This window comes from Lepisosteus platostomus, chromosome 10, assembly GCF_059453375.1.
Source record: "Lepisosteus platostomus isolate fLepPlt1 chromosome 10, fLepPlt1.hap1, whole genome shotgun sequence".
NCBI classification, from domain to species: domain Eukaryota; kingdom Metazoa; phylum Chordata; class Actinopteri; order Semionotiformes; family Lepisosteidae; genus Lepisosteus; species Lepisosteus platostomus.
The window spans coordinates 22,744,559-22,811,217 of record NC_142620.1 but is presented as its reverse complement, the minus strand read 5'-3'; the positions used below and the strand labels follow the sequence as shown (position 1 = coordinate 22,811,217).

Below are 66,659 nucleotides of genomic sequence, written 5' to 3'. Positions count from 1 at the left end.
CACAGGTGTCCAGCACACAGGATCACTGCTGCATGGTGAACAAAGGACATCCTGCCTGAAACACCACCAGCTGACCCCAATGACACATTGCTGCTTGGGGAAATCCTTCTCACAGACTGTAATGAGCCATGTGCCCAGCCTTTGAAAAGAAGCCTCTCAGAAACCTCACAAAGGTCTAAACCTGTTATGCTGAAACATACACACTGGTGTACCACCCAGTCATGTTAAGCACTGCACATATCAGGATAATTTTTTCTTTCTATAAATTACATCCTGTAACGTGACCAGGGGAAGGGTCATTCATAACAGGTATTTTCGGAATGACCTACTTAAAATACTATATATGGACCTTAGCAAAATGGCTGCCAAAAAGAATCAGCTGACCGGTAAATGGAAAGGGTCTACCCTGAGAAACAATGAGACACAGCTGAGCCGCATCAGGAATTGAAATATAAGTGCCCCGGAGGCAGTGAACAGGGCGGAAGCCGATAAGGTGAATGTGGTTTGGAGGAAAAGAGAGGAAAGGTGTATGTTTAAGATCTGGCTAAAGAATAATGGACTACTGAAAGGATAACAAGTTTATGGTTTTTGGATTACGGACACTGGATAAGGATACATCGCGGATTGGCTTTATTACGGATTTTTGGAATTCGGATCGGATCAGGATTAAGGGAATGGATTACGGGCTGTGGAAGATAGTTGGAGGAAGAAACGCCACGAAACTCAGGAAAGAAAAGTGTGGTGTGAGTACTACTTTCATTTACATAAACTTTCCCCCGGAGACACCACAATCCATATCGCATGTGAAAAAACCACAGGCACTAGAGCAATTGCACATACTGTATCAATATTCAGTACCTAGGATTCCGCGTAAAATTTCAAGCTTTTCCTGTTTTTACATCCACAGCAGATGTGAGGTCATGTTTCACCAGTACTTCTAGTCAAAACGAATGTGACGGTACTAGTGCTACTTGGTATGACCCAATAACTGGGAAGTTTTCAATGAAGGTGTGACTAGACTGCGGTGTCATAATGATTCATAAAAAAATTACTGTCCTCCACAGTATGTGGAAGGTGTGATCTCAGTTGTGCCTTTTGGCCTTGTCTGAAAATCTAAGACTTCCGCAATTTAATCACAGGCGAGAGAATGTGGACAGGTAATGCGGTGCGTGGTATGTGAAGCCAGGCCAAAATAGAGGTGCAGAGGAAGGAAAAGCACTCGTTTCTACTGAATGCTCCAAACCATGACTTTCATCCCTGCTGTTCAAAATAACTCGAGTCTTATGATTACAGGTCTCTCATTGGTGCAGAGATTGCTTTGCAAAATACAAATTAATTTTTCTACTTGATTTGAGCATATACAGTATGGAAAGACTTAACCATTGTAAAGGAACAAAGTGGACGCAAGTTTTTCTTTGGTCAATTGTCAATATGTTCAAAAATCAACATCTGATGATATGTTATGCTGCAATGCATTAACATTTGCTATGTTTTGAAATCTTGGTTGCAAACAGTTTCTAAGTAAAAAAAAAAAAAATAGCTGATCTTCAGATCAATTAGCTACTAGCAACCAAATAGATGGACTGAATGGCCTCAGTGTTTGTAACCATTAAAATGTTCTTATCTTTTTAAATGAGTAAGTGTAACAAATGAATCTCTTAAAGAGTCCTATTTTGTCATACTATTTTTTTTATTTTCTATTAATCTCTATTTTATGGTGATTTAAATTCACATTTGTGAAGTGATCAGTCATTAATAAGTGATTCATAATTGTTTGGTCCTGTGCACACACCACTGTCAGGCAATTTAGAACCTTTTCATTTAAAGAGTCTATAGATTTTTAGTGCCTTCATGGATAACAGAAGTAGTGTGTATGATCCTCCTAAAAAGTATGTAACAACAGATTACAATCATATTCCATACATGGCTTAGTTATTCTTCATTATTTCATTGCTTGATCATCCTTGGCAGCAGTGACCAACACTATGGTTCTCCAGTAAAATCTCTGGATGTCTCTATCTCTAGGCTCAAACTCCAGACGCCTGATGACTTCACCGCCTACAAGCAGTATCTCAAAAGTGCTGAGGAATGGACATCAGAGCAGGATTCTTCACCGCACTCCAGATGGTCGTCTGAAGTATGCGACAGGGCATGGAGCTTATCACCTTGGTCTTTGAAAAGGGAATTAGCTACACATCTGGATTTACATGGTCAGGATTATTAATAAACCAATAAAAATAAAACACACAGAAGCCTCATTGCCATGATAGACATGTTTAGAAAACTGGGGTAACCCTAAACCTAATCCTCCGCAGTCTTTGAAGATACACCAACATCAGGTTTTCGGATTGTTAAATTACTACCACGCATGCAACAAAGCTGGGCTGAATGGTTTCCTATCAGAGACAGACAAAATTATTGCATCAATGTGCACGATTATATTGAAACACCACCTTTTTAATATGTCAGACACATAGGGTAAATTTAAAGAAAACCACCATTTAGTGGAGCTCCAGGATGACTCAATGGAAATCCAGACTGTTTGATCCTGGGAACGCATCTGTACTTGTCCGCCATTTGGGGGCTGCTAACAGATCAAATCTTAAACCAAGACCACCTGGTCTAGAAATCTCAATCTTAACTGTAAAATGGCAAATAGGGTTCTGTTTATTTAGCTGACTAAAACTCTGATCTGTGGTGCTGTATGACAATGTTTATTCCTTTTATTGAGGTGCCAGCACACCAAAAAAAACTGTACATCTTGTCTAGTTTTGTTTTGGCTTTATCTGTGTCACTGGGAAACGTCTTCAACCAAGCGTTTTACTGCCTAACATTGTACTGTACAAAGATAACTCTCTGACTCTCTTGTTTAAATCCAAAATATAGAACACAGTTTAGTGCTCTATCCCTCTAGACCTGAGGCACTACAATAGTTCTATGATGACTTTGCATTAACTGGCTTTTTGGGGTCTGGGTATATATGAAGTGACCTTTTGCAGGAGGAGACAACCAGCTGGGTTATCTGAAGCAAAGACAAATGTGTTCATTTGTAACGATTGCTCACCACTATACACCTCTACTTTACCCCCACAGATATTTGATTGGTGTACAGACAGACAGAACAGAAAAATAATTACTCAAACTGAAAGGATGTTTAGTTAATTCACATCTTTAGAACTGGCAAAACTTCCTAGAAGCTTGTTAACTGAACAGCTATATAAAAGCTGACATCACATTGATTAAAAAGCCTCAATAAATTCTTTACAGGAGCGAGTAAACTTCTCTGAAGGCAGTATTAATGGGGAGGGCAATGGCTGGAGAATGACTCAGTAAACAGTCTACTCTGGAGTGCAGTTAATGACAAGTGGTTTTTCACCATTTTTGTCACAGGAAGTCTGAGCGTCTTGCTACTGTCACTCCAACAGCTATCTTCAGAGCTGAAAATTATACGTGCAACAATGTTTTCACATAAATGATTTACTTTTTTTATTTACAAGAGCCAAGCTCCACTCTTCATGAGCTGAAGGACCTTCACCATCTCAAATGACTTAAATCAAAGCAGACAGTGAAGACAAATTCTATTACACCACTGTAAAAACAAATATCGGCTTACTCTTCTCAAAATTAAATTATCCAGGAGTCCTTTTGCAGGTGACATCCTTCCTCAGCTTCATATGTTGAAGTCTGTCTTAGCCTGCTGAACTGTATGACAGATCTGATCTGCCTCACAAAATACAAGATGTGTTTTTATTGTCATTTCTCAGATGAAACATGCGGCACACTTGATTTTTAAAATATTCCAGCCATTCCATCTCTGTTAAGGATGTCTTCAAAATGCTAATGTTTTACAAAAAATCTAGAATTTTTAAAATTGTGTTCCAAAAGCAGAAAAAACAAAAAGAACACCTAAAAAATGTGGGAGCACCACCACCACCAACAAAAAAAAAAAACAAGAAAAAAAATTATGTCTAAGCTAACAATCATCTGATTGTGCTGTCATGGGGTTTGTACAACCCCAGTGTAACTTAGCTACACTTTGGTACTGCAAACAGCTTTAAACAAATTTCAAATTGAATACATTTCATCCTAATAGTTTTACTGGAGTTTTCCTTTTTGGAACTTCATTTGAAGTAACTAGTGCTCGTTACTTTATATTTCCTTTAATATAAAAACATGTGAAAGCTTGGCAAATGGAAAAAGGATAATAGGCTACAATCAAACAAATGACGAGTGACAAGACCACAGTGAGAAACATTAAAGGTACTATTGTATTGGCCCAATGAGGGGTTGTGTACGTGAATTCAACTGCTGAAGAAAAACAGCTGTCAACTCCTATGGCATGAATGAGACCCGTCTCTCACTGAGCTGATGGAGAGGCAAGAATGCTGACTTCAGCTACAGGACTGTTCTGATCATGGTAACACCCATTCTGAATCAGTGCGATACCTTTTCCAGTGCTAAATGGTTGATTATGTGAAGGTACCAGGAAGTGATGCTGTGCAATTTTTTAAAATTGGTTTCTTTTATCATCCCCATCTTGATCCAGATGTGCTCAAAGACCCACTCCCATTCAACACTGAGGCAACTCACATAGGAGGAACACGAGAAGATGTTGTTAATGCCCCTGAAACTGCTCTTCGCAATACAGTATATGAAAACTATCAGGAAGCAGGTAAACATTAGGTTTCCCCTGTACTTGCTCAGATTATTCCAATTCAGAAGTGAACTCCTGCTTGAATGAAGAAGATCGGTGGGTATACTGTACAAACACATTAAACAGGAAATGATGGGTACGGCTGAAGAGGTCCTCTTCTCTCTCTCAAAGAGAAGAGATTCCTTTCATTTCTCAGGTTGCAAAGAGCTGATCAGTCAATGTTAAATTCTTGTAGTTGCTCTTCAGTTCCACCTTGCTCCATGCCATCATCACCCCTCCCAGCAGACACAGCCTGACTAATTGAAACATTACCTGAGCTTCATCCACGGCACATTCCTCTTAGCATGACTCAGGGATGGATATTACAATGATCAACACACCTGGAAAATTGCGATTCTCATTTTACTGCACACATGGGAGAAACTGGGATGTGAAGAAGAGAGGATATTACTAACTGACTTGATACAAGCATTGAAAATCTTAAACAGTTCAAAATGGCAGATGGAGAATTTCAGGAGATCATATAGGACTGAAGTCGTTATACAGAGAATACTGGTATGTGACACAAACACACACTCATGCCAGGGCTATTTTCACAAAAGCCAATTAACCCACCAGTCTTTTTTGGGGACTGTGGAAAAAACCCAGTGAAAACCCAAGCAAAAATGATTAGAACATGCAAACTCCACACAGATAGTACCCCCAGTGCAAAATTGAACCCAGGGTCCCAGTGCTGTGAGGCAGCAATGCTAACCACTGCTCTTCTGTTCAGCTCCCCATATATGTTATTAAATGGATTGCCTTTATGAAGCAGCTGAATCTTGAATAAATAATTTATTGGTATTTGTACAGTATTAATAAGCAAGATGCGTAAAATGGTCCCTTTCACTTTTGCAACTTTTCTCATGTTTGTAAATGTGGTGTTATGCCTGGCAATGTTCTATCACTAGAAATCAGTTCCCTTAGTCACGTTTTTGGTACTTTTCTACCTTTAAATGTCCTTCAGCTGTGCTACGATTTGCAGTCTGAGAAGGAACTGCCTCTCACGCTATAATAGAATTGAACCCTGTACTGGACATGTAGCTCAATAAGTATGTCCATACAGACTTTGCTTTTTTACTCCAAAAGATTTAGGCCCTTTCTTTGCAAATAAAACAACTCAAATGTTTCGCTCATCTGACCACAGGATGTGGCTTTAAGGTTTTACCAAGAGCTCTCACAGTGAGCATTGTTGATTGAAAGGTGTTTTTTTTTATTTTGGGAGAGAAGTATGTACTTTGGTTTCTTTCACACATGGTATATCTGACATTTGCATTTTTGTTAAGTTTTATAACTACATGTTTTTTTCCAGCTTTTTAGAATTTGTTTTGCATTACCTAATACTTGAATAATCTGAAAAAAAGACATTCATTTTTTGGATTTATTTGAATGAAGTTAGAAGTAATTACATGCTATCCATTCTGTAAATTAAAAGGCAATGTCATTGGAATACCAGTGTTTGTTTTTTGTACGGGGATTTTTTTTACAGGATTGTTGTAGAATCTAGTGGAATGTATTATACAGTTCACTATTATCTAATGTCAACCGTTGCTTATGTTTATTTCTTTTTATAACAGTTGAGAACATATACTTCCTTGACTAAACGCATCTGTATGAAGCTGTTGTGCAACAGTTTTTCCACAGTAAAAGATGTGAAGCACAAGTGTTGTCCTTCATGTATGAAGGTGCTCTTCTCAATTAAGATAATAATCATAAAATACTAATTCCTTACACTAATAGAGCGCTTTTCTGGACACTACACTCAAAGCACCTTACAGGTAATGACCAATACATTTCTGAATAAAACGGTTATCATTAAATATACACCCATTCCAAACTGTAAATCTTAAGTACGAAATTAATTTTATTCAGGGGCTACCACTGTGCGCTCATCTCTACCCAATATCTTTATAAACATGACTTTTTTTTTACAAAACCGAAACAATAGGTAGTCTATATAATTATCTTGTTTTCCTCACCGACTATTTATGAAAATATACATGAAAAAACCGGCACATTATTGTAACTGTTATTATCTCTGCGTTTATTCCTTTATAATGAATATAGGAGATTTAAGACTTTGAGTGTAATTGAAGCACTTATGTTGTATTTGTTCTGCAAACAGAAAGGGGGGAATCTGCACTTGAGAAAGTAAGTGGAGACAAGTGAGGAAAATGTCAACGCATTGTAGTAAAGTGTATTTTGAACGCAAGAATCAATAAAACGAAAAGAAAACTGACCGGAAGACACCATTCATTGCCGTTTTCATGATTACACGGGCAGGTAATTATGAAAAACAATGCTAACGAGAAAGCATCACTTCTTACCATATCATAAACGTTAAGGATGACTGGTTCATTAGCCATGGTCTTAGTCCTCACAGCAGGGAAGTCAGTATTCCAGTCCCTTCCAGCTACTGCGTTATTGCTTTCCGCGTAGTAGCACCTCGACCCCCTGCGCTCCAGCCAGGGTCGGAGAGGGGGACTGTTTTTGAAGCCCGTGACGAACAAACATAGAAAACTGATTTCGGTTCGGCTTTGCTTCTTCTTCGCAGGTTTCATGCAGCACGGAAGAGGAGAGAGACGGTGGAATTATTCCGTTAGTGAGGAGACCATTTGGGGTCGTTTACAACTTGATACCATCCCTCAATGTGCGCCTTGTTCGCGAAGAAAAAAAAGCACACGCGCAAAACAAGGGGAAAAAAAACTTCCCATCCGCTTTCATTCCAGCTTCGCGAGCATCAGAACGCGTAGACATGTATAAAACAAACAAGAATTCGCGAAAAAAAATATCCAGAGGTAGATCTGTTTCAAAAAGATAGCTGGACGTCAAAAACCTTTAGGTGCAGATAAATCTTGAGAGTTGGAAAGCAGCAACTACTGACCGATATAAACCCGTCCTCCAGAATGGTGAAATGATATGTTATAAAATCAATATTTAAAATATATACTTTCTATTTAATACATATTAACTGAAATTTATATTCTGAAGAGAGGCACGTATGTCTTTTCTCCATTGCACTTGCCTCATTTTCTAGTCTACCACAGTCTTGCGGGTGGTGGTAGGGGGTGTATCTACAATAATAATTTTAAAAAACCTTTCGGTTGTGGCTGGTGTTGTTGGTTCCGCTAGGCGCTGCGTCCAGTATACTGTATCGCAGATTAGCTGTGATGAGATTTGTTGCTTCAGGAAAACGCTAAAACACCAATCGCGGAAATACTTAAGGAGAAAACAAGCAGGCTATGCTATGATGTTGACTTTTAGGAAAAGGTCGATAAATAACGCATAGCTAAGCCGGAACCTGTCCAAGGTGCTGAATTTCGGAATTTTACGAGCCGAAGAAAACATGAACAATGCGATGCATAAGTGCTCCTTGTAACGGTACAATTAATGATTAACGAAGCTTCTTGTAGTACATATAATCTTATTACACTTTTCTTGTTATAATAATACCCCGATATTCTCGCCGGTAATGTTTAACGGCTCGTTGTCCTCTGTTATTGCGAAAATAACACAGAGGCCAGCTAGCTCATGGTGCAATTAAATGTCTTCGGCTAAGCATCCAGAGGTATGAGTGTATGGTTCAGCTGAACAACCGTCCTCTTATGCCCCTCGTTCCTTCCCGTTTTGCCTCCTCACCCCACAACAACCCCCCGCGGAAGCGGAGTCCAGCTTCCCCTGTCTCGGATAGTCTCTGAAACTCTTCCCAGGGAAAGGCGGATGACATCACCCGAACCAGAGTCCTATGTCGCGCTCCCTGCCAGCTTCTCCGCAGACGAGAGCTGAATGAGAATGTGCCGAGAGATCTGATTACATCATCACGGGCTAGCGTTCCCCGCTGCCCACGACTGAGAGAGAGAGGGAGGGGAAGAGAGAGACAGTGATGGGGGTGGGGAACGAGTGTGAGCTGCACAGTCTCCTCAAAGAGAAATCGTCAGGTCTTCAAAGACATTTGCGTCATGTCAGCTGTCATTATCCGTCTTACAAGTTTTCCTTTGCATATGCAGCGTGCTTTGATGTGCGTGCGACTGCGATGGTACGCGTCGACACGTGTTGCCGTATTCTAGATATTTTAAAAAGGCGCTTCAATTCTATACCATTCACTGAGCAGTTGTGTTGTGTTCAATGTGCCTGCTGTAGTTCAACCTGTGGGACATGATGTCGAAGCAAAGGTTTTGTGACAATTCACCACCTTTTGTGTTTGCAATAAAACTCAATGACACTTTAATAGTCTCTAAATCCTACTGATCAGAGACAGCACACCTTTTGAGAGCTATGCCTGATCTTGTATAAATTATCTGATGTTCCTACAGAATCAAGGGCTGCAGTGGACTGTCAAGGTACCCTTTAGCATGTCCCAGGCAAGCTGGAGAAATGTCAAGAGAGCCTGTTTTGTTACCTGGTACAGCGATTCAGAACAAATTCTCCTTTGCCATGCTAACCTAGAGACCCATTTACACAGCAGGGCTTTATCTTTCAATTACTGTATGTCAAAGAGAAACAGGCAAGGCAGCTGACATTATTATCAACCCCGATGAAGACTGGGCCAAATGGGTCAGAAACTGATAACACGTACTGTATTATCAAGTGGAGGATCTAATGTCAGCACACCTACAGCAGAAAGTACAACTGGGCAAAATTGACCAAGTTAATGCAGCTTCCCTAAATTGTGTATAGGCTTTGATTTTAACCTCTGTTATTAAAGAGAATGACTTCCATCTGACTCCAATCTGTGAATTGTCACAAACCTCTGTCTTAAGTGACATCTGAAGTCTATGGAATTCAGCTTCACAGCATTCTTGGTGCACAGTGAGAATGGATCCTTCTTATATGTCCTTGCCTTAACATGTTTCATACACGTCTGTTTGAAACTGGATCTGTGAACAATGCACAGGATTTTATTCCACAGGGTAAGTCGCACAGCTCCTAAAAAATATTTATAAATAAGAGGGCAGTGCAGAGTACATATGCCAACTAATGGTTCAGTTACCTGATACCCTGAATATAATAATAATAATAATAATAATAATAATAATAATAATAATAATAATAATAATGTAGCATTTTTCTCCACTATTACAGCAGAACAGTTAGAATACTAAGAAATTACAGTATTTCACCAGATTACTTAAGAGGGAACTTTCATGAGGCAGGATCTCACATTTAGCTCAAAGACAATGCCGCCTACTCACCAGACTGGAGTATTGGTTTGGAAACTCTGGTCTGAAGGGAAGAGCTCCACTTACTGGTCTACCCACACTTCGCCACAAAAAAACTAAATAGGTGATCAAAATTAACAAATGTTTAAGTATTCTATGCAGATGGAGCAAAGTGGTCCCATTATTTGAACAAGGTATTCGGCCAAAATGGATTGGTATCATAAACTATTATACAATTGAACCCATTCCACTGCAATAAACACATGAACTACACAGGCCACATTTTTTATTTATTACCTTGTGTTTTTAACCTTCTTTTGCTCCTTATCTGGGATGACACGCAAAACTGAAGTCTCGTTTTAAATGACTTTGAAAGTCTTCCTAAAACGTTTTGGATAGAAATGCATGCTTTGTGACTGGTTAGAAGTGTGATATTGTCTGTGTAGCTTCAGTATAATAAAAAATAGGTTCCCTTTCATTATTAAGTTTTAAGATTGCCCTTCGACAGAATTAAATTAAATCAAGTATTATACCTTTTCTAATTTGAGTGCTGTTGCTTAATTCCCTAGCTGAGAAATAATAATTACAGAAAATGCATAATGTATATAACTTTAAGTATGTATTTAAATATTTATAAACAGTGTTTATTTCACTACTGATTCTATTCTCTTGTTAATACAATTATAAAGGTAATATTTTTTGTTATAAAAACACATTGTATATAAAATCCAATTAGCAATAACTCTTTAGAACAAATTAGTATAACTGATCAGCACACACAATGCTGGTGGCTATGCACAGATGATAAATCATATATACTGTAAAAGGAAAACATACAACACCACGAAGACCTGACACTTGTCAGCAGCACCCCGTGGGATACCTACCCCACACCCTGCATCTAAACAGTAGAGAGCACTGTATAAAAATGAAGGCCACGATCTGATTTTAGGGAAGGGACTGCAGAAGTATCCAGCGTTTCAGCTGTGGTGAGATCAGCCAATCAGTCCCTTTTCTCCAGCCTGTGAAAGACCAAGACTGGAGTCATTGATTGATGAGAGCACCAGAGGTGAGAGAGGAATATCTACTCATCCATTTTCCTACTGCTTAAACAAATACAGGGTCATGGGGGAGTAGTAGCCAATCCCAGAAGGCAACAGGGACAAGATGGGATACACCCTGGACTGGACACACACACACAAAAACACACACGTTCACAGGGACAACTTTCCGAGAAGCCAATTAATCTACCTGTGTGTCTTTGGACTGTGGGAAAAAACCCACTTGAAAACACTGGAGAGCTAGGAATATGGGGTCTTCTTAAATAATGACCCTGGAAGAAGAACCACTCTCCAAAAGCAAGACACTTCCTAAATGTTAAAGTGTATAAAGGGGGCCTATAGTGTCCCCTGGGAAAAGTGTACACAAGGGGTTCCAGGAATACATTTCATATGGTAATGTTCACATGGGGTCTTGCATATGTTCTTTAAAAAATAAGAACAGCGTTCAATGCTTAGGATTGATCCGAGGCATATTTTAGAGGTAACATCTAGTCTAGCAGAAAAGACTGATTAGAAACAAACAGGAAACACAGCTCTCTGTCTGTCTAAATGGGCAGCCGCTGTCACTTCTTGTTGACATACTAGAGACACAAACAAGCCTTGATGGTGGAGCTTTGCAGTGTCACTTCACAGCGCTGAGACCCTTTGAAATGCTAAAGCTCTGCCCACTGTTCTAAGAATAGACCTGCAGGGCTGTGTCGGTGGAGTGCAGATGCCAGGTTCAACCCCCATTCACCACTGAGCAGACTCTAATGGGAAATGACTCCCCCTGACTTGATGGCGAGGCGCTGGTTTGGAGAACACCACCAGCTAAACACCAGGAAAAAGGATTCACTTAGTCTGTGCTCACTCTCCGGTTAGTTGAACCAGAAAGCAGCTCGCATGTTTGTCTATTTCTGTGTGACATCCTGGGAATCGTTAGTTCCCTGTAAGTAGCAAAAGGATACAGTTACTTATTCACTTTTCATAGGCTTTCCTCTGGATGTCATTGAGGTACATGAATGTCTCAGTACTTTATTTCTAACTTATATAGTAAATAAATGAGCCAATGAATTATAATAGTGCAGTAAAGGAGAGCCGTAGTGCCTGTATTCAAATGTGGTGCTGGTACATGTTCTAAAAATGTCCTCCCACAGATGTGCCTTCACAAATTAATTCAGAACTGAAGACCACCTGCTGTTCAGCTCTACATACTCCCCTTTTCTCTTGAACTGAGACAGTTTTATCTCATAGCTTTGATTTAAAGTTGTTTTAAGATCGTGCTGGGTTAAGTACTTTGGCCAAAATATGTTATGTTTCTGTCAAGCTGCACAATACAGAAAACCAACCGAGTGAAGAAAGAATGTTTCAGATCGCCACAGGGGCTCTTTTCTGTGAAAATAATTCCATAATCAGACGCCATTGTAGGTAGAAGAGATAACCTGCAAAAACAGATTTCTTCTCTTAAACTGTAACCTACTGCTATCGACCAGTTTATCTCCATTGCAAAGATCACTTGATGGCGTGATGTGAAAATGTTTATAATCTTGTTTATTCTTGTTTAAATTTTGTGGGTGAAAATAAACAAATGTATGAGAGAATGCTGCCTAATATCCCCATCATCATTTTCCCTTTTTCATCTTTCTTGAACTTGACTGCTGCTATTTGTCAAAATAATACAATAAAAGATGGGAACAATATGACATAAAATGTACTGTATAATGCAGATTATACCTTAGTGTGCTTCCAATAAGTAAATACATCACTGTTCATGGTCCTTGATTAATGTTGGAAGAAATTCAGATTGAACTGGTCCAGTTCAGAAGTCCTGGCATTTCACAAAATGATTGAGATGCTACAGCCATGGGCCTCCTACTGAAATGGTTTTCAGGTTGTTTTAGATACTCAGGAATTCCAAAAACCTCTATGCTTAATGAGTTACAGTACACCATTTTAATGGTGGACACATTCTGAGATCCATCACTGAAGATCTTAAGAGGTGACATTGTCTACCTCTATGTCTGAGGGGTGATATTGCAGCAGGCAGAATGAATGTACTGCCAAGGCTAAATGATATAATAATAATTGCTTACATTTATATAGTGCTTTTCTGGACAGTCCACTCAAAGCGCTTTACAGGTAATGAGGTTGGTAAAGGTACAAGACAAATGTTCTCTCCCAGGAAGTGTATTTTTCAGTACCTACAAATAGGGAGGGTCTTAAACACATTTATCATAACTCAGTCTTTAGTTTTTTCATATCTCCTCTGGATGGGGAAAATCTCAGGAGACAGGAACGCCATACTCAATTTTATAAGTTACTTTCCTCCCTACATGAAGAGATTTATGTCCCAAAAGGTAAATAGGCAGGGGATTTAATTTCTAACCAAATTCAATTGTTAGGAAATTTGTTAGTTTATATATGACTATTCTACTCACAATACTAAACCCCAACCTAATCATATATTTATTACACAGAGTTCATTACCCTTAGATCTCAGAACTCTGAACACAGAGTTCATTACTCTTATTACAAAGTATCACAGATAAAAGACAGTTCTCTTTGGGTCTAAGAGAATCCAATACTTGTCAATACTGTGCTAATAATTTACTCAATGATGACATTCATGCCTCCTGTTATTGCTTACCAATATCTCAGCTAGACATATCTAGACAAGCAATCTGTCGTCCTGGGCTGTGATAACCCAGTACCTTCAGTTGTTTACTTAATTGATGACCCCCCATCCATTGATCCCTCATTGTTGAGCTGTTCCCAAGTCCTCCTTTTCATCTTTCTCACAATAGTAAAAAAAGACAACCTCACTCAATTAGACATATACAGTAGCTCCATTAAACATTGTCTGATCTTATTGACATAACATCCATCGTTTGAAATAGTCACCTTCATAGTATCTCGAATTCTTTGTTAACATTTCTGTAACTTAATCTTTTTAACTGCCTATATATGCTGAATATATACACATTTGCATACTTAATTAGAATAAAATATTACCTCTCTGCCTCAAAGGTCTGTAACTGCAGGTGACTGTTGTCCCATCAGTACTGCCTTGTGTGTTTCCTATTTTAAGATGTAAAGTATGAACGTGCATGGTCATATAAAAAGGTAGAACAAGCCTTCAGAGGACAATTCAATTGTATTTTACTTCTACTGCTGTTTGGAATTTATTTTCTTCGTTAGAAGAGAGAAATGAAGCCCCCCTCCGCCTTCCCCCATGTGGCAGTGCTGTCAGGTGTGTTTCAGAGTCTCGCTGTATCTGGGCGCTTTCCTGCCTGCCTCAGCCTCTGTCCTTGTGGCTCAGGGCCAAGGACGATCATCATTAAGGCATCGATTTCCTGCTTTAAAAGGGAGAAATTCCTCCATGGGGGAACCTTATTAATGTCACAGAGCTATTCTGAAGATAACTTGTCTCTGCTCATATTCAGAAGCTACTGGGAGAGGTGGTTTGGTGACTCCTAACCCTTTTAATAAGGTTTATTGTTCCAGATAAACTGGGAAAGTAAACATCCAGCTCTACTCATTTGAAAGCTACAAGAAAAACACAGAAACACAGCTCTGAGTACTCTGGGTTTGAAAGAAATTTAAAAAGAAGAATAACCTGATTACAGTCACACCATGAGAATATGAAGATATATTCCTACATGAGGTGTCCCTATGGAAACAAGTGATTTTTTTTCTACTGGACCAAATGCAGTCATGTTTAAACTTATCCCATAGGGAAGCTGTCCCAAAGGTTTTACTGGTATATCATGGAGTTAAATGAAAAATAAGAAATAAGTGAAAAATTGCAACCTATAAGGGCTGAATGGAGCATGTAAATGGCAAAAAAACACCCCCTGCACTAATGCCTCCAGCTTGTGTGCACAGGGCTGACCAAACTGTCTACTTTACCTCTGCTCTCAACGTGTATTTCAGTTCTGTCCATGCCATGTATGAACATGACTCATGTTGACAACTAAAAACAACTCAAGAATTCTTTTTGTTTCTTCTATATCACTGATAAAAAGAGAAGGGACTCAGTGGGCAAATTTCTCATTTTCCTGGAAATATTATCCTCAGGAGACAAAAGGACCAAGAGGTTGATAAGTTGCCTGTTAAATAATTGCTTGGGATACAAGAGCCCCCATAGTAATGAGGGATTGCTTGGGTCATTTTACTACTGGTGTGGATATGTGGGTCCAGGTCACTGTGCTATTAATATAGCCACATCCTTCAATATGAAGTAGCTATTATCTTCTGAATCTGTAATATAACAGTTTGGCATCTTATACCGCAGACTGCACTTATCAGGCACTCGTTGTTATTTCAGCCTTGATACAGAAGAAAGAAAACAAGGACAAAGACCTTTAATCCCAAAAACAAAATGGAAAGGAAAGAAGTGAATGAACCAGAGCTGGCAAAGAAAAAAAATCCATGGCAAAACAGTTTTTACCCTGCTGATGAAACATGAGTGTTAATTAAGTCACACTCAGTTTCGAATGTATTCTAATTCTAATTCTATTTATCTCTGCCATTTTGTGTGAGGTTACAAACTCTGGCTCTGCCTGAGTCAGAAATGGAGTTTTGCACCTGTCCATCAGGAGGAACTAGAGGCAGAGGGTTTAGGTCCGTGCTCGGGCAGTCGGTCTATATGGGTCAGAGTTACCAAGAATTTCAGTCTTTGGCTGCTAGGCAGAGTGTGGTGTGGAGAATTTTCATTTAGTGAACAATCTCAATACCCTTTGGAACATCTTTCCAAATAAGCCTTAGTGATGTTCCCTGGGTCTACCACAGGTGAATTCTTCACAGTAAAAACACCTCATTGAGTGGATTTGATGATGTTCCAGTCACTACCTGTGCACAAACGCCACAAACAGAAGCACATTTAATTATAAAGTATAAATACTACAAATAGAGGTTTGAGTGTCAGTGGGCAGAGAAACAAGTAGAGGTCAGTAGAAAGAAAAAATGTAATGGTTCAGCTGAGGAGACTTCTTCTGGTGTGGCAAATAAATGATGATGTTGTGGAAAAGAAGTGATCTACTCCCATTTCTCCAGTATCTAACTTTCTGTCCCATGTATCTGTGCTCAATGGAAGTTGAAGAAACTTGATCTCAAGGAAGAGGGCCTTACTTCTATACAAAGTCATGGGAGACGCTCTTGTGCTGCACTGAGAAGGAATTTAATTTTTGTTTCAGGCTGCTCACTGAGTCCACTCCCACCTCTTTTCTTCTCCTGTACTCTATCAAACTGGACCAACAACCCTGATTGACTTGAGTTGTTAATTAATTAGGCCTGTTTGTCTTTTAACACAGCTACATCCACTGTGCCTTACAGGAGACATAGCAGCAGCTGTAGGTGCTGCGCGTCTCATATGGATGTTATTAGAAGCCCGCAGGTGACAAGGAAATCACAGGAGTCACTGTTTCTCCTTGAAGATCCTGGCAGACTAATCCCAACACTTTTCCCAGGAGTTCTTAGTCACTTTTGCACCACCACTTGGGGAATCCAAGTCCCCACAAGCTAATATACAGTCCAGGCTTAGACTGGCAACATGTGGGCTGTTGAGTTCAACCCGCACTTACAGCAGGCACTTTGTGTGCTTGAAACACACAGGAGCCCATGCCTTTAGCACGATATGTCAGCTTGCTTTCATGCTGTATGCATGTGCCCCCAGTGCTATTCTGACATCTTCCTCCTCCAGATGTTGAGAAAGAAGTGCTTGTGTTGGCAGGTAGTCTGTAAATTCTAGTATGCAAATAGTTTAAAGAGCAAGAAAAAATAATATGTTACCTAATCAGATGTAGCAACATATGGAAATGGGTAACACTAGATTTTGCAGAAGCCTGTGTCTTCAGGACCTCATATTGGTTATGACCATTCTTTCATGTTTCATGTTGCCTGGGCTGCTGTATTTTGGTTGTTGGACAGGACTTGCACACCTAGTCCGTATGATAGGAGCTTATTGACCCCAAGAATCTCATCCAGCTGTTTCATAAAAGAAGCTAGAATATTGGCTTCAATGGCATGGCTGGGTGACTTGTTGCAAACTCCCACAACTGTGTTAAGAAGATCTCCTGTCCTTACTGGAAGATCGCATTCAACTGTTTTTTTAAAAGAAACCAGGGTATCGGCTTCAACAGCATAGCTGGGGAGCTTGTTTCTCACTCCCACAACCCTCTGTGCAAAGAGGTGCATCCGGTTCTTGATTTTTAAATGCAGTCATTTCTAATTGTGTCCTCTGGTTTGTGTTTCACTGGTGATTCTTGCAAAGGTTTGTTAAAGAAAGCTTACCATGGCCTTTCCTGTTTATCCATGGCTGTACAACTTGTGTACTATGCTGTGCACATGTATACTCTGATGAGCAGATCAGAGTATAATGTGTGGCCTTCCTCACTTTCCCTGTGTGGGTTACACTTAGAGTGTAACTTGATATTTAAAACTTTAAACTTGAAAACATGAGTTGCAATGACAAGGCACAGTTTACTGTTTCTGAAATTGCTGCTATTTGAATTGCTTACACAGATGCAGCAGTGAGAAGTTACTGGCATCTTCCCTATGGAGTCTTGTGTAATCTATACTTTCTGCCTTCTCAACTGGAGGGTGCTGAGGAGGATTAAAACAGTACAGTATGTGTCCTGTAAGTCATTGCAGCTACTGGGTGTGATGTATTGAGAAATGCATTGGACCAGACACAAAAAGCCACCTGTGAGCTCATTCCAACAGCTCTAGGCCCTTTGTAGATTAATCACAGATATTGGAAAGTAATTCTAGTCACCTAGTCATCTCAAGCTGGAGTAATCAAGCCTTGGGGTGTAAATTGCTCCTAGTTTCTTTAAAAGAGCAATCCTGCTTCCAAGTACTCCTGCAAAAAACATTAAAACTGGTCATTGATCCCTGACAGATTAATTACACAGTCACAGGTAATAATGGCTGACACACATCATCACAAAGCTCTTGTGCAGTTACACTAAATTTCCCTTCTTTCTCTTTATTTCATCATGAGAGGATCTTTCTTGTGCAAAATATCTAATTGAAAGCTCTGCTCTCTGAAGGGAGAATGCTTCTGTCGAGGACTCTGATTAGATACTCAAGGTGCTCAGCTACTTCAGATTCAATCCTGTGGCTCTGTCTCAGTGTGACACAGTCTAATTCCATTGGAATTCTCAAGGAACCACATCACAGGGGAACCAGCTCTCATGAGTGATGCACTCTGAGGTACTGACAGAACCCTGCAGCCAGCTGTACCTGTCACTGAGACAGAGGAAGCTTTCACAGATCCTTGGGTTTTCATTTAAAGCCACCTTTAGATTTAAAATAAGGTCTTAACTGGGAGCTGGAGAATCACACTACAACCATTTTTTAGAACAAACCGTTTAGGTAAAATAGATTAAAACAATAAAGTGAACATACTCGTTATTAGTGCTCATTATTGTCCACTATGATCTGTTGTAACTAAACTAATAAAGATCCGGCAAAGAGTGAACTATTTCATCATTAGAAAATGGTACATTTTTGTCACTTTTTAGACAATGTCCCAGTCAAAACAACATTAACTTCTAAAATCTTTACAGAAGCTATTACATTTTATTAAAAACAAAGCTGGGATTTTACTTGAACTTTCAAAACTTCAAATATAGTTAATACTGTATGCATGCAAAAGAAAATTTAAGATGTAAATTCTACAGACTGGTAGTAATAAATTGTAAAATAGTAGTTAATTGCAGTAAAAACCTCACGAGTCAAACTACACTTGCTTTCTCAAAACACTATGACAGAATATTAAAGTAATGGATAGACCAAAACCCAGAGTTGATTCCTGGAGGGTACTGTAGCTCAAGGTTACAATTCTACCCTTCTTTCAGTGCTCTGTGCTCAGGTGACAACAAGTTAAAAACAATTTCTCTCATCCCTCTTACAATTTTGCTGGCAAAACGACAAACCTTTGATTTCTCATAAAGCGAGTTTCATAACATATAATCTAGGGAGAAATCTAAATGATCCAGAATACATTAAATATAATGCCCAACCACACCTTTCCTAAACCACAGTCCAAAGACATGCTGGTAGGTTAACTGGATTCTGGAGGAAATTGGACCTGGTGTGATTGTTTGCGTGTCTGTATCTGTCCCGTCCAGGGTATATCCTGCCTTGCACCCATTGCAAGCCAGCAGCCATATCACTCTGCAACTCACAACTGGCAACCCACTGAAGCTAAGCAGGTGTGAGCCTGGTCAGTACCTGGATGAGAGACCACCTGGGAAAAGCTAAGGTTGCTGTTGGAAGAGGTGTTAGTGGGGTCAGCAGGGGGCGCTCACCCTGCGGTCCATGTGGGTCCTAATGCCCCACTATAGTGATGGGGACACTATACTGTAAACAGGTGCCGTCCTTTGGATGAGACCTAAAACTGAGGTCCTGGCTCTCTGTGGTCATTAAAAATCTCAGAGTGTTTCTCGAAAAGAGTAGGGGTGTAACCCTGGCATCCTGGCCAAATTTCCCATAGGCCCTTACCAATCATGGCCTCCTAATAATCCCCATCTATGAATTGGCTTCATTACTCTGCTCTCCTCCCCACTGATAGCTGGTGTGTGGTGAGTGTTCTGGCGCACTATGGCTGCCGTCGCATCATCCAGGTGGATGCTGCACATTGGTGGTGGTGGAGGGGAGTCCCCATTACCTGTAAAGCACTTTGAGTGGAGTGTCTAGAAAAGCGCTATATAAGTGTAAGCAATTATTATTATTATTATTGCTTGCTGGGATAGGCTCTGGCTCACCACAACCCTGAATTGACTAAAACGGATTGACAAATTATTTATGTATCAACTACTGTACGTATGCATGTCAAATTCTTTGCTAAAGCTTGGCAGTGTAAAACCAGCATGTAGCATAATTATTACATTTCAGAGTAAACCTGGGCATACTGGCTTTTCACAGTTTGGGATATTTTGTGGTGGCTCTTCTAGTTCTTTGGACCGCTGGAAATATCAAAGAGCTAAAAAGACTGCTTTGAAAGAACAGTGGTGGTGAGAGCCTTAAGAGTCCTAGGGACGTCACTTTCAAGGCTAGACCCTAGGAAGGCTTCTTTTCTGTTGCTAGGTAACGTCACCGGGAGAGGCACGCGCAAGTCACATCTCCTTTATAGAGTAGCAGCTCTTAGGGAATGATTTCCTTTTCAATTTCACAGGAAGGAGCACCCCTCCCCCTGCCCCCAACATGCAGAGAATGAGAGGGAACGAGGGAGAACAGTTCACTTGAAGAAAAGAAACCTGCACAAACCAAGTGCGGGTATATGGACAGGTGACAGGGTTGGTGCTTTTTTCAGACTGAATTTAGTGTTGTGAAAGAAGATGGTCAAACCACAGTTGCAAAAAGTTATTAGTATTGCCAACAGATAAAAATGAACAACATATTTTATGCGGGAATGGCTTTACAGGGGTTTTACTTGTTTTGGGACTTGGTAATTATTCCTGGAACACAAATGTTTTTCAAAAGCAGGAATAAAGATGCAACGCAACCTAAAGACAGATTCACACAAATATCCTATGCTAGTTTCATACATTGAAGGAGAACAGTAATATTGATTATTATGAATGTCAAGCATCCAAAAACAGTTGTGAAGACAATTAAATTACTTTCTCCATCAATTACAGCACACCCCAAAATGATTATTTCTTTTCTCTAGCTTCCCCAGAAAAGGTTACTACAGTATCTTCCACAATGCTATTTTTATCATAGAAACTCAAAGATGCCAACATTCATGGTGCAAAACACACAAAAATGGACACATCAAGGTAGTGATATAGACAAGTTTCAGGTAAGAGATTAAGCAATTAAACTGTAGGCAGAGTAAAGCTTTACAGCCATTGGTTGACAATAATGGAAATTCATTATGTTCACCTGAAATTATTCTGTCATTCCATAGTTCATTAGTTCAGCAACTTGGAACATCAGACAAAAAATAATTGTTCATGCCTCCCTTCAAAGATTGCACACCATTTCTATTGCTTTTTATTAATAAAAACACACAGGACCTTTTACCTAATAGGGCAGAGTAAAATCCAAATTGAAACAGTTCTTTTATGTGTCCGTGTTTGTACAAGACTTTACAACAGGCCCTAAAATAATCTGTGAGATCTGAAAGCCCACAGGGAATGTTATTTACATTCACAAGGCTTTCGTGCAGAAATACAATCTCCTCTAATTTTACAAAGAAACTCAAATTTAATTTGATCTAGCATCTGCTTAAGTGATTTCCATCCTCATACATTTTTCAAGCTGGTTGTTGTAGTCTCTGGAAACATAGCAGAAGACTGAAGTCCCAGTAAAAGGACTGTACATACTGACGCATCTTGCTCAAGTTGTTTGCTGGACAGATCTATTATGTAGGTATAACTTTGTGTTCTTGAGCCAATGAGTTTTGATTCCGTTTTCCCTTTGGCAACCAGCTCTCCAGACAGGTAGACACGTCGCAAGGAATAGTGATAAATTAATCCATGCAAAATTTACTGGTACTGCAGCTTTTCATCTCAGGATACAGGTAGTCATCAACACCTACACCTACAGTATGCCTACTGTTACTTTCCAAGCCTTTGAGGTACAGATTACAGTATAAACACTGAAACGTACAATCTGGAATGTGACTGGGGTCTTAGTCAATCCACACCAAATATATTTAGCAAAAATTAAGTTATGCATAGTCGTAAAATAAGGGTTTAGTAGGGTTCAGTCTACCCTAAAACATACTCTAGCTGAAAAGTTTTCTAGACAGTGCCTGATACTTAAATTGTTTGCATACAGTATGTCAGACACTTTGACTATGCCCAATAGCTCAAGTAAAGAGGCTGTTCCAAGATATAATTAATCACAATAAGGAGTGACTGTCCCTCATGAGACCAATGAAGTACTACAGCCCCAGAGATACTATGTTGAGAGCTTGAGTTTTAAAAAAAAACAAATAATGAAAAAAGAAGATGCAACAAACTACATTTTATTACATTATTTTTAAAATGTAGATAAATGCAGATAGCTCAATACAGTACTAAATGTCATATGACAAGATCCACGATAATACTCATCATGTTGAGACTGAATTTTAAAATGCAGGTTAGCAGTTAATCAGACTGTAAGACACAAGGCAGAGAAGCACTGCACTCGTTGGCAATCAGCTTACATTATGAGCATATAGTCATTATCATTCATTGGCAAAAAAACATTTCAGTACCAGTTTTGGAAGAATAGCTTCTCAATGCCAGCCAACACCTAGGAACACACAAAGAAATGACTGCAGTCTTGCGGGGTTTAAAATCATAATAGATGATGAAGAGGATGCAGTGGGGAAATTGCATTTCTGTTCCCACACACAGAGCAGCTAAAAGGTTGATGTCACTATTTTAAACATAATTTGGCAAGTAAGAATGGTGCTCTAGAAACCACAGTTTGGCCCTGGTGTCAAGCAATTAGGAGGAGGCTTCCAGAGGTCAGATCACACTGAACTGAAGATGTATCCATCTCAAAAACCTGGCATGCAGGTTAGGTTTTTCAGCTGCAGTTTGAATGAACAGTACACCTTGTAAGAGCATTCACCCATTCTTCTGGGTTTTGCACAGGAGGAATGGACAGGTACAATACAATCACAGCATGGAATTTGAAGATGAATGTGAACACTGAAAAGGTCTGAGATGAGAAAGTTGATTCAACAGTCTTTGCAGGAGGAGAAGAAAACTGTCTCATGAATTAGTGAAGAGACAAGTGTAAAGTGTTTGTTTAACATGCACCTGGTCTACTGAAGCAACACAATGCTGAATATACAAAACAAATGATACTGTTTTCTCAGCAGGATGGCCATGCACATACAGTAGAAGTAATTCATAAGATTGGTATGTCTGTTAGTTGATTTTTAAAGACCCTGCTAGTATCTTGCACAAAAAAATAAATAAAAAAATAAAAATTTTCAAGGGAAGCAGGACTTTTTCTTCATGCTTCCCTTGATGAATTTTACATTGTTTATATTGCTTTTGTTAAAAATAAAACCCAAATTGAAACAGTGCTTTTATCCTCAAATGGGTAAAACAGATCCCAATTCTGAACCTGTCTAGTTTTTATACTGCATATAAACATTTCGTAATGATAAAGCATGTACTCAGACTTGTATAGCAAGCACATCTGTACATAATAGGAAAGACAGAAAAGAAAAGATAGGAAAGCCTGAATAGATAATTGATCAAATTTCTGACATGCAAAAACATTATGGCCCTTCTAAGAACATCAATGTAGATCAATCAGTTTCTTTTTGGCAAACTGATCATGGCATGAGGTCATGCTGCATTCTGCTGAGCAGTCATTTTAACAGACGTGCGTTACTCTCCAGTTCTGACTGACTCTGGAAAAGCCGCAGCATTATTAGAACAATAATTTGCCATGCCATTACCTACCACCTAATTGAGAAATTTAAGAAACCCACCTAACAACAGTTCGATTCACTTTAAAGAGTTTAGAGCTCCATTGATTCCACAGATGTAAAGGAATCAACGATGCCTGGAGAGCAGTAGACGACATTAGACAGGTCTGCTATTGCTTTCAGGAATGGACCAGAGGCATGTTTACGATGTGTTGTGCATCTCACAAACTCAAATGTATTTTCCACTTAGGAAAAGGCTTGGTCTGATACTGATCTCAAGTCATTGGGAACCATGGTACATACCACATGTTATGTCTTTTCCACTGTTTTAGGCAGGATAGGTCTCTTCTACTGAACACATCATTCTCTAATGTTTTGCTAGGCATTTGCTAGTGTGTTTTTGGTTTTGAAGAGGTCTGTCAAAATCAAACTTAAACAATCCTTAAAAAACGAGGAAGCAGATTCTGAACAGTGCATTAAAGGCTCTTCACAAATTGTAGAATTCAAGTCAAGGGATGTTATGTTAAAGAATAAATGTAGAATGCATTGCTAATATCAAAGTACTGTCTCAGACTGCAATGTAAAATGCTTTGTTACCAGATCTCAAAAGGGACACTGCTGCTCTGGAATCTCTCAAAACAAGTGCAACAACAATAGTTTTAGTCTGAAAGCAGCAGTAGTCAACTTTGGAACCTGGACTCAGCACATTGTGAGCCTTTCTTCCTTAACTGTCACAGTGATCTACAGTACCTCAATTAATTAAGCACTTAAGGATCACAGGATCAATTCAGTGCTTAACGTACTGGAAAGTGCAAAGTCCTGTAATTCAGGTACCAAGACCGACTAGCCATGCATTAAAGGAATGTCTTAGATAGTTCAAAGGAAGTGAAACTCTCTGGCCCTGAACAAAGGGGACATGATTCAGGTATTCAAAATCCTCAAAGACACTAACAAAGGAAGCTCAATGAACTTGAACAAGAACAATGTTCTTCAAGACCAACAGTGAAACATAAGGACACACATGGTTACTAAAGTAAATTGCACTGAAAAGAGGTGGTGCTTTTTAAACCAAGGGTAGTGTGAGTCTAAATGGACTGAATGGCCTCCTCTTGTTTGTAACCCTTCTTGAGTTCAATGTGGTGACAGAGAAGCAATTACCAAGCTTTACTGTGAATGCTGATTCATCACTGCCTTTCAAGGAAAGGCTTTGCAAGCCTCTTGGATCAATAACTGCCAAGCTGCACAGGCTGGTGTTTTCCTCTCAGTGCATTTTTCTTACATTCCTCTGGGCGGCAGTACTATTGCCAAGTTTGAAATGACCACAATTGACTGCCCAGCAAAGCTACCCTGCGTAGAACAAAAAGTCATTAATGATTCTTGATTGTTTTATTGGCCTGATACAATCTCATTAAGGCAAGTGTTTACAGGCAATCTTGATTTGATATACAAGGAAACAGTCATACAGTAAAGGTACAAATATGGAATCAAATATTGCATATTGTGATACCGTTCAGGCTTTTCCAAAATTTCTTGATACTGTACAATCTTGCATCTCTAGATGCATCACTTCCACTCTCTGCTTAAGGCACACACTGTGCTACAGTCCAGAACATTTACTACTGACTTAGATTCCCCTTCTCTCCTGTGCTGCAAGCTTTAATCTCTCCCTCTGATATAAATCAACCCCTTCACAATGACTGACATACATTCACTCTCCCTGAATCAATACAGAATATAGAAAACACATCCTTTTTTCCAGGCTAAGGTCAGGCTGACAGTTTAGTTCACAATTTCCCTTCATCAACTCCACTGTAGGGCAAATATATCATCCACAAGTAACAAAGAACAACAAAATATATTTAACCTATTTCTTTTTGCACAACCTATTTCTTGAATATGCACAATCCTTATATTTCCTACTGTTTATGTACTAGTCTCGATTTAAGGCTTTCAACCAATTTTGAAACACAGTACACATTGTGCATGGCAAATAAATACTTTAATTATTTCCCTTAGAAAGCTACTGTTCTGCTGCACAGAAACATTAGATGTAAAACCACTAATCAAACAATCAGACCCAGGACCCAAGAGATGTGAGACATCGGTCAGGCTTAAGGGGAAGTTGTTAACTGGCACTTGCAAAAAAAGCAATTTTCAGTGCATTAGTATTTACAGAGAAGAATAGATGGTGATTCAATAAATGACTCCAGAAGAAAATAAAAGTACAGGAAACAAAATTAGGGAAGATATACAAATGATTAACTTTAACAGTCTGGGAAAAAGCTAATGCTTTAAAGTTTAAATAATTTACAAAAAGCCCTGTTGTGGGATCCTAACAGTACTATAGTCCATAAACATTATCAAGATGCAAAAGAAAACAGCATGATCTGCTGCTTTTAGCCTATAAACTTATCTGTTTGGCAGTCAAACTTCAGAAACTTTCACTTCTTAACCTAGAGTACTCTGGAATTCTTGATACTATAGCAACTTAAAATCTCCAATCTATTATGATCCGAGAAAACTTAGCAAAGAAAAATAACAATAGTCAGATTAAGACTTCAGATGTAATAAAACACTAAAGACTGAGGCTGCACTTATCAGTTGGCAGCATCACAGAGGTCATAAATCGAACAAGACAGCAAGTCTTGAGCTTAGACATGAATCCAGTCACACAAAGCGTGTGGGGTGAGGATTTCTCTCCTAAAGTTATCAAAGCTGAAATCAAGAAAATACTGACCCACTCACGCCTCTTGTGACTGTGCCTTATACCCAGATTGAAGTTTCAAGCATAGCCAGTTGTATCTTTAACCTTTCTCCTGAGCAGGAGCCTTCCAACCCCTACTTGTGCTATTGAACAGTTCGGTGATATAGTACTGCATATCAAATATAGTGGACTGAAGGTCACCAGCAGGAAGTAAAACTCAGTTTAGCAAAGCAAATTCAAACTACTCTCCTACTAAGCTTCCTGGTACTATGTAAAAGCACGTTGATATTTTTCATTTACTGTACCTTGTCATTTAAAATGCCCATTCTTTGACAGATAACATTTTTATATCATTCTAATTGTTGTTATACCCAATTGATGTGAAATAACCAGTTGTGTTTTGCATGTCTATGTACTGTAGCTATGAGCCCTGTGACCGTACACAGAGCAACAAGAAAGTGTAGACGGAACACCTTCAAGACATTTGTTAACAGTGCACAGGCCACAGGGCTCCAAACCGGAGGTCAGCACGAACTGGCAGGCCTCACCAACACCACCACATGCCTGCAAGTGCCCAATAAGCTCCAGTTGGAAGTGTGTTGCTGAGAGTTTAGAGAGCCCTAGTCAACTATGTCACCTTACCCTGCTGCATACAGCCATTTGTATTGGGGAATCATGGTCGTAGTCAGCCAGTGACATGGCTCTGGCTCAAACCCCTGAGCATAAAGGTCAACCTGCACTTGGGCGAGAGCCCGGTTGAGCCAGTTGGGAGGGCTCTGTAGGTATATTCCATCCATTCATTCTCCTTACTGCTTAACAGGTTTCCAGGGAGTCTTTGGGCTGTGGGAAGAAACTCACACAAATATGGGGAGAATATACAAACTCCACATCGATAGCACTTCGGGTCCAGTACCGCGAGACAGCAATGTTAACCACTGCACTGCCCCTGTACGTAACTGTTAAGTGTAAAAAGGAGATCCCATCACACAAATGCCTGTGATTACATTTAGCACTGATGTTTGACATTGTACAAATTATGTTTCTTAAATCTAAGAGTATTAACACAGGAAATTGTGGACAACATTTTTCTATAGCTATAAAACAAGCACTCAAATGTTGAAGCAAATTAAGAAATGCAATATTACTGTCAAAAATACTAGAAAAAAAAGTATTTAAGTGAATACAACATTAATGTTCCTTCAAGTTGATTTCTAATTACAATGAGATTTAATCTCAAATGCAAGCATATTTGTGAATTTAACTGTGAAACTGAGGAGAGCATTTACAGTATGTACAAAGTGCTCCATGTGTCTAGGATTTATCTGTATGTTCCCTCAAAACATGTGTCCCTCAAAACATGTGGAAGAATATGGAGCCCAGACTTCTCCTTAATATCTCTGTACTTTCTGAAGCTAAAAACAGACATTCAATCACGAAAGTCCAGGTAAAACATTAGGAACTGTACTACTATGAGCCTTCCAGAAGATGGCAGTAGACAATGAAGAAAAAGCTTACTTTTTATGAACATTTTTTTAGGATGGCTAGCTTTTTTGAGGGCAGGATAGCTGGACTTTACCTACATATTAAACATTCTGTTGCCCATGTCATTTCTTTAATTTCATGTAATGTCTTTCATTAATTTCTTTTTATAAAATAGAAATGTATAGGCCTCAACATACTCATAAGACCAATGCATTGTTTTAGTCCACTAGTAGCATGTTTTAAGACTAATGTCAAATCTGTCAAATTAAATAGGAAAAGTATAGAATTAGTCAGATGCAGAAATGTGTCTCTGACCTGTGAAAGAGTTACCTAATTAAAGAATTGTGTGATAAGTATCTTTATTTCCTGATGCATTCCAAAATCTTTGTGGTGTATAAAAAAAGAGATTGTAATATTAACCAAAATGCTGCTTGTGCCATTAGCCTTACTCCCTGTTCTGTGCAATATGCAAGCATGGTGAAGTGTGCATGGAAAGACAGCTATTTCTACAGCCAAAATGCTTCTTAGGAGAAATGCAGTTTGATCTTATATTTACAATAAAATGCATATTACCCCACATTCTAGCCAAGTTGGTTGTTTTGTAATAACACAACAGCAGTAAATTGTGTTGTATTGGAAAAGTGACAAAAAGACACTCATTAGAAATGGAAATTTAAGAGGTCCAAGAAGAAAAGTAAAATACAACAAAATTATAAGAGCGCATATTGTGATAATGGCCACTTTTTTAAACTGAACAATGTCCTATTAAGATCACTCTGGGCCAACAAAATTCACTTCACTGGCAGATCTGTTTGATCTCTGTGGCTAAGTGTCTGCTTTCCCAAACACCTCCGTAGTGAGAGGAAAATGTGTGGGAACACTGAGGCCAGTTAAGCACTTCACAAGCCTCTCATCCGTTTTCCCCCACATTCTGATGCCCCCCAGTCAATGTGACTGCTCCCTTGAGATTTGGCACGATTCTGTAAATCTTCTCTCTTCTAGGGCTGAATTGTACATTTTAAGCAGCTGCAACGATCACAAAATAAAAAATAATACCTAACAATAAAATAAGGAAAAGTGGCTTCTCTCTTTTTTTTTGGCCTAAGTGAATAAATCAGTCCCAGTTTTTCTTTCACATTAAAAAAAAAAACAACTTAAAAGTGCCTCCTCGTATTGGATCGGAAATAGAGGAAGGCAGCCACTGCGACTCCTGCTGCCGAGATGGTCAGGACGATCCACATGGGAATGGGGGGCTCGTCAGGTCTGGGTACCACAGGGCCATTCGCTGGCGCTGGAGGCTGTGGAGGTGAAACAGCCAGCTGTTAGGTAGTCAACCCTTGCAGAAACATTTTGGAAACCTTAGATTTTCAAGCTAACAAAAACGTTTTTGCAGAAATCTCTTAATCAAGACACTAAACGGTGATTTCCACTACACCCACTAAAAATCCCATGGTCACTATTTGAAATCACAGGGGCGCTCACCCAGGTGTCCTAGCTCATGTCAGATTTATGAAATGCCCGAATTATCCCGTTGGGGTAACTGTTGAAATTCTTCATTTTGCTGGCTTGCCTTGCTATGCCCTTGATGTGCTGATGTGGAACAGCAGTCATTTGTCTCACCACTACACAGGGACGTTTACATCATGGACAATGACATAGTACCTTCTTATCTTTAAAACACTTTTATAACCTTTGGATTGACAATATAAATACATAACATTATTATTAGAGTTATTGACATAATGCTGAATTTTTTATTCTCTTGCTAATCATCTCTATAAGAAGTGGGGTAGGGATCTCCCGAGAAGTGTAACCACAAAAGGCATCTGATTAGAGTGGTGGTGGAGCAGGAATCCCTGAGGAGCAACACACAACCAGAGCCCCTGTTGGTGCGGGTGGGAAGAATTAATAATGGATTTCTCAGCTATCCAGGAAAATGCATCTCCTGTGACTTTCTGACTTTTCTTCAGGTTTGAAGAGAGATCAGTGTGGACCTCTAACTTATGTGCACATCTCATTTTTTCCCCGCTTACAGGAGTTGTAGCTTTAAAATCTACAAGTCCATATTTCCAACTGGGTGAAAATAAAATTAACAGGCATTTACCGCTTTCTTTGGAATAAAAAAAAACATTTTCCACGACATGTTTCAACAAGCACCTTGCCTCTAAATAGTCTGCTATTAAGTGTATAAGTGTACAGAGCAGAGGCTGAAGCTGGGCAGAACAGCACAGACACGCTCTCCGGTGTTGCTGTAACTTGTTAAATTAGCTAGGGCCTTTTATGCCTACGGCTGAAGACTGCAGTGAGAGGCCTCCACCACTGGAAAAAATGCATGTATAAGGGGAGCAATTCCTAAAGCTGATGCGAACAGGACGTGACGTATTATGTAAAAATACAGGAGCAGGTCACATAACCAGGAACTGAGTGTCACCAGTACCCCCAGATGGCAAGTCTCAGCATCCGTTATGGACTGCAAAAGGAAAGAGAACGGAGCTTGCAAGCATCAAACACAATAGCAAAGCTGACCCTATGTCACAGGGATAAGATACCGTTTAAAAGGGGCCTCCAGTTACATGGACAACTTAACTAAGGCTTTGTTGCTGCTGTTCCTATCCTTGCAGAGCAGGAGCTAACTCTTATCAATACAAAGAAATCCTGAACAGGCGACATGACTAGCAAACCTCTCAAGAGGATCTAAATATTTCCTCAGAGAATGAGATCTCCACACCCATAGCCTTCAGCACTGGAAAACTACATTAAGACTTTCAAAATGCTACTCTTGATAAAAATTTCTGCACTTGAAGAAACTTTCCTTTGGCAGCACTAGATCATGATGCCCCTTTTCCACAGGCGCAGATAAGCCGCGAATGACTATGGGTGGCAGCATCAGCTCCAGAGCACCAGGGGCTAAGCGCAATGGCGTCTCCTCCCTCTGGTCAGCCCTCTGCCCCACACCGGTACTCACCCTCTGTTGCACCCGGAGCAGCACGTCCTCCCCCGCCGTTCGGAAGAGCTCCACAGCCTCGGAGTGAGACAGGTTCTCCAGCCGGCGCCCATTAATCTGCACCACAGGAGGCAACGGGTGAGCAGCTGGGCCACGACAGATGCCCCATTTGGTTAGCAGACGCAGTGTGGGATGAGCTCACAAGGGTGAAGCACAAGAGCAGAACCCACAGGAGGGGCACAGGTGACACACATGGCACCTGAAAAGGAGTCTCCTCTTACGTGCACTGTATCTAAGACGGCAACAGGAGAACCTTATGACAATCCCAGCCTCTCCCTTCATTTTTCTATTTGTACCTGACTATTTGAAATGGATGAAACCAACATGTGAATACATCTTACTACATGACAAGAAGGTTCAGTTCACCGACGGTACAATGAATACTAAGAGAATGCAGTTCCAGTTCCTCTTGACAGTTTTCCCAACAGAAACAACTGAAAACAACAAACAGATTGGAAAATGAAATCAAAAACAGAGCATTATCATTTTTCAGCTTCCACCTTTTAAGAGGCGTCTGCCTTGGTGAAATGTGTTGAAGAGGGGGGAAATATTCGGAAATTCCTTTAAACTGGCTGGTTCCTCACTTACCAAACTGAAACTGAGGCATGGTCAGATTTCTAAAAAAACGTTTTCAAATGATTTTCCATCTGTGCTGGAATTCCAAGAAATAAAGGCCAAAATAATACACAGCAAATTTACACCACTGTCAGAAAAACAGAAACAGACATGGCAAAATTTCTAAAACATACAATTATTAACAGCCAGTCACAATTCTGGATTTAAAATGCTTAATCCTCTTACGGGTGTACAGGACTGTCAATACAAAAAGACTGAGGTGTAGCTGCTACAGCATACGCCCTGCCACGCCACACAGCTGGTCTACATGGGTGTGTCTTGATGCTCAGACAGGAACTTCAATACAGAACGCCTAAAATCCTCAGCTAAGATACTGAATTTCTCACTGAAATGGTAACAGTTTTTTGTTTATAAATGTATTCAAGTATTACAGTATTTATCCATTTTTTTTGGAAGTAAGAGATACTGATAATAAGCCTGCATTTGCTTTTACTGCACTGTTGATACAGATTTTGAAATCCTTGGCAACTAATTCCTGCAGTGCAATGTTTCAAGAAAAGGCTGGATGAATTCCTCAGACCAATGAGCTACCACCTGCCAAACAGGCTAGATGGGCTAAATGACCTCCTCTCATTTGTAACTGTTCTTAACCACTTGCCTGATTCACCTACATTTGACAAACTACAGTTTCACTGTAGGCAGACATGTAATTTCTATATTTCAAATATACAGTAGGTATCAAAAGTCTACACACCCTTATTGAAATGTCAGTTTTAGTAGATGTAAAGGCTGAAAAAAAAGACAAATCACGTCAGACCTTACTAGTATTTACTGAAATTTACTGGTCGCCTTTAAGAAAGGGAGAAAAAACAGTGTTATAGATTCAACTTCGACTGCTGTATCAGGGCTGCTTTTGAAACTTAAAACAGTGAAAAACTGTGCTAACACATTTCCTTCCATGAGCATGTTTTGCTTTGAATGGTGTTTATCTTTAGCAAATAAAATCAAAATGTTCACATCTTGTCAGAATATTCCAACTTGGAAAACTCATGATTAACCACACAGTCTGCACGTGTAAAAAAAAGCATTTCAAACCCTTGTACAATCCTCACCCTCCACCTCCATCACCACCACAATTCAAAGTCCCCAATCTCCAGCTCCACAATTGCTTATGCTTACCGCCAGGATTTTGTCCCCCTCCTGTAGCCGCCCGTCCTGCGCCGCAGCCCCGTTCTCCTTGATCTTCGCCACGTAGATGCCGCTATCGTTAAAGACGTACTGCTGATCTGTGCCACCAACGATGTTGAACCCCAGCCCTGGGAACACGGTCACAGACAGAGGGGTTTCAGTGTGAGAACAGATGCACCTGGACACAAGAACAAGAACCGCCATTCCAACCTCTGTGTTGGCCCACCCGGTAGATACATCTGTTCTGACCAAACTATCCTCCTCCCCACATGTCCGGATGGTGCCCAGGCTGGGCACCATATGAGTTGGATGCTGCATCACTGCCATGGATGCAAGAGGGACATCGTGGATATAGCTGTTTCGGAGGATTTTGCTGATCTACGGATGTCTGCATGAAGTACTGTCATACAGTAGACGTGATGGATGGATTAATACCTGTATTCATTTATTACTTTTTTTAATTGCATAATGTTAGCATGTCCAAAGGGGTTGGGCAGCCAGTTGACCTTGGACCCCTAGAGGTTTTTTTTTCTCCTTACTAAGGAGTTTTTGGTTCCTCTCCTCCATTGTCTTCTGGTCTTTTCTATTCTGTATTCACAACATGTATGGTCACTTGCTTTGTTAAGCGCCTTGGGACAACCTTGTTATGAAAGGCACTATATAAAAATAAATTGAATTGAACCTGCCCCCATTTCCAAACGAGGGTTACTCACAGGAAGCTCCTGAACGGTACACCCAGTGAAGACACTTGCTCCGAGTACATGTGGAGCTCTGAGTCCAGAGGTATGAGCCCACAACCATGTCATTTCATTAGCAGACCAGGACCACGATTCTTTCGGATCTTGGTGAAACAGTGATTTCATGAGAGCCTGCGAGCTCTCAGTAATGAGAAACAATACTCTGTCAATTGGAGCACACAGTGTTCACAATCTACAGAACTTCTATATCCTTTTTTAACCCCAACTCAGGCCACAAGGGGAGGCAAAAGTCTGGCTCAGGGCTGATTGCTGTAATTTCTAAACATGTCCTGATCTTTAGAAACATTCAAATTTGTTCTGTTATTAACTGAGAAAAAAATGCAAGTGTTTATTACAACAGCCAACAAAGTCCTCACTAACCTTACTAAAGTGGAACATGATGAGGACATCACTTCAGGCCAAGACAGCAATTCACATTTCTCAGGGCAGTTTCGATGTTAATGGCAATTCAGTCTGCTCATCAATTTTAGATGAGAAAATATATAGTTGTGTTATTAGCGTGTATGTCTGAGCATTTCTAGTAACTAGGCCCAGAGAAGACCTAAATCTAAAACTTTCTTTGTAGGAAACACAGTTTTGTCCTTGTAGAATTTAGAAAAATGTACTGCTGATGATTATGTATACAAATGACTCGCGTACCTTCATATTGTGCAGTGAAAGACTCATTATAATGCAATTCATCTTTTTCCATGGTCAGTTTATTGTACAGTACATCTTTTTTTTTCATTATTAACATTCAAATATTTAATGAGCATTGAAAACAGAAAGGTAGAAAACGCCTTCTGTGTTTCTAACTATTGTTCCCAGCTTTCATTTATGTCACAAGGTACAGAGACCAAGCACCTATCTGTACTCTGACCTTCACACACCTCAAGTCCTCTCCTGAGAGCTGTGCTATCCAGATTAAAAAAAAAAAAACATCAGTAAAACAGAAAGTGAAACAGCTCGTGATGACAAGGTCATTGGAAGAAAACCAGTCTCAAGTTTTCTCGTTTTTAAACAGCTGGAGCAGAAAGGAACTGAAAAGGTTTAGATGTTAATCTCTCCAGCTGACATCTGCTGCCAAAACACATTTCCATCACAGACAGCTCTAGAGCCACATACATACTGAGGGACACACAAGGAGCAGCCTTCTTACATCCAATGTATTTGTCAAATTATTAGGGCACTGTTCAAGTTCCTTTTTTCTCTCGCAACAGAAATTGAAAAATATAAAAACAACATCAGCTGATGAAATGTAAATGCAAGCTGTTAACTGACAGAGCACTGATTCAGCCCCCAGATTTAAGGCTGTTCTTGACTTTGTATCTCATAAACTAAGTAAGGGGAAGCCTGTGAGGACCTTCATGACTTCTTTGATCTGCATAATCATTCCTTACAAATTTCCACTCACAGTATCGGGGAGTTTTTCCAAATCTATCCCAAACATAGATACCCAGCTTTCACTCCTGAGCAGATACAGTCTGTTGAAAAACAACGGGACAAACATTTTGGAAAAACTACCTTATACTTGAGACGACAAGGAATTCTTATGCTCCATGTATCAAATCAAATCAAGCACAACTATGAAGGTTTATTCATGAAACTCAACTACATCTGCGGGAAACCAAAACAATGAGAACAGTTGTGTTAGTAGGGTTAGCAGCTCATATTCCTGTAAACTTAATAGACGTTCATCCATAATCATCCAGAATCCATAACCTTGCCCTACACATCCTATAACTGTGAGCTATTATTTTTCCAGTGCAATGATGTGCTTAAATATTACCAAGGACTATCTCAGAGAGGTCAGGGAATCAGCTGTTGCACGGTTTTAGAAAGCATGTCATTAAATCTACATAATTAAGGTGAACAAGAGGATCTTCCATTTTCATTGTTTGCTTTAGCCAAATTCTCCACATCTCATCTCCTTCTCCAAGACCTACTTTCTAGATTTCAAGCACATGTTTCCTGACCCATACAAGATCCTTTTTGGGCAAAGGATCCAAAAAGACCAAAAGGGATGCAAAACAAGATTAGTAGGTAAAACAAACATTTGAACTTCACACACAGAATATTAAGCGATGTTGTTTACATGGGACATGAGACTTACTTCTTGGAATACACTTACAGAAATAAAGATCTGGAATCAACTAAAATCAAATGTCTGTGTGTAGTGCTGACGTTTGCTGCGTGACACCTTTTTCAACGGGACACTTCTGTCGGCAAACTAGAACCCAGGTGTTCCAAATAACCATTTATTTCATTATATCACCCTTCACTACATAGTAACAGTGTGGCATACTGACGTGATTTTACGTTTTCTGTGCTTCTATAAATGACAACCAGCAACAACGCATCCTCACTGGAGCAAAGAATACAAGCATTGCTTGGGATGGGCTCTGGCTTCATGAACATTTGTGTAGCTCGAAAACCCTTTGGAAAAGCCAAGCGTCAGCTGTATTCTCAAGAATTCCCTGCAGGAAGGAAAATGAACTAGGATCTATTTACAGCACCTGCAGATCTGACAACCTTTAAATTAGGGTGGAATTTTTTTCAAGATGTGTTACAGCCTCCAGAAATCCCAAACTTGACACTTTGAAGAGATTAGGCTCCTTAGACTGATAGAGGCTCCTTTAAGGCTTTGCTGAGATATATTTCTTCACAAGAAAGGCAGAAACCTCATTTATTTCTTCTTCTGTTTTATCATTAGTCCAGTCCATATACCCCATGCACATTTTGAAGATCCTACAATTATCCACAGATCCACTGTTTATACAGCATTACTCTGCACTGCTGTTGTGCTACCGGGCTACATAGATATCGAATTCCTTTTGCTCCATTTTGACTGGTTATGTTTCTTCACCCACATGAACTACTGACCTTTCCAATTCATTGTATTTCTATGACTTGAACTACTTCGGCCTGTTTGTAAAGTGCATTTTCTTTTGCAACTCTTAAGGACTCTCTTGCAGTCAAACACATAAACATACAGTGCCTTGTAGAAGTGTGCACTCTTCCAAAGATGGCCCATTGTGTTGAACTTTCAATGATGTATACACTTTTTAAATTTATGGGTGAAGGAAGTTCAATCTCACCCAAAACCGCAAAGAAAAATAAAAAATTAAAATGTTTATTGTATAAGTATTCTTTCCCCAAGTCAATACTTGGTAAAAACACCTCTCACAGCGATGACAGCTATGATTTTTTTTTATATGTCTCTTAACTTCGCACAACGGAATGGTGCGATTGTTGTCCATTTGCAAACTTGCTCAAGCTCTGTCAAGTTGGTTGGGAAGTCTTGTCACAAATGAACTATTGGATTTAACACAGACGTTTGATTAATCCACGCAAGTGTTTAACAAAGTCCAGGTAAATCAAAAACAAAACAAGTAAGCAACCAGGCCCCCCCAACAGACCAGATCCTGTCTTATCCCTTTTTTACTTCCCTGGTTTCCTGAAGGGAAATACCAAGACCTGCTAGCGATTGTAAGGTCACAAGAGGTGATGTGTCTTATACAGCATCCGGGAATATCATGCCAATATGCTGTTAAGATACTTGCAAGTATTTGAAAGGCATGTGGTACTTAATAGAACTATAAAGAGAAGCAATGCAGGCCCCCCAAAAAAGAGTTAATTCTGCCGTTTTATTCAGGAACTTTATTTTTTGCAAGTCCCAATGTTTTGCAACAGTCCAAAATATGTCATCTATATTCCCCTCAACTCTGATGATACACTCGTATACGCTAGTGCTACACTCCTACTACAGACCGTACACTTGTATACGCTGGTGATACACTCCTACTACAGACCATTCACCACTCGTATACCGTGATCCTGTATTCATACCGCGATTACTTACACTGAGAGGCTGGTCGTTTCAGGCGGCACACGTAACAATGTCCACGCAGATAAGAGCGTCATCAACCCTGATGTTTCGCTAACTGGACGCAGTGCTGAGTTGCTCCCAAGATGGACTGAAATACTGAAACATTTGAATCCAAACCAGAATGGCCTCCTCTTTTCAGACTTATGACGTCCTGCATATAGAAAAATATAACCTCCAGAATGAAACCCGACCTAATTACTGTATAACCTCAATTATTCAATACATTCCCATAACTGAATAGCGGTGATTAACTTAGAGAAGTAGATTACTTGTTTTTACCTATATCACCTACATGGTGCTGTAGAGCTCTGCACACCAGCTCAGGAGGCGAGCAGTTCACTTTCATTTCTGTGGAAATCCACAGGAATAAACACTGAAGCGTCACTTCAGAAATACAAAATACCGCCAGTTACAACCCAGTAAGATGCAATGAAATCTTTTGACCGCTTACTTTTCTGACACTTAATAATGGATATGTTTTTTTAAAAGAAAGAGTAGCAACAAGTTCGGTTTTGGCTACTTAACAGCGAGGAAGCTCTACGTAACAAACATTGAGTTTAGATATTAGGGACACAACGGCCATATACAGACGAGCAACCATTGCAAAAGATATGAAACTTGAACATATTCTCTTTTCACTCAATGCGTACTATGCTTTCTCTATACTATAAAGAAATACCGCAGCACCAGCCAACTTTAAGTGACACAATAAAATCTAATGCAAACCTAATAGTTTTCAACCCTTGTAGCAGAAAGTTAAATGACCGACTAATCAAGAGCTTCTGTACGTTGCATACGCGTAAAACACAGGGACACAAATTATGCATTATGTTAAAGTTCATTCTGGCAGAACAGGCCCGACACAGGCTGCGCTCACGTCCCCAGCACAGAGCCCCGACTGCCCGGACAACCTGGAGACTGCTGCCTTCCAGTGCTCTTACCCGAGGGTCCTCTCTTCAAGCTGATATCTACTACTGTGGACGCGTTATGCATCGCTCCGTTCATGCTGACTGAACAACGAGTGCTTAACGCCTTATTAAATATGTATTTTTAGTCCACTAAGCAACTGAAGGTGAACTTATAGTTTCGCATGGAGCCCGCATCTCGCACTCGCTGCTGGGAAATGCGGTTTTTTGCAGCCCTGCGAGGAGCCGGAACGACAGTTCCCAGAATACCCAGAGGTTCTTTCCACGTTCACGAATGCAACTGGTCCCTAATAAATTTTAATAAGCCCGTTCAGGTACACGCGAGAACGCATGCAGTTGTGTAAGATGTGATATTGCGTTGAATTAAATCTGCCTTTCTCGCAGCTCCTCATTTATACACATTGTCATAATATATGTGATATTCCACGTAAATGTAGAACATTAATTATGATGCATTTGTATTGTAAATGCTTGTAGATGTATTAATTGTATGTTTTGGTAACACTGAAATTCATTGGTCATCCCAATAAAGCTTCTTGAATTGAATTAATTACCAATGTATGCAAGGTGACGCAGTAAACCCGCATCGAATCTAATATATAAATGATCGTAGAATGAGAAAAACAATGCATATGGATTCATTCCGTATTTGTGTTGTATTTTAGAATCGTCTGCACCCCGCAGGGATTTACCTTGATCATCAAAATGTATGTTCTTTCTACCACATTTCCTATACACGTAAACGTCTCTAGCGGAGTTTAAGGGACTTTGTTCTTTTGTACTGGCTGCAATTTCCCTTGCGGAAGTGGCGTTATAGATAGACGAGGAGAGGAGACGGTATCTTGCGTCCTTGAGGTCCTGACTCTCTGTGGTCATTAAAAATCCCAGGGCGTTTCTCGAAAAGAGTAGGGGTGTAACCCCAGCATCCTGGCCAAATTTCCCATTGGCCCTTACCAATCATGGCCTCCTAATAATCCCCATCTATGAATTGACTTCATCACTCTGTTCTCCTCCCCACTGATAACTGATGTGTGGTGAGCGTTCTGGCGCACTATGGCTGCCGTCGCATCATCCAGGTGGATGCTGCACATTGGTGGTGGTGGAGGGGAGTCCCCATTACCTGTAAAGTGCTTTGAGTGGAGTGTCCGAACCATTTGGCGGCAGCGACTCTTGACCTACTTTGGTCCATAACCCCAAGCCTTCTCTTATGTCTAGAACGGTGTCCCCCTAGGCATGATGTCATAATTCTGTCAGTACCTCTCGCCTGCTGCTTGAGCTTGGCTGGCAGTGTACTTATGGGCTGTGGACAGTGGCTCCTGGAACAGTGGCTGAAGGACCTGTTGAAAAGTACTTTGCACATCGTCTCTGCTTCTTGGTCTGGAAGGCACTTTCAGCTAGTGTCCGTTGCCTTTAGCACAAAGTGGTTAACTCCATGGTTCCTTGGGAGAGGGCCCGGAATGTTGGTAGATAAGATAAGATCTGCATTAGGAATTCGTCTTTTTACATACCCCAGCTGGCTTTCCATGAGACACAGACACAGAGAGAGGCTGGGGGTCAGAGTGCAGGGTCAGCCATTTATAGAGCACCCCTGGAGCAGTGGGGGGCTAAGGGCCTTGCTCAGGGACCCAGCAGAGTAGGATTCCTCTGCCAGCCGTGGGATTTGAACTAGCAACCTTCCAACCACAGGCGCAGATCCTTAGCCACAGTGCCACCACTCCACCCACTGACAGCCGTTCTCTGCAGAGCTAAACTGACTGGAAACGGTTGCAGGGGAAAACCGAGACTGCTCCTGTGATCTTATTCAGGCTACACAGTCATCACAGAGGCGGCAGTAAGCTTTAACATCTACAGACATGCGGCCCTTAGTAGTAAGCCTGGAGAAGCCGGGAGAGTGTCTTGGTGACCCATCCCAGGTGAACCAGGATGGGCTTCCAGGATCTTGGGTCTCAGGGCAGCCAGAACCACTACCTGCCATAGCATTTTTTTGGAAGTGGGGTGAACCCAGCGCCTTTTTAGTACATCTCAGTGAAATCTCAAGCCTGGCCACTGCGAACAGTGTGCTTTAATAAAGGGAGTTAGTGCTGCCATTTGTCCCACGAGGGGCGCTTTCCAGTTCTCAGCCACCTTTGGGCCAGTTGGAGCTCCAGGTCCAGGCAAGTACTCCAGCAGGGTAACTCAGCAGCTTGTAACAGGCAGGGCATCATGGTCTGCATCCTGCAACTGACTGCACTAGCAGTTGGCACAATTGTCTTCTGCACAAGGTCATCTGGATGGGGCATCTGCATACTGGTGACGTGGCTTGGTGCCGTACCGAGCACTGGTACTTCTGGAGCTTCTTAATCCACCAAGCCACCTGTCCCTCTGTTTCACTGAAAGCCAGCACAGTGCAGAGTGTTCAGTGCGAATGGTGAGTGGTGCTTGAGGAGCTCCACTGCGTCTATCACTGCTAACAGCTACCATGTGGTGACACAGTAATTGCACTGTGCTATGCTGAGGGTGCAGCTTTAATAGGCGACCACCCTCTCCACTCCCTGGCTTTTGAAAGAGGACAGTGCCAATGCCTTCATCACTGGCATTGATGATCAGTGGGATCTAGTGTGCTGGGGCATTACACAGTGCAAGCTTGAGGGGCGTCAAAGTCACACTTATGCTCCTCACTCTAGCTGAATGATGTGAGCTTGTGCAGGGGCACAGCAATGGTGGTGAATTCACCCACGAAGTGACACCTACTTAGGAAAGCTCTGAGGTGTTTCAATTTGCTGTATGTGGGCTGGACTCACTTACCTTATCTTTCTCTGTGGCTCCTCTAGCCTCACTCAGTTTAGGAGTGGTTTAGGAAAGAGACTTATTGAACTTTTTGAGATGAGGAAAAGCAGATATGCTGAGGAAATAAGCTCTGTTGTACCTTCTCAGTTGAAACTAAATTAGCTAACTGCACTTGGAGACATTTGTGAGGGATCACCAAAAGTCAAGTCTGTGTGCTGAATTTGAAAATTCTACATGTAATTAATAAGGAGAAAAAAAGTATTTATGGACCAAACTGCCTCGAATCTGTTATGTAGAATAGACAGATCATTGATCATCATCAATGCTGTTATGTGTGCAACGCATGCATTCCAAGACCTAATTCACAAAAAACAAATCTTGTAATCATATAACATAATATCCAGATTATTTAAATGTAATATAATAATATAATTATGTATGTGAAAGTCTGGCGTCTAAAAGTACGTACTGTATTACTCGAGTCCTTTTTTCCTTTAACAAATCAAATATACCGAGATGCATTCAGTTACCTGTGCAACGCGACGTGGGGTAGAAGTCCCTTGAAGCGCTGGAATGTGCTGCCACCTAGTGGGATGATTAGGTGATGAGCATGGGGTTGAAAGTCGGGAACAACATTTTTTTATTTTCAGAATTTCAAACATAAAAGTTTGAAGTGATCTGAGGTTGTGGAGAGACTGCTCTCGTCTCCTTTTATTACCGAGAACTGTGGTTAGAAGAAGGCAGGATACATGACGTCATTCACACCAAAACAAAATTCATGGTAGTAGAAACCAACACCTTTCATTCTGTATCCAGTTGCGGACATTGCTCTCCTACTAAATATGGGATTCCCAACTCTGGTTCTGGGAACCCTCACACCTGCTGGTTTTCATGCCGGTCGGGACTTTTAGATCAACTGAATTTTTAATTCAATTTAAAAGTTAGAGCTGAGAAAGTGTGTCCAATAGCAGTACCCATTCTCTGATTCCGTAATGTGCTTTATATCTTCATGTCTTTTCTCTCTCCCTCACGCCTGATGAAGGTTCAATAGCTGAAAGTTGAGTTTTTTCCCCTCTTTCTGTTTTTCAATAGAAAATGTTTTCTAATTACACTCTGTGTGTTCTTATGCAGCAAGCTCACTCAAGCTGTCCATTCCAGCCTGAAATGACGAGAATTTTGATGTTAGGTTGAAAATTGAAATAGTCTGTCATTGAAAAGGCAAAATTCAAAGAACAACTTCAGAAGACACAGACTCATAGGGACAGTGTATGTCACTTCAGTCTCAAATGGAATTTGGTTGGCATTATACAGCATGTAGGCTAATTCCTGGAGGTGTGTTTATTATTGCATTATTACATCCAATTAGTGAGTCTGACCCTTTACTTAAACCAGATTTCTTGAGACATCAAACGAGATTAAAAATGTCCAAGTTACTGTCCAAGTTACTAAATTGTGAAGAGACCATTTGTTGCTGTTGTTCTAGATGAGGTCTCAGATGTAGCTAGCATGCCTGTCTTTCATCTGCAATGAATGATAGCAGTGGTGTGGAACTCTTTGTTGAATATTTGAAACAAACTTTCACACCATGTTGATGTGGTGTGCCTCAAATTTAAATATGGCAACAGTTATGATGTGATAATTAAGGATATTTCAGAAACAATTTATATTTTCTCTTTTTACTTTTTGTTTGTTGCTGCAAAGCTGAGAAAAAGATTGAAAACATGAGCCTAACAAACAACATTTAACAGAACAAATATTGGATACCAATATTGGTTTGGGTTTTTTTTCAAATGTGGTCAAGTTGTTGTTTTTGTTCATTTCCAAATTGGTCTGAGCCTCTTGAAAAACTGTGTGGATTTCTTTTAATTGGAGGATTGTACAGATTTTTAATCAACCCCATGGAAAGTTGTGTTAAAAATCTAGCAGAAGGGGGATTTCCATCCTTGTTCTCAGCCATGCTTTCTGTCCTCACTTAATAACATAAGACAAGCCACAAACCAGAGGCCATTTTGGCTCATCTAGCTAATTGGTTAGTTAGTGCTTAATCGACTCAAGGCAGTGTTTCAGTTTCTACAACATGGCTGGATGTCTTGTTCCGGATTCCCACAACATTTTGAGTAAACTTACACATAGTATCCATATGAGCCTTCTGGTTTGTGTTTCACTGTTCATTCTGAACTGTTTGGGGAGACTCTGTAAATACCTTGGAGGATTATGAATACTTAAGTCAGGTCACCTCAACATCTGCTCTGTTCAAAACTAAGAAGGCTCAGTTTTTTTAGTGCAGAACATTCCTTTAAGCCCAAGAATGTATACCGTATGGTTCCTCTTGTCTTGATTGAACTGTATTTAGTTTGTGTATTTCCCATGTCTCTATGTGCCTAAGATGCACATAATTTTAAATTTGATTCTTTAAAATTAAAATAATCAGTTAATAAATACATTGAACAGTTTCACTGTGATTATTTTATACGTCACACTGGTTAGTTTCATTTGTTGTGTTAAGTAAGAGATGATCTGGGAACAAAAACTGATATGATTACCCTTTAGCCCAATTAACAGTTCTCTTAATTGAATATATTACTAGCTTTAATTTATTAATTAATTACTTAATGTTTAGAAACAGGTGACCTCCCAGATCAACTGGATTGATCCTTCAGGATGAGGGTTGGAGGTAAGTGTTGTTTGACCTTCAAACTAAGATGTACAATGTCCACTGTTGAAATCAACAGGTTCTTGAGACTTCTGTCTGAGAATTCTATTTGAATTCAAATAAATAAAAAATAACAAAAGTTTTAAAAAGAGGTGATGGAGCTGAATGTTCATCAGTCTAAGCACAAAAAGACAGAGAAGGATGACCAAAGTAAATCTTTTCATTGAGGTTATTAAATCTAATTTAAGATTGTTATACTCTGGCTGTACACTTGGCACAAAGCTTGTTAATTTTACAAAGGGCCATTCATTTTAACAGATGTTTTTACTATTTGTTACCATATCAAAGGAACCCAGTCAAGAGCATACTGTCCTCTACTCCCCTAATCACAATCCTCGTTTTTCCTTTCCTTGTCTTCCTTGTAAGTGTGGCTTTCCCATGCTTGTTAGTGTGCTAGCTTCTGCGAGTTCAAGGTTAGGACTTCAGTCTTCAGAGCCCTAGACTTTTACTTAAAACTGTAACAAAATGACATTTGAAAGTACAAAATAATTCGCATACACATTAAATGTAGTCAATGCCCTATAGTGGCTATATAGATAAAGCAATTTAAGGAAAACAAATGAACATCATTCATTCAATTTTCTATATCCTACAGGCTCTCCAAAACGACTAGATCTCCTTTCGGCCCATCCTCCTCTATCACTAATCAGGCCTGGAATTATTCAATCATTCCTTTTCCCAATATAACTAGAAGTGCCTCTTTAGCAGCACCTCATCACTGAACATTCACATGCAGTACTGCCTACACACACTCCGCTGATTCTTCAGAGCCCTCTGCTCCATGTAGTCCCATCTTCCCTGGAACCCCGGACCTCATACCTGCTGCTACCTGGCTCCATTCCAGAGGAGCTGAATTCATCTGGTTTCCTAGTACTCATAGCAGACTGCCTTTGTGCAGCGGCTGAATTAACCTTCACTCCCTTAAACTCCGATCCTGCCTGGAATCTCCACTCGGCTGCTCATCTTCATTCCAAGCAGTCTCTTCTGACTCCTTAGCCCAGCCGGCGCTGATTGGCCTCCTATCAAAGCCGCCTCAATCACCTGGAGTCCTAGTGCTCATCACAGGCTGTTCTGTGCCTAACCACTAATCAGTTTCTCTTCCAAACCACTCCACCCCCTGCTTTCTGTCTCCCTTTTCACCTTCACATCCAGACCCACTCCCAGGTTCTGCCAGTAATGCCCAAACTTAGGTTAATAGCCGGACCCTGTGCCTGGCTGGAGAGGTGGTTGAACAAAAATCTGAAACAAAGCGAAGGCATCCAAATCGTTTGACAATCGTTTGACAAGTCTTGGACGTAAAGCAAAGGTCGTTATCAAAAGGTGGACAGAGAAGTAGAAATCAGGATTGAAGGGTTGAGTAGCCCTAGCTGAGGAAAAGTCTCAATGGTGAGTGAGGAGAGAGGGTTTAAATAGGAAGGAGTGTGGTATCAATTAGTGCCAGAGTATGTGTGCGTGGGTATGTGGTGAGGCTTCAAAGAAAAGTGCTTCTATGGTCATCCTTCTTTGTCTTTAGTGGCTACATTGTTGCACACTCGGCTCCATCAATACTTTCTAAAACTTAAATGTTTATTGCTGTCAGAGAATTCAGACAGCAGCAGAACCTGATGATTTCAAAAGTGGACGTTGCACATCTTTGAACATCAGGCAGAACTACTGTGATATCAGATACGTCTCCACTCCATGGTCTCCAATCCCAAGTCATTTGTTAATAAATTAAAGATAGCAATCTATTCAATTAGGAGAACCCTGTTACATGGGCTAAAGAATAATAAGATCAGTTTTTTTTCCCAAATTATCTCTGAATTCTTTAATTTAACAGAGCACATGAAATGAAATGATGCAGTGGAGCAGAAAAGTAGCACTTGTTTTTACAGTTGTTTTGCTTTAGGGGTTGCACCTTCTCTCTCAGGAGGAAAATTGTTTGCATTTTAGTTTTCTAATGATACCTTCTCAGTGTATTTGGTGTAGATCAGGTGCGGTGTCAGCACCTGTCTCATTTGATGGTTGGTGTTTCAGTCGCAAAGTGGTTAACCTTACAGTGCTAGGGCCCTGGGTTCAATTCTGGACCTGGGGGGCTATCTGTGTGGAGTTCGTGTCTTCTTCCTGTGTTTGTGCAGATTTTCTCCCACCATCCAAAAACACACTGGTAGGTTGGCTTCTGGCAGAAACTAGTCCTGGTGTGATGAGGGGGAGTTCTGTCAAGGGTGTATTCTGCTTTGTGCCCATTGTTTGCCAGGAAAGGCTCTGGCTTTCCTGTGACCCTGAATTGGAAGATGCACTTAGAAAATGGATGGATGATTTGGATTGGGGGGCAACTACGGAAATCAGAGAGGTAGAAGCCAGCGATCTGCAACACATGCGTAATAATGACAACAAGTTTACTGCTTCAATTATGTAAATTTTTAGGATGGCTGGATTACATCTCTTCTATAATGTGATTGGTGTTTCACTGCAGTCATTCACGGTGTGAAGGCTGACTTACAAACAAAAGAATGTGCATTAGTCTTCTATACCATTTCCCTTAAAATGCACTTCTATTTTTAGAAGAGTGCAGTTGTTCTTGTAATAAAGTAATAAAGGCATTAAATGTGAAAAACTGAATCTGTTTTATTTTGGGGAGTACCCAGGATGTGGCTCAGAAGGCGTAGTAGTTGTGGGTTTCATGTTTGAACAAAACGTTTTATCCAATCAGATACAATCATGCAAAAACAGCCATTTAAAACGACCACCCATCCTGTGCATTGTGCCAGACTTGTTCAGCCGGTGCCGGGAAAGCAAGGGCAGGATACTGGTAAGTCGTGTAAATAAATGTCGTTTTTATTTTTCCTCTTTCTGTTGTTTGGTGAGATTCGTTCTTCATTTTACGTCGGTGCGTCGAGATAAGAATTTTTATAAACAGAGGAAATACAAAAAACAAAAAATTCAACTGGAATCATAGAGATGACCGTTAAAGAAATGCATTAAGTAAAAAACACCTCGCTGTTGTGAATGTGTGTGGTCTTCAGGTATTAGATATGGATATGTGTCTTTTAAGTGTTTGAAAGTATACACCATAACAGGGACCTCCACAGTGAGGTCCACACATAAAGTGGGTATTTCTGAAGGGTTTTTACTACATGGTACAGTACATGGGACAAAAGAGCATTTTACAAAACAACACCTCGAGCAACAGGTAGAACAGTTTGCATTAGATCATATCCTAACCGTTTCTTGCCTTGGCACAGATATTTAGGGGAAAACCGGTTTGAGACATCTCACAAAGAAAAAACGGTTACTCACTAGCAGCACTAGTTTACTACTAGTGCAGCCTGTAACACATTTGTCTTGGGTGGAATAGGTGGGATTAAATAAAAAGAGGGGCCTGATTCAATAACTTTCAAATGTTAGAGAAAAAGACGGTTTCAGTCCAGATTAAATCTTCTTTCCTTTTGATAGAGAGACTGTTGCTATGAAAAAAGACAAAAAAGCAGCAGGTTCAACAAATAATTTTTTGTCTGCTGTGCAAATTCATGTGAGCCTGTTTTAAAGTGAAAATAAAATGGTGGAAGTAAAGAATACACTACTGCATGATGCATATACTGTAGAGCTCTCTTAAGTTAAATAAAAAATACATATATTTTATTTTTAAGATACTGAATTGACATCAGCACAGTGGTTAGCATTGCTGCCTCACATCACTGTGGTTCTAGGTTCGATTAATGGGATGGTATCTCTATGGAGTTTGTGTGGGTTTCCTCTCATGGTCCAAAGACATATTAGTAGGTTAATCAGCTTCTGGGAAAATTGCCCCTAGTATAACTGTGTGTGTTTGTGTCTGTGTGTGCCCTACGATGGACTGACATCCCATTCAAGGTGTATCCTGCCTTGCACCTGTGGCTTGCTGGGTTGGGCTCCGATTTGTTACCCTGTGTGGGATAAAAGGGTTTCAAAAATGGATGGATGTACTGAATCACAATCCCTACATGTTTGAAGTCAATAGATGTCCTAACAGTTTTGGTGTTGTGACTACATGACACAGGGCCGTAATTATATATTGTATTGCAATGTTTAACAGTGTTTTATTATACTTACAGTAACAGTGCCTGGAAGTCAGATCTCATCTGATCCCAGGGACTAAGGAACACAGGATCATTCCAAAACAACTGATCTCCAGATCATCCTCTGAGGTGTGTAAGTATAATGGATTTAAGAGCACTATCTTCTATACTTCACTTTTTCACTGTTAAGATTCTTGGACAGAGATTCCTTTTCACAGTTGTAAAATCATTTTAATTAATGTTAATGTTAATTAAAGGAGCAAACTGGTTAAGGAGTTACTTAGGAGCAGACTAATTAAGATAACAAAATGCATATAATGATACACAGCTATTTTTTGGCTTTTGAGTTTGGAGTCATGTAGTCAGATGACAGCATTCAAGTGGAGAATGAAAATCTCTTGATGCCAGTTCAATAGTGCTGAAAATAATACTCACACAACAACTATATTTAGGAAAGTAAACTATTTTCCGGATCACTTGTATTTCAGCTCCCCAAAGGCACTGCATTGTATTTTGGTTACTTATATTTCTTGTTTACAAATAAAGAACTCACACTGCTCAAAGTTCTTTTCCATTTGCAGTTGGTCAGTATTTTTATGAATAAACACATTCTTTTTTATATTTGTCTATATTGTTTGAACCGGTAAAAGAAGAAAACTCAATTTCAGGCATATCATTGCAGTTCCTGTATGATATTTAAGGATTAGCAAACCAGTAGCCATGCAAGGAGTCATGGAGAGCTTTGAGGCACATTTCAATGTCCCTTGTTGAATTCCTTTAGCATTGGATAAATCTGATTTTGTAAAGCTCTTTTCTATACTTGGAATGCAATTTTCCGGTTTATCTGATAGTCATACAGTAATTCTATTCTAAATTTAAACTGAAGCCCTGAAGACTGAGTGTATTGTGTGAGGTGGGGCTCATTACCAAATTTCCAGAGGCCCAGCAAATGTTATACAGTACATTCCCTCGGGCTCTAATTCCTCTTCACAGATGTGGATAGAGCTGTAAGACCAACACATTCCCTCTGCTGTTTGTGCCATTGGGGAAAAAACAGGGAAACAGGAGATGTACAGTAGCCCATGCTGGATTTCCAGGAAATGTAGAATATCTCCCAACACTGTGAGGTGTGATGGGTGCAGCTCAACTCTGCTCCTGCAGGTATTCGTTCACAGTCGCGTGCATGCTCAGAGCAGCACAGCACAGCAGGAAAGTCCTCTACTCCAAAAGACCAGCTCTCTTTCTACAGGAGATCTCTACACTGTCTAGATTTGATGGGGCTGACATCACTTCTGATTGCCACTGTCCTCTGTTACACAGGGACATAGTTATTCATATAGAATAAAAAAGTTTTATTACCTAGAAACGTTTCACTCATGTTTTTTCTAGGTTCCATAGGCACTTAAGCATGTTTTTCCTGTTCAATTAATTTTACAGACAATAAATGTAATGTGTTGTGAATGCATTGCATGGGTCATAATTTAGTATTATTTTGCAGTGTTTAACAGTGTTTTATTTAACTTACAGCTACAGTGCCTGGAAGCCAGATATCATCTGATCCCAGAGATTGAGGGTCTCTCCGGAAGAGCTGATCTCCAGCTGAGGTGTGTTAATATGATGGATGTACAGTAAATGTATCGTCTGTGCTTCACTATTTTAACTGTTTCGATTCTTGAAGGAAGATTCCTTTGCCTGCAATTATATTGATCTATCTTCAGGTCTGTGTAATCATATGACAGAATTAAAGTGCAGAATGATCTCCCCCGTTTGTCCATTTTGTAACTGCTTCTTGCAGTTCAGGGCTGTGGGGGAGCTGGAGCAAGGAAGTAACGGGCACAAGGCAGGGTACACCCTGGACAAGATGCCAGTCTCTCGCAGGGCAGACACACAGACACAAACACAAATACACAGTCACTCACATGAGGGCCAATTTTCCTAGAAGCCCATTAACCTACCAGCATGTCATTGAACTGTGGGAGGAAATCAGAGCACCTGGAGGAAAGCCACACGAACATATATCAGATAAGAAAGAACCCGGGAGCAGAGCACTATGAGGCAGCAAAGCTAACCAGTGCGCCACCGTACCATCCTCTTTTGTAACTATTCAACGTAAAATCTCTTGATGTCAGTTTCATAGTGCTGGAGAGAATATTTACCCAAAAAATACCTAGGAAACCTCATGTTTTCAGGATTACTTGTTTATTAACCCTTCAAAGGTATTGCATCATACTTTAGAAACTCTTGTTGCCTTCTCCATACAAGTCATCACTGGAGTTTCTCTATGATATTCTGAAATGAGCAAACTAGCATCCAGAAAGTCATTAGAGAGTTTTGAGGCACATATGTTGTGCCTCCTTTATTATTGGAACAATCTGGTTTAGTAAGACTTTTTTCTCCACCTAAACCTAAATTGTCAGGTTTATCTTTCAGTCTTTGCACACTTCAGAATTTAAACAGAAGCCTTGAAGACTGTATGCATTATGTGAGGCAAGTTTTACTACAGCAATTGGCCAGTCAAGACAAACATTTCTTACTTCAAACTAAAGTGCTGGATGTCCTGATTAAAGTCCCTGGGAGATTCTGACTATGTTTCTGGAGGCCCAGTAAATTTTCTACAGTACTAAGAAAATGTTTATGAACCCCCTAAGGATTTTTGCATATTTAACATATTTGAAACATAAAAGATTATTAGATTTTAATTCAAGTCCCAGTAATATAATTATCCTGATGAAACAAATTATACAAAACTTTTATCACTTTCAACATTCACTTATCCTTACATTATGCAACATTCATGTGACAAAGTATATAAAACTTTTGATTCAATAACAGGTGACTCCTGCTTGAGTAGCAGTGACTGCAACTAAATGTTTCCTGTAACCATTGATTAGTCTCCCACATCATTTTTTTCTGGATCTTTGGCTCATTGCTCCTTATAGAACTCCTTCAGTTCTGTGACATTAGAGGGTTGCTTCAGGTCCTGCCACAATATTTTGAGGACGTCTAGGTCTGGAATTTGACTTGGCCATTGTAGAACACGGGTTTTCATTTTTTGCAGCAAATGTTTTGTAGATCTGGTTGTATGTTTAGGATCATTGTTTTGCGAGATTCATTTTCTGTTAATCTGCAGGTCATGAACATTAACCAGACATTCATTTCTAGAATTTTCTGATACAATTGCAGAGTTCAGGGTTCTGTCAATGGCAGCAAGCCACCCAGGTCCTAAGGCAGCAAAGCAGCCCCAAACCATCTCACTCTCACCACCATGCTTGACAATTGGGATGAAGTTCTTCTATTCGAAAGCAGTGTTTGGTTTTCACCTAACACAGCATTTCACATTGAAGTCAAAGAGTTCTACCCATGACTCATCTGCCCAGATAACATTGTTCCAGAAGCATTGTGGGTCATACAGTATATGTGCTCTTTGGCAAACTTCAGACTTTTGGAGAGCAGTGACTTTTGCTATGCACGGACTGGGAGAACCATCCCACCACAGCATTCACTGTGACTAGCCCCATGTGAACAAGGTTGGGCCACCTTTCTACTAGGCAGTCAATCCACTGGTCAATCATCCAATTACGCTGGCTATTAAGGCTGGATTCTCCACTAGATCAGTGCTCCAATATTGATCTTTTACAATTTTTAGGCTACTGCTCTCCACTTAATGCCTCACTACCATCTCATCTATCTGGGATCTCCAGAAGATCCCTGAAGTCTTGCACTTGGGTCTCGACCTGTCAACCTGCACTGCAGCTGCAGCATTTCCCAGTATAGGCTGCAGCATAACAGTTATTCTTCCATAAATACTTGTTCTGTCATATTCTAATAGTTGAGTCATGAACAGTCACATTAGGCAAGGTGAGAGGGGTTGGCAGTTCCTTGAATGTTACTCTGGCGTCCTTTGTAATGCCTTTGGTGATTTTCCAGCTTTTTCTTGGAGAGCATCAATATGTTTTTCTGAGGTTGACAGAAACTTCATTAGATCATGGCATGACTTGTTTGCACACAACTGTATGGTGAAGACCCAACTCATAACATTTCTGAACTTTATATAGGACAGAGCCTTCCAAGATCTTCTGCCAGGATCTACCTAAGTATTTTATCACCTGATTCTATTTATACCATTATGTGATAGATCCCCCTTCGATCATAGTGTAGCAAGGGGGTCTGCACACTAAACCGTCCCTAATATGGTATTAAATGTCCAAGGGACCCACCCGGATGTTAAACTTCCTTCCCTACTCTGTAGTTGCTCCTAAATGCACGTTTAACTCAACTAAGTAGCAGTGGAAATGCCTCACACAGTCAATCCATTTTAGTCCAGTCCACATCCTGCCTCTGCTCTCCACTCTGCCCCTTACACTCTTTGATAAAATGTCTTACAGTAACATTTTTTACCTATAGGGTCTTCTTAATGTGACACGCACCATGGAGGGCAAGAAGAAAGTAGAGCAACTGGAAGAGGAAAGAGGCAGGTGTGTCAATGTCCTCAGCAGCGGTTTTTTGCTGTATAAAGAGCTGCATGACAAACTCTACGAGCATCAGAAAGAAGGACTGGTCTTCCTTTATAAAGTGCATCAAGAAAATAAAAAAGGTGCAATTATAGCTGATGATATGGGTTTAGGAAAAACTATCCAGACTATTACGTTTCTGTCAGGTATGATAGTAATGGAGAGGATGAGATCTGTTCTGCTTGTGATGCCTAACAGTCTCCTGGAGAACTGGGGTGCGGAGTTGAGGAAATGGACACCTTGGATAAAATTCCACATTTTTCATTCCAGATACAAAGATAAAGAAGGCAGGGTGCTGGAAGTTCAGAGAAAAGGGCATGTGCTTCTTACCTCATTTAGAATGCTTATTAACAGTGAGAGGACATTGTCCACTTATAGAGACAGTCAGTTTATCTGGGACTGTATCATTTTTGATGAAGCTCACATGATCCGAAATAGTACTACTAAAACCTTTAAAGCAGCATTCTCAATTCCCGCAAAAACTCGGATTCTGCTCACTGGTACACCTGTGCAGAACAACCTCCAAGAGCTGTGGTCTTTGTTCCACCTCGCCTGCCAGGGAAGTCTCCTTGGTACCTACCGAAGCTTTAGAAAGTTGTACGAGAATCCAATAATGAGAGGAAGGGAGAAGGATGCAAGTCCCTCAGAGAAAGCACTGGGCCTGAAAACATCAGAGAGCTTGACAGAAATGATAAAGCCCTACTACCTTAGGAGAACAAAAGAAGACATTCAGAGAGAAAGCAAAGAGCCTAACAAAGACACTGTCAAAATAGCCCAGTTTACCAAGAAGAATGATCTTGTAATGTGGGTTCATCTTAGCCCCTTACAAGAAAGACTGTACAGAAAATTAATTAATCAAATAATTCTAAGAGGCTACAATGATTCAGCATTAACTGACCTCGCCACTATGAAGAAGATCTGTGATCATCCTAGACTGTTTACTGCCAAAGAATACACTGAGCTGCAATGCGATGATGAGGGCAAGCCAGATCTTTCAAATGGACATGTTATGAAGGACTTCTGTGAGAACAAAACTTGCCACCTGTTAAGTAAAGATCTGATTGAAGAATCGGGAAAAATGACGTTTCTTTTGGCTTTACTTGAAAGGCTCAGGAAAGAGGGTAATCGCACCCTTGTCTTCTCAGAGTCTCGGAAGATGCTGGACATTATTGAGCAAGTTTTGAATGAAAGGGGATTTAAGATGTTACGTGTTGATGGAACATTAACTGCTGCTGACCAGCGTCACTGCCTGATCACTGCCTTTCAGAACAGGAGTGAGTATTCCATTTTCTTGCTTACCTCTCAAGTAGGCGGACTAGGGTTCAATCTAACGGCTGCCAATCGAGTGGTGATTGTTGATCCATCATGGAACCCTGCCACAGACAGTCAGGCTGTAGACAGAGCATACAGGATTGGACAAGAGAAGGATGTGGTAGTTTACAGACTGATCACCTGTGGGACGATCGAGGAAAAAATATACCGCAGGCAGATTTTCAAAAACTCACTGGTCAGACAGACAATAGGTGAAGACAGGAATCCCATTCGATACTTCAGCAAACAAGAACTAGAGCAATTATTTACAGTGGAGGATACAAGATTCTCTTCTACGCAGTATCACTTGCAGACAATACACTGGAACCAACCAAAGAGAAACAAAACATTAGATGATCATATTGCGTATCTGAGCACCTTAAACATTTCTGGGATTTCAGATCATGGCCTTTTATTCTCTGCCTCTTTAATGGAAAACTTTGAACAAGAATCAGCACAGAATCAAATACGGCTTCAGGTGCAAAAAGCCCAGCAGAAAATTGAAGATGAATCCCTTTTCTTTCATCATACAATGGATTCAAGTGGCTATTTTGGCCATGGATCAAGCAAAAATAGATCAAATGAGCAAAGCAGAGTGCACTCAAGCACCCCAGATGTAACACAAAAATACAAGTTATTTCTGTCTCCTAAACTTCTTAAAAAAAGAAAGACAAATCAAAACACAAAGCATAACACTCAAACATATTCTGACAAAACTTCAGTTTTCTTAAAGAATGATGTTTCCTGGCATGCTGAAAAATCTGAGGTTTCAGCCCCTGTCAAATGTGTCAATGAGAGCAAAGAAGAACATTATGTGGATGAGACCAAATTTGGTCCTGGTTACGATGTGAACAGCAGATTTGTTGAACAAACTGGAAACAGGTTATTTACAGCTGAAGGGGGAAGTGTATGTGAAGGAAGATTCAGGGACTTCACAGCAAATCTAAAAAGTCCAGCTGATTTGATGCAGCCAGTCACTGTGTGTTTCAGTAGCACGGACACTGAATTAGTTCCAACCCCAGGTCCAGAAACAAAGTGGGATGGAACTGAGGCTACAAAGAAAGGCTCTCTCAGAGATAAAGAATACATTCTAGAGACTAATTCTATTGAACTTGCTGATCATAGTAGAAACACAGCAGGCACAAATGATATGTCCATGGTACCCAGTGGTTCAAAACTTCAGACACCAGCGCAATTACCTGTACTATGTGATTACTCTCTGACTCCCACTTGTATGTCATATCTAACAGACAATGACAATAAATCACCTCCTGTGAGTGCCACTCTTGTTTCCTCCAAGAAAGCTTCCCACAGAAGAGCAGGAGTCACACCTACCTCTTCTCCTTGTGCTGAAAACCTGGTATTCCGAGAAAACAACTCTGAAAAAAATGACATATCACCTCAATGTTCAAGGAAGCTGAACTTCTATGAAGAAGGAGTACTAGAAATATGTCCCAGAGAAGAAAATAAATCACATGTTTCTGGCAAGATACACTTGATGGAGAACGATATACATTCTAACTGTGAAGAAGCTGAAAATCCAGGACACAGTAAATTCAGTTGTTCATTGGAGAGTGAACAGGAAGATAAGCTCGACAAGTTCATTACAACAGAACCAGGTTTTCTCTTGCAGGATTCTTACCTTAAGAAGAGTGTGACCTGCACTGTATCAGACAAAAACCAACACAAAAAACCATTAGAAGGTGTCAATCACAATGACACCATAATGTATTCCACCACCAAGTCAACACGAGAACGTAATGGAGAAAAAGTGAATGACATTGAAGAAAGCTACTTTTGTCATCTCCCAAAAATCCAAAATCTGGAAGAAACTTGTGTGCCACAGCCACTCCCTGGTTGTATGGGCAGGAGGTCTGTGACTTTTGAAAGTTCGACAATGAACACAAATCTTAAAGAAAGTTATTTCCCAGACAAGGATGTGGACTGGGATTTAACAACTTCAACAATGAGAATGAGTTTAAATGATAATGAATCTTATCTGCAGAACAATGTGGACTGCAATTTAACAACTTCAACAGTGCGCATGAGTTTAGAAGACAATGATTCTTACCCAGAGAAGAATGTGGACTGGAATTTAGTAACTTTATCAGTCTTAAAAGAAAGTCAGCATAAAAAGCACACAGGTAATTTGAGTTATATAAATTTGAATGCATCTTTACCAGTGCACTCTACCAGCAATGTGATACAAGTAGAAAAAGATGAGGAGAAAGACAGTGAAGAAGACAGCTTGTGCCACTTCCCAAAATTCTCAAGTCCTGGGAAGACTGATGTGCCTCAGTCCTTCCCTGAGAGTGAAGATCAGAAGACTGTGGCATCTGAAACTGCCAGAGTCAATACAATCTTGGAAGAGAATTGTTCTCAGCCAGAGAAAGATGTGGAAAATAATTTAACAACAACAACAACAACAACAACAACAACAACAACAACAACAACAACAACAACAACAACAACAAAGAACACAAGTATAAATGTGACTGCTTCTCTTTCTGGGAATAATGTGGACAGCAATTTAAAGAGTTTAATAATGAGCATGAGATTAGAAGACAATCACTTTAACCCAGAGAAACATGTGCATTGTAATTTAACATCTTCAGCAATGAACACAAGTTTAAAAGAGAAAGATCGTTACCAAGATGAGGATGAGGACTGGAATTTAACAACTTCAGTGATGAGCTTGAGGTCTGAAGACAATGATTCTGACTTAGAGAAGGACATGGAGTTTATTTTGACAAATGAATCAGGTTTGGAAGAAAGTCAGAATATGAAGACCACAGGCAATCTGAGTTTTATTCATTTAAATACATCTTTACCAGTCCATTGTACCAGCAATGTGATACAAGACGAAGGAGATGAGGAGAAAGACGGCGAAGAAGACAGCTTGAGCCACTTCCCAAAATTTTCAAGTCCTGGGAAGACTTATGTGCCTCAGTTCTTCCCTGAGAGTGAAGATCAGAAGACTGTGGCACCTGAAACTGCCAGAGTCAATACAATCTTGGAAGAGAATTGTTCTCAGCCACAGAAAGATGTGGAAAATAATTTAACAACAACAACAACAACAACAAAGAACACAAGTATAAATGTGACTGCTTCTCTTTCTGGGAATAATGTGGACAGCAATTTAAAGAGTTTAATAATGAGCATGAGATTAGAAGACAATGACTTTAACCCAGAGAAACATGTGCATTGTAATTTAACATCTTCAGCAATGAACACAAGTTTAAAAGAGAAACATTGTTACCAAGATGAGGATGAGGACTGGAATTTAACACCTTCAGTGATGAGCTTGAGGTCTGAAGACAATGATTCTGACTTAGAGAAGGACGTGGACTTTATTTTGACATATGTATCAGGTTTGGAAGAAAGCCAGCACATGGAGACCACAGGCAATCTGAGTTTTATTCATTTAAATACATCTTTACCAGTCCATTGTACCAGCAATGTGATACAAGACGAAGGAGATGAAGAGAAAGACGGTGAAGAAGACAGCTTGAGCCACTTCCTAAAATTCTCAAGTCCTGCGAAGACTAATGTGCCGCAGTTCTTCCCTGAAAGTGAAGATCAGAAGACTGTGGCACCTGAAACTGCCAGAGTCAATACAATCTTGGAAGAGAATTGTTCTCAGCCAGAGAAGGATGCGGAAAGTAATTTAACAACATCAACAAAGAACACGAGTGTAAAAGACAATGATTTTCATCCAGAGAAAGATGTGCACTGTAATTTAACATCTTCAGCAATGAACACAAGTTTAAAAGAGAAACATCGTTACCAAGATGAGGATGTGGACTGGAATTTAACACCTTCAGTGATGAACTTGAGGTCTGAAGACAATGATTCTGACTTAGAGGAGGATGTGGACTTTATTTTGACAAACGAATCAGGTTTGGAAGAAAGCCAGAATATGAAGACCACAGGCAATCTGAGTTTTATTCATTTAAATACATCTTTACCAGTCCATTGTACCAGCAATGTGATACAAGACGAAAGAGATGAAGAGAAAGACAGTGAAGAAGACAGCTTGAGCCACTTCCCAAAATTCTCAAGTCCTGCGAAGACTGATATGCCTCAGTTCTACCCTGAGAGTGAAGATCAGAAGACTGTGGCATCTGAAACTGCCAAAGTCAATACAATCTTGGAAGAGAATCATTCTCAGCCAGAGAAGGATGTGGAAAGTAATTTAAGAACATCAACAATGAACACAAGTGTAAAAGACATTGAGTTTCACACAGAGAGAGATATGGACAACAATTTGACACCATCAACAATGAACACAAGTATAAATGAGATTGCTTATTACTCTGAGAACAATGTGGACAGCAAATTTACAATTTCAAAAATGAAGACAAGTTTACAGGACAATGATTTTTACTCAGAAAAGGATGTGGAAACTAATTTTGTAACTTCACCAATGAATCCAAAGTTAAACGAGGTTGCTTCTTACTCAAAGAATAATGTGGACAGCAATTTCAAAACATCAACAATGACAAGTGGTTTAGACGACAAAGATATCTGCATAGAGAAGGACGTGGACTTTATTTCAACAACTTTATTGGGTTTGGCAGAAAGTCAGCATATGAAGACAACAGGTAATCTGAGTTTTATCAATTTAAATGCATCCTTACCAGTCCATTCTATAAGCAATGTGATACAAGATGAAGGAGATGAGGAGAAAGACAGTGAAGAAGAAGGCTTGAGCCACTTCCTAAAATTCTCAAATCCTGGGAAGACTGATATGCCTCAGTTCTACCCTGAGAGTGAAGATCAGAAGACTGTGGCACCTGAAACTGCCAGAGTCAATACAATCTTGGAAGAGAATTGTTCTCAGCCAGAGAAGGATGCGGAAAGTAATTTAACAACATCAACAAAGAACACGAGTGTAAAAGACAATGATTTTCATCCAGAGAAAGATGTGCACTGTAATTTAACATCTTCAGCAATGAACACAAGTTTAAAAGAGAAACATCGTTACCAAGATGAGGATGTGGACTGGAATTTAACACCTTCAGTGATGAACTTGAGGTCTGAAGACAATGATTCTGACTTAGAGGAGGATGTGGACTTTATTTTGACAAACGAATCAGGTTTGGAAGAAAGCCAGAATATGAAGACCACAGGCAATCTGAGTTTTATTCATTTAAATACATCTTTACCAGTCCATTGTACCAGCAATGTGATACAAGACGAAAGAGATGAAGAGAAAGACAGTGAAGAAGACAGCTTGAGCCACTTCCCAAAATTCTCAAGTCCTGCGAAGACTGATGTGCCTCAGTTCTTCCCTGAGAGTGAAGATCAGAAGACTGTGGCATCTGAAACTGCCAAAGTCAATACAATCTTGGAAGAGAATCATTCTCAGCCAGAGAAGGATGTGGAAAGTAATTTAAGAACATCAACAATGAACACAAGTGTAAAAGACATTGAGTTTCACACAGAGAGAGATATGGACAACAATTTGACACCATCAACAATGAACACAAGTATAAATGAGATTGCTTATTACTCTGAGAACAATGTGGACAGCAAATTTACAATTTCAAAAATGAAGACAAGTTTACAGGACAATGATTTTTACTCAGAAAAGGATGTGGAAACTAATTTTGTAACTTCACCAATGAATCCAAAGTTAAACGAGGTTGCTTCTTACTCAAAGAATAATGTGGACAGCAATTTCAAAACATCAACAATGACAAGTGGTTTAGACGACAAAGATATCTGCATAGAGAAGGACGTGGACTTTATTTCAACAACTTTATTGGGTTTGGCAGAAAGTCAGCATATGAAGACAACAGGTAATCTGAGTTTTATCAATATAAATGCATCCTTACCAGTCCATTCTATAAGCAATGTGATACAAGATGAAGGAGATGAGGAGAAAGACAGTGAAGAAGAAGGCTTGAGCCACTTCCTAAAATTCTCAAATCCTGGGAAGACTGATATGCCTCAGTTCTACCCTGAGAGTGAAGATCAGAAGACTGTGGCACCTGAAACTGCCAGAGTCAATACAATCTTGGAAGAGAATTGTTCTCAGCCAGAGAAAGATGTGGAAAATAATTTAACAACAACAACAACAACAACAACAACAACAACAACAACAACAACAACAACAAAGAACACAAGTATAAATGTGACTGCTTCTCTTTCTGGGAATAATGTGGACAGCAATTTAAAGAGTTTAATAATGAGCATGAGATTAGAAGACAAAGATTTTTACCCTGAGAAACATGTGCATTGTAATTTAACATCTTCAGCAATGAACACAAGTTTAAAAGAGAAACATCGTTACCAAGATGAAGACTGGAATTTAACACCTTCAGTGATGTGCTTGAGGTCTGAAGACAATGATTCTGACTTAGAGAAGGACGTGGACTGTATTTTGACAAATGTATCAGGTTTGGAAGAAAGTCAGAATATGAAGACCACAGGCAATCTGAGTTTTATTCATTTAAATGCATCTTTAACAGTCCATTGTACCAGCAATGTGAATCAAGACGAAGGGGATGAAGAGAAAGACGGCGAAGAAGACAGCTTGAGCCACTTCCCAAAATTCTCAAGTCCTGCGAAGACTAATGTGCCGCAGTTCTTCCCTGAGAGTGAAGATCAGAGGACTGTGACATCTAAAACTGCCAGAGTCAATACAATCTTGGAAGAGAATTGTTCTCAGCCAGAGAAGGATGCGGAAAGTAATTTAACAACATCAACAAAGAACATGAGTGTAAAAGACAATGATTTTCATCCAGAGAAAGATGTGCACTGTATTTTAACATCTTCAGCAATTAATCCAAGTTTAAAAGAGAAATATCTTTACCAAGATGAGGATGTGGACTGGAATTTAACACCTTCAGTGATGAGCTTGAGGTCTGAGGACAATGATTCTGACTTAGAGAAGGACGTGGACTTTATTTTGACAAATGAATCAGGTTTGGAAGAAAGTCAGAACATGAAGACCAAAGGCAATCTGAGTTTTATTCATTTAAATACATCTTTACCAGTCCATTGTACCAGCAATGTGATACAAGATGAAGGAGATGAAGAGAAAGACAGTGAAGAAGACAGCTTGAGCCACTTCCCAAAATTCTCAAGTCCTGGGAAGACTGATGTGCCTCAGTTCTTCCCTGAGAGTGAAGATCAGAAGACTGTGGCATCTGAAACTGCCAGAGTCAATACAATCTTGGAAGAGAATTGTTCTCAGCCAGAGAAGGATGTGGAAAGTAATTTAACAACATCAACAATGAACACAAGTGTAGAAGACAATCATTTTTACACTGAGAACGATGTGAACTGTAATTTGACATCTCCGACAATGGTCGCAAGTTTAAAAGTGAAATATTCTTACCCAAGGCAGGTTGTAAGCTTGAAAATACCAACTCCATCAAGCATGAAAGATAGCCAATGCCAGATGTCAGTTGAACATCTGTTCAACATAGATGAAACAGAGGATGAAAGTGTGGCATTAAGGAGAGATTATCAGGAAAATAAGAAAATACCTACTGAAGGAGGTCTTACAGGCTATGATGTCCCTTCAGAGGGTGCCTGCGTTAAAGACAGGAAGATCAATAGGAAACTGGACTCCTCTGAGAAGTCTAACAGACTGAAAGTCAGGACTCTTGCACCCACTTTTTTGAATACCTGTTTGAGCAAATTGAGGAGCTGGACAAAGATGTGATTCTCTTCCAACAAGCACTGATCTTAAAAAGAAAACAGCAAATCACCCTGACTTGAAATGAGATATTTAAATTGGATTGTTTCAGAGATTTTGTTGGATACATCCACTGTCATCTTTTTAAATTTGTTTTTATGTTTAGTGCTTGCTTTCTTTTGTCATTCTTACTACGATACAGTATATATCAGAACCTTGAATTAAACAACTGATTTTTTTATTATAATTTATATTATAATCTCAGTAAACATACATTTGTTTATTTAGATAATTTTAACTTGTCAACTGGTGTTTGATTTATAGATATCCTTCAATTTCGTTATCTGTAAAGTAATTGTATGATTTGTTTGAGGTATTTGACGATGTGGCTTAACTGCTGTATCTCCTTAACAGTAACAGAAAAATGTATGTTGTGGATTACTGTAAGATGTTAATATTCCATAATCTTAAGAAAATAAACTGCTTTATATAAGGAACAAGTAATAGGTTTATTCCATGCTGAAAAAAAGAAGAAAGAAAACACAACGTTTTGGCCGTGGAGCCTTCTTCAGATGTGACCTATAAGAACCTATAAGAAGGAGGCTCACAGCTGAAGAAGGCTCCATGGCTGAAACGTTGTGTTTTCTTTCTTCTTTTTTTCAGCATGGAATAAACCTATTACTTTTTCCTTTGCAGCCTACACATGCAGATGCAGCTACCCACCTGCTTTATATAATATGTTTTTGTTCTTTATATAGAAACAATGCTATGGATATCTTTTTTTAAGAAAACGAATCCTTGTTTTATTTTGTAATACAAACTAACCTTGTGTTTTTATGGATTGTGGGATTAAAGAATATATCCTATTAAATTTGTAAAACAACAATTTAATTTTCTTAATATACATATACTACAACAAGTGTTTCAATAATTAAGTGAATTTCCTAAATAAATAGGGATTTTCACATTCATATTGTAACATGTACAGGTATTGTAACACATACACATTTTATACATGTTTTTAAATGTGTAATGGGAAATAAAAGACAGTTTTTTGCACAAGAGACTTAAATGTTTACAAACGCATTTGATTGAGGACATTTTGGAATAACTGCTTTTTTGGCTGTTTAGAATAAAACCACTGTGCAATAATGTTACCTATTTTTTATTAGTTTAAATTGAAGAATTTAAACTAATCACCAAATACAGATTATGTGTTTTGGGTACATTGGCAGTCTGCCTTTATAGTGTTTGATTATCATGCAAAGAACAAGCACAGTCTAGGTAGAAAGATTGGATCTTGTGCTTTTTAACTTCAATGTAGTTCCTGTAAATTTCCAGACTGCCCTTATGTAGAATAGGACATTTGTTGACTAGTATGAGCTATGTGTATGGTCTAGCCAGCTCCTGTATTACAGCGGAAGATGTGAGTTGTCTCCCACTGTCAGACACTAAGGTAAGAGATAGATCCGTACAAGAATGATGAGCAAGGCCAATGAGCAAACATCAGCTGCTAACTTTGTCTACAGGCAAGATGTAATGTGGTCAGATGTTCATGCATTGATGAAAACAGTGGTAAAACAAAGGATATATGGCCCTTTCCTTGTGCAGCTTGTTTTTTCATGGAATAAGCACAGATACAAAATAAATGTAAAAAATACAAAAGTTCAGTTCACTTCACAAGGTTTTTTTTTAAATACAAAGAAACATAACAATTAAACAATTTCAAAACAAATATTTTATAGCTACAATAATGATACAAAACCAAATTTACTAATAAGTGCTTACCAATACACTCCTCTACATTTTTAGTTTTTTATTTATTTTTAACCTAAAATTAGTCAGTAAACTGGTACACCCAATTTTATCTCATGCTTTGGCTTTGCACATTGCATGTCTACCCAAAGCTCATATACTAAGATTTACTGTAGGAACAAGGATGTTTTGGTTTCTCCACCACCAACTGTTTTTTTTTAAATAAAGCATCTAATACAGGTAATGGAGTGTGATGGGGTTAACTTAAGCAATACCACAGCAGAAACAAGTCTCTTTAATGCCGTAAATATAGGTTTTTAACTGATGTTCAGGGGGATGAAAACAACAAAGCCTTTTCCCCCAGCTGTTGTAAATAAACCTGTCAGACATCATTCATTTAAATTTATAATATACTATATATAATATTCTCTTCTTCTTCGTCTTCTTCTTGTGATCATTAATATTATTTTATTATTGTTGTTGAGAAGAAAGAAAGGTTTAAAATAAAAAAAAATAAAAGGAAATGTTTACTATTAATTCCGTTTGTTTTTGGCAAAACTCTGTGTTTAGTTTGAGGTAGGAATGTTTAGTCATGGTTTCAGAGACAAAAACTAGATACTAATTGACTTGCTTGGGTGATATAACAAAAGCCCAAGATTTACTTCTAACCAGGCTCTAAGAAATGATTGGATGGTGCCGATATTATATAGAAAGCTACAAATCAGTTCTTGATGTTCTGGTTGCTCTACCGAAGCAGATTATTTATTATAACCTGTCCATACACTGAGACATTCATCTTTAGTAACAAATCCTGCTGCTACTGTGGTTGTGAATTCTTGTGCATAACAATGCAAAGTACTATATCTGAATATCTGGTAAAACAATCAGAAAAACCATATCTTTCAAATGGAGTTTTTAATGAAAGTTTGGGAGGAATGAAGGCAGCCGAGCTCATTCGACACAGCTGCTGCAATTCTCACTAATCCTGACGTAAGCAACCGGTCTCCATATATACCAAACATCACCCTCTCCTCTTCCTCGTTCGTTTTCTGCATCCCTCCTCCACCCCCTCTCCACCTTTGCATTTACCCAATTGGTCGCATGGGGGTCCTATCCTCCCCGTCCAACTGCCTAGAGGTTGGCCCTCAGCCAAGCGGGTTACGCCAAATCTCCACATCCCAATAAACGATTCTAATTTCTCCCAAGCTTTCGGCTGCTGTCATTCCTCGTGAATGTGTGTTAATGACTTTAATATTGTCTGATAGCGCAGTGGTAGGGTAGCACTGTCACTTCACAGCTCCACACTCTGTTCTTCCAAGTTCTCTCCACACTCCTTTGAGATTTCTCTAGGTGCTCCAGTATCCTGCCACAGTCCAAACACATTTTACCAGGGTGAACTGGTGCTCCTACAGACTGGTATCCTGTCCAGTGTGTGGTCTCACTTTTTGCCTCAACGCAACACTTTAAAAAACAACTTTTTTTTTCAAATGGATGAAAGAATTTTAATATACCCAAAGGAGAAAGCAGCTTTAAAACAGAGATAGCAGACTACCACTCAATCTGAACTGTTAAAAAGCATGAGGAGGTGTATTCACTTTAGATTTTTTTATCATTATGAAATAAATAATGCCATAGATCCCGCTTTATCTTTTTAATACAGGACTGTAGGGGAGCCGGAGCATATCCCTGCAATCAATGAGTGTGAAGCAGGATAACTCCAGGTGGAACACCAGTCCATTGCAGCGGACACACAGACACAAACACGCACACCAGGGACAGTTTCTCCCACAAGCCAATACTTAACCTACCAGTATATCTTAAGACTGCGCAATGAAACTGGAGCATCCAAAGGAAACCCTTCATTTCCACAGAACTGAACCCTGGGCCCCAGAGCTGTAAGGCAGCAATGTACTGTAGTAGTGCTAGTGGGAGACATATTTGGGTTAACATGTTCAGTGTTTTGTGTGTGGTAATTTTTTTGGTGCGAGTAAAGTTTTATTTTATCTCTGACCCAGGGAAACGTTGAGGAGAGAATGCAGGATCCCTCTGTGTCCGTTATTACTTTTCTTCTTCTGGCTTGGTCGGCTAGTTTGTTTTTATCAATAAAGTTTGATAATCGGACAGTGAAAGCTCTGTTTTCCTTCACGTGAATGCCTAAAACCCTATACCGAACCCAGGATTTTACATATATTTGGTGGCAGCGGCGTTTTTTTAGTGTGTGTGTGGTGTTCACAGACAAAAACTGTGTCTTGCCGTTTGGACATTTCATTTGAATGATTCTCTGTTTGCAAAGGTACTGCACCGTGAGTTTACTATACTGCTTTGGCATTTTCTGTATTCAGTAGGATGAGCATCATTATCTGACTGATTATTTTTATAACTTTAGGATATATATTTGTATCAATATTACCTTGAAACGAAACATACTCCAATTCGTTACTTGTTCGCCACAAGTAAAATCTTCAAGTTAAGAACTTTTAACTTTTAATACTGCCATCTCCGATCGCATTTTGAATATTTAAACTTTTTTGGCTTTGTGACGCGGTTATTCTGGACTTGCATACGGATTTGTTGGGGGTGTTTGCGTCCGGTCAAAATCACTATAATATTTCTGAAGATTCTTGGAGTGAATTCATTAGGAGAAAGTCCCAGTTTTGAAATTGAGTATGTCTACAGACATGTCTGACGACGATTTATACTTCAAAGCTGTTTTGCCGGCGGATTTCACTGGTGAAGGAACCGAAAGTTTTTCACAGTGGGTTAGACGTTTTCAAGTGTGCTGTGAGACTTCGGGTATGGATAAAACACAAATAGCCAAAATTCTTCCATCTAGATTGGCAGGTGCTGCATTTAGTTATTGGGACAGTCTCCCAGATACAGTGAAATGTGATTATGATAACACTTGCAAGCACATGTAATCCGTTTTTGGATAAAAACAGGAACTCAGGACATTTCAAACATATCTGAATGCAGTATATGCAGCAGAGTTGTCGCCTTGTACTGCAAGCTTTCCCAGATTATGGGCAAGCTGCCATTACAGGAGAAATCCTGAGGCATTTTCATTGCTGGACTTAACCTTGAGTTACAAGCAAAAGTGTGTGAGTTTGGTGTCACTACTCTTGATGAAGCTCTTAAGGTAGCTGGCCAGCGTGAGAGAGCGCGTTCCACATTCGCAGCCCCAGTCCTGGTGCCAGGTCATACCAGCAACACCACGGTTATGACGAGCCTGTACACTGGGACCAGCAGGTGTCAGGCCATCATCAGCAGGGAAGGTCTGACAGCTTTGAAAAAGAGTCTGCAATGTCTCAGCAGAGGTGCAGGCATTGTTCAGATGACCCAACCAGCTCAAGTTCCAGATATGAGAGAGACAGCTACAGAGGTAAAGAGCACCCCAGACAACCTTCTCCCAGTCCAACACCATCACGTGTGAGTCATGTACATTTCACAGAGGTCCAAAGGCAGGGAAACGAATGGTCCCCTCCACCTGACACCTCGTCACTGGTAGGGCCTGTAGTGAACAAACTGTAACAAAATGTAATGAACCCTGCAAAGAAAAGTGCACAAAACCAGCTATACATCCTGCTGTAAATGTCAACTCGGTTTTTGACTTGTCACAGGCTCTGTCATTTGATTTGCTCCAATATCAAAAGGATGATGTTACACTGCGCACAGTGCGAGCGTGGTTACTGTAGCTAAAGGAAAGAGACCTCCAGTTTGGGCAATGAAAAAATGTTCACCTGCACTTAAAGTGTTCTATAAATTGCATTTAGTGAATGATCTGATTTATCACTGTTCATGTAACCAACCAGGGGAGGAGCCTACTCTTCACATTTTAATTCCCGATAAGATTGTTCCAGAAGTGCTACAGCTCCTACATGGAAACCAAACAGTTGGCCACCTTGGTCACAGAAAGACACTTCATCGAGCTCGAGAGCAGTTCTACTGGCCTTTTATGGCGAGGGACATTGAGAGCTATTGTCACCATTGTGTAGCGTGTCAATCCAGAGCTATGCCAGTACCCCATAACCTTGCTGTCCTCTGCAGACAATTGAAGCTACTCGACCATTCCAGAAAGTGGCTGCAGACATAACTGAACTTCCTATCTCATCCAGTGGATACAGGT

At 39.8% G+C, this 66,659-nt stretch overlaps 3 protein-coding genes across 5 annotated transcripts in view; 1 reads left to right on the top strand and 2 right to left on the bottom strand.

Moving 5' to 3' along the window:
- Positions 1-8,591, bottom strand: part of LOC148653613 (deubiquitinase DESI2) — a 24,900-nt gene extending 16,309 nt beyond the window's left edge. The window contains exon 1 of the mRNA XM_088648835.1: positions 7,021-8,591. Coding sequence (XP_088504961.1) covers positions 7,021-7,254 — 234 coding nt within the window. The 5' untranslated portion in view covers positions 7,255-8,591. The remainder of the gene's footprint in view (positions 1-7,020) is intronic.
- A 16,066-nt stretch (positions 8,592-24,657) lies between these two features.
- Positions 24,658-38,001, bottom strand: synj2bp (synaptojanin 2 binding protein). Its single transcript, XM_088648836.1, has 4 exons — positions 37,808-38,001; positions 32,232-32,368; positions 30,438-30,533; positions 24,658-28,770 (listed from the first exon to the last, which is right to left on the bottom strand). The coding sequence occupies exons 1-4, from the start codon at positions 37,869-37,871 to the stop codon at positions 28,627-28,629; spliced, it is 441 nt and encodes a 146-aa protein (XP_088504962.1). The 5' UTR covers positions 37,872-38,001; the 3' UTR covers positions 24,658-28,626.
- Positions 38,002-45,930: 7,929 nt separating this feature from the next.
- On the top strand, positions 45,931-61,847 carry LOC148653611 (uncharacterized). 3 transcript variants are annotated; one of them, XM_088648834.1, is made up of 5 exons: positions 45,931-46,062; positions 47,345-47,437; positions 48,836-48,912; positions 51,713-59,213; positions 59,253-61,847. In XM_088648834.1, exons 4-5 carry the CDS (start codon positions 51,737-51,739, stop codon positions 60,806-60,808), a joined length of 9,033 nt encoding a protein of 3,010 aa, XP_088504960.1. In that variant the 5' UTR covers positions 45,931-46,062; positions 47,345-47,437; positions 48,836-48,912; positions 51,713-51,736; the 3' UTR covers positions 60,809-61,847. The 3 variants fall into 3 exon arrangements, with proteins under 3 accessions (XP_088504960.1, XP_088504958.1, XP_088504959.1); XM_088648832.1 differs by having other exon boundaries at positions 51,713-61,847; XM_088648833.1 differs by having other exon boundaries at positions 47,345-47,441; positions 51,713-61,847.
- The last annotated feature ends 4,812 nt before the right edge of the window (positions 61,848-66,659 follow it).

What these genes read in the sequence shown, in the direction of transcription:
- LOC148653611 (XM_088648832.1), top strand. Translation starts at nt 51,737, where the DNA reads ATGGAGGGCAAGAAGAAAGTAGAGCAACTGGAAGAGGAAAGAGGCAGG.
- synj2bp (XM_088648836.1), bottom strand. Translation starts at nt 37,871, where the DNA reads ATGAACGGAGCGATGCATAACGCGTCCACAGTAGTAGATATCAGCTTG. An exon ending in CTTGAAGAGAGGACCCTCGG is followed by an intron (nt 32,369 to 37,807) that starts GTAAGAGCACTG and finishes CCGTGTTCCCAG; the next exon opens with GGCTGGGGTTCAACATCGTT. An exon ending in AGGGGGACAAAATCCTGGCG is followed by an intron (nt 30,534 to 32,231) that starts GTAAGCATAAGC and finishes CCTGTGGTGCAG; the next exon opens with ATTAATGGGCGCCGGCTGGA.